Source organism: Alosa sapidissima, chromosome 6, assembly GCF_018492685.1.
Source record: "Alosa sapidissima isolate fAloSap1 chromosome 6, fAloSap1.pri, whole genome shotgun sequence".
NCBI classification, from domain to species: domain Eukaryota; kingdom Metazoa; phylum Chordata; class Actinopteri; order Clupeiformes; family Clupeidae; genus Alosa; species Alosa sapidissima.
The window spans coordinates 10,322,509-10,394,597 of NC_055962.1; the positions used below are offsets into that span (position 1 = coordinate 10,322,509).

A 72,089-nucleotide genomic window follows, 5' to 3' on the forward strand; every position below is an offset into this window, starting at 1 on the left:
TCAATATTTAAACCTCTCTAAATGTTTTATGTTGGAAACAATCACAAAAAATCTATTCGTAAATGTTGTTTATAAATGATCCCTCCAAAAGTAAACATCTTGGGTTGCGAGAAAACCATACAGAGATTAAGAAGCCATTCATTGACCTGGACGAGAACCTTCCAGTTTCAATTCCCTGTTGGATGCAGTGTAAGAAATGTGTCAATGGTCCATTTACACTGATTCACACCATCACTCTGCCCAGCTATGAAAAAGTAGCGCTGCCTTCTCACTTGCATGTGATGTTTTAACTGTAAGCCATGTATGAAAAACATCCACCTTGGGGAATACAATGGCAGAGAGGACAGCAAAAACTCCTACAGTTAAAGGTTTAGTTAGTAAATAAAATACATAAGGATAAACTATCAAACCCAGACCTACATGTTTATTGGACACAACTCAACACTAGCTGTCAACTTACCCTATCCGTATAGCAACACTAAGATATATTTCAGTCAGGACCACTTTGTCAAGAAGGTTGATTGCTCTTGGTAATGCATAATGTTTCATTTGGTGGTATGCTCTGTTCTGGGAGCCCCCTGCCCTTCCATGTGCAAATCAATGTCTAGTTGTGTCAATGTCAACAACTAGACATTGATAAGTCAGATGTATGAGGAGGAGATGGGGTGGAGGTGGGTTGCAAAAAGGCTTGCAGAGAAAGCGGCAAGAGTAGGCATGCTACAGCAGCTTAAAAAGGGCACCCTGAAAGGGACCAATATAAGAGCGAGTGATCAGCTGATCAATCAGCTGGGTAGTCAGCTGAGCAGTTAGCCAAGTTGCTGAGCATGACTCCTAACGCTATGCTCCATTTGAGTGATGCTATTTGTATGTCTGACTCACAGAATCTGGCAATATGGGCTGTTAGAGTGGACCAAAATGTTGCATTGAAGCTTAAATTGCAGCATTACTTTGAAGGCTATCAAGGTAGTTGACATAAGTGTGCTTGTTTTTCATCGGAGGGGATAAACATGACAAACAACAAACAAAGGAAAAGCCAGTGATTTTCCTCAACAATGCACTGAGGATGTTCCTGACTATGCCGACAGTTAGAGTCTACAGTTAGAGACATACCGTGTAAAGAATGCTATCATAATAAGGACTGCTGAAAAGTGAGGCGTCTAAAATCTGTATTTACCAAGAGCTATGGGACATTTGTGAAGATGTATCTGTGCCCTTTAAAGCAATTTTGCAACAAGTCAGGCGCTAACAACTTCCTAGTATTTTGCTTTATTTATTTATTTATATAGCTGATGCGTTTATGCAATAGCCTGACGAGCCAGACCCACATTAAAATGTAGGGTCTGGGCACTCACCGTTCGCAGTGCTCAGTCCGAGGGGCGGGATAATCGGTTGTCTTTCAAACTCCCTCTGCACGCAATAGGACAGCGCTGAGTCCCATGCGTTTTCCCACCAGCGGAGCTAGTTGGCTAGTTCAAACTTTTGCCAACTTAAAACAAGCTTAACTCGTGTCACACTGTTGGCCAACAGCAACATCCATCTTCTTTGTTTTCACATAGCAGGGAATTCCAGCCAAACTGTTGCAACTCTGCCATCAATCATTGTGTTAAGCCCGCCTAACGACTCTATACACGATTTGATTGGCCTGATAGAAGTTTAATTTTTCGAGCTCACAAGCCAACGGAGAGTTGCTAGACTAGCCCTGGTAGCAAATGTAATTTGCTGCCGCTAGGGTGCGTCTAGATTTCTAGGCTATTTGGAGACAATAATCGCTCAGACAGTCCACCTGAGGCAATGGTGTAGCTAGGAATCGAAACCACAATGTAAAGGCTACTGCATGTTATCCGAGTTCCTTAGCCACTAAACTACCACCACCCCTGAGCCCTTTAAATGTTTGTTTGTATGTGTCATACATACATCTACAGTGACAGTGACACAACCACAGTCCTAAAAAAAAGTCAAGGGAGAAAAAACAAAGGCGCTCAGTCATTTCATTTAGGTTTGGGGGCAAATGGGCAGGGTGAGGTTGGATATAAATAGGTTGGTCAAGTCAATCCACTCCACCAATCATTGTTTAGCACTTATATACCCAATGTTGATATCCAATGAACCAATGAGCTCTACCAATCACATTGATGAAACATCTCCAACACAAGCTTAGCAGTATGTAAAATGGCAGCATAATGTGCTTATTTGGCGTAAAGAAAGTCAAGGTTGTCCAACAAATGGAGACAAATGCAACCATATGACTTTAATTGTAGAACACATTTTGTAAATAATGAAAAAAAACACTGAATAATAGATAACACATCACATTAGTTAATGAAATAACCTGATTTCAGTGCTTTTGCCATGTACTAATCAGTGAAGACAATATTGGGGTGTCTGTTGTTTGGACTCTCAGCCACATTGTTCAGGACTCACTGCATGGCATACTATCTGTAAAATTGGCCAAACAAATGAACATTTAGCCATACACATTATACTTTCAGCAATTCCACTCTGTATTGCTATCCAACAACATCCTTGTTTATCATTGGCTGTTCTACAAATTCCCAGGATGTTGATGTTAATTTGTGTGTGAAGCAGTTTCCTTTGGCCATTGTTTGGGCTTTGAATTGCAGCTTTGATGCCAAAATAATAATTTCCAGTCTTGAACTACAGCGTAAACAGTCTAAAAAAGATAAACAGTCTATGTCCATTCTGTTGAGATATACAATTCAAACCATTGTGTTATGGATGAGTGTCAAAATAAATATTTCTTGCCATACCAATTGGAACAATTGCTGAGATTACATCATCAGCACACACACACACACACACACACACACAGAGCCAGAGTGGGACCACTTTTCAGCCCGGGAGTTTCAGGCCCAAGACCAGCCTACTTTTTCCATGGTGGTGGAAATTGGATAAATTAAGCAACAGTTCAGTTCTTACTATCCTGCAGTTTTTATTAGTACCATGGTTCAACAATGTGTAAAGGTTATATAATAATTTACCTAAACTGAGAAGTTAACAAAAAATATTCCACTATTCCACAAGGATAGGTTGATAAGTTAACAAAAACAAAAGAAAGAAATAAAGCATTTGAAATGTATTCCACTGTTCCACAAAGAGGCATATTGAACTAATGTTTACATGTTTTTCAGCGTGAGTAGGCCATCATATTGGTGCTTGGTGATGATCCTCTACTACTCACTTCTGAGCAAACAAGGCATATAGGTTGATCATGTAGACTACCATTGCCATATGCTGATCTTTCTTACATTAAATCATTTTAATTCATATTGTTTGCTCTTTTATCCTCTCTACTTGTCACTCATGGCCTCCTCATCGCTAATTTCGGGCTCATCATCATCATCATTTTCAGCAGGGACTGGCTGATCTACTGCTCAGAGGCTACAATTTTCACTGCATAGCCACACAGATCAAGCTTGGGCTTTGTTGTCAATATTTGCATAATATTCGCAACGTCTATGAATCGCAATGTTGGATGATACAAAAAGGCTAATATTTTAATTTATTTAATAAGTTGACAACGCTAACGCCCAATATTACCCAATAATTACGTTGCTAATCATTGGCTAGGCTATCTCTCTTACCAGTTGCCAGTGTCTGTCTTCTTAAAAAAAAATCTGGAAGCTTGGCACATTTGGCAACATCCTCCTCCAATGCCTTCCTTTCTTTTTTTACCTGGCCTTTTCAGTCCCTCCTGGCCTCTTTATACCATCCATCCTCCCTGTCGCTTATCGCTACGGTAGGGCCAGCCCGGCTATCGGTAGGCCTATCTGAGAAAACTTTTTGGAAAAGACGGGCTATATGGACCTCCCACACACACACAAGCAAATACACAAATTCAAACTCAGGAAATTAAAATAAAAAATGTTTGTCACAATGGAACTTCAATGACACAAAGTTGTACACTGCCATACAAACACAAAAACTGACAAACACATACACTGTACATACATTCAGTACAAAAATATTCATATCTGTATATCAAAGAGGTGTGACTTGGATTCTATCGACAGAGCGTGTGTGTGTGTGTGTGTGAAACGGGGGGTGCAGTAGTCTAGCCCAGCTCTGTCCTGCTGGTGATCAGGAACTCATCTGCTCCCTAAATTTGTGTGTGTGTGTGTGTTGTGTGTGTATGTATGTATGTATGTATGTATGTATGTGTGTGTGTATGTGTGTGTGTGTGTGAAACGGGGGGTGCAGTAGTCTAGCCCAGCTGGTGATCAGGAACTCATCTGCTCCCTAATTCTGTGTGTGTGTGTGTGTATGTATGTGTTGGTACGCATGTGTGCGTGTGTGTGTGTGTATGTGTGCGTGAGTGAGTGTGTGCATGCGTGAGAGTGTGTGTGCGAGCGTGTGTACGAAACAGGGAGGATACTCTAGTTCCGTCTAGTTGGGTCAGCAGGAACTCATCTGCTCTTGGTTGAGGAGGCCAGGGGGAGCTGCGGAGTGCGACACTAGTGGCGCGGCGCTGCGGTTATCCCGACTGCTGTTGCGCCACCGGAGGTTGCTGGCCGTGTCATAGCCATCGTCGCCCTCGTCTTTATCAGAGGTCAAGTCGGTCTGCAGGCAGCAACAGACGTGGCAGCACGGGCAGCAGCAACACAGCCCGCAGAGATTGCGCAGCTCACGGCGGAAGGACTTCCGAAAGACATAGTAGATGAGCGGGTTGTAGGCGGTGGAGCCCTTGGCGAACAGGCACGGCAGCAGGCTGACGAGCGGAGTCACGCTGTCCTTGCCTGCGGTGTGGAACATGGTCCAAAGACTGATGGCCACGTAGGGCGTCCATGCCACCAAGAAGCCAGAGCTGATCAACACAGCCATCTGGGAGGGAGAGGGAGGGCCATAGAAAAATAGGGAGAGAAGAAAATAAATAAAATAAAATAAATAACAAACCCCTCTATTTATCTATCTATCTGTCTACTTATCTATCTATCTATCTATCTATCTATCTATCTATCTATCTATCTGTCTGTCTGTCTGTCTGTCTGTCTGTCTGTCTGTCTACTTATCTTTCCTTTCGCCAAACACAGAGGAGTTGAATCAGTTGTTATATGTAATCTGTCAATTATAATTTTGCCATTTCTTTTACAGTTTTTTTCCGTAAAAAACTGCTGTACTGTTGAGCAGTCTGGTCTTTTGTCCCTGTATGATAATGAATAATATGGTCTGACTAAACTGCAGTACAAACAGTACTCTAAAGCAGGGGTTTTCAACCGGTGGTCCGCGGCCCACTTGTGGTCCGGTGGTCCCTGACCATGGATTCAGTAATGTACAGTAGTTACAATGTGGGAATCAGTATTTTTATACAGGGGTGGTCCTGGCATTGCGTAATTAGTCAGAATGGTTCAATCAGTTGAAAACCCCTGGTCTAAAGGTATACAGTAAATTCTGTGCTTTTGCAGGTAGTCCACTGTGTGGTGTACTTACTGTTGTGCAAACAGTAAAGGCGCAGTGATTGATTGCGCATGATGTCACGTTTGTTGATGTTTATGTTTGTATTTAAATTCTTAGCAGACATTTTTGTCCAAAACAATATTCATTATATTTTAACCAAGGACCAAACAAAATGCTTGAATAGTAGCCCACCCCTCCCTTCAGTATTCCCAGGGAAATCTCACACAGAGGCTGCCCCCACTTTGTTTGTTTCCTGTTTTCAGAGCCTGGACTGCCTACAGAGCCCAGTTTTTTTTTACAGTGGGCTCATGGGATGGGTAGCTAGCGGATTGTGAGATGTTCACTGAATGTGACAAAAATATTATGGGCTTGAAAATCGCGTCCGATTGCTGACTCTACCTTTAATGGTGATACGAGAAATGCATCCAATTGACTGAGGAAAAACTGTAACAGCAAGACTGACACTGACAAAGATTAAAACAATTATATAATTATAACCCAAACAAACCCAAGAAACCACATATAGAAAACAAACAAGCCCATAAAACAACCCAAGGGTTATTCCACGTCAATCCAACCAGGGCCCACGCACTTAGGTCTCAAAACATTCTGACAAAATTACCAGGTGTACCTATGTTACCCAGGAGACACACTGTAAAATTACTCTTATGTAAGATCAATACTTTCCAAGATACAGCCAGTTTTACAGGGGGAGGGGGTGTCGATTTTGTTCGGCCTCTTTTTTTTGTCAAAGTTCACAAGCCCACAGCGCAAGAACTAAACCATGTAGGAGGCTCAAATTTTGCATGCTGGTACATAAATAGGAATAGTATGTAGCAAACTCGTCATGTTTGGTCTGGATAATCCTGCATGGCCATAGCTGTCCCTCAAAGTTGATACAAATTTTATTGGAGTTTTTGGCTGGGCTCTGTTTAAGCCTTCAGAAGACATATTTGTACTCAACATAGGTTCTTGATTTATGTTCAGGGTGGAAAATAAAAAAGAAAGATTTGCAAAAGACAAGTCAAATTGTTGTTTTCAAAAAGAAGGGATCATGGAGAATAAAGAAAAACATATTTAAAAAATCTTTGTATATTCCCACAAGGTGTTTGGGTGCTCTGAAAATTATAACCAAAATGATTTTTCAGACTTGTGAGGTCTGCTTTTCAGACCCTGAAGGGATTTGTTTTCTGTTCATTGCTTTTTGTGAGAGTGTTTCTACTTATCTCAGTAAGGAAAATAAATCAAGAGCCTATGTTGAGTACAAATATGTCTTCTGAAGGCTTAAACAGAGCTATTTATGTACCAGCATGCAAAATTTGAGCCTTTTGACAAAAAAAAGAGGCCGAACATTGACACCCCCCTCCCCCTGTAAAACTGGCTGTATCTCGGAAAGTATTGATCTTACATAAGAGTAATTTTACAGTGTGTCTCCTGGGTAACATAGGTACACCTGGTAATTTTTTCAGAATTTTTTGAGACCTAAGTGCGTGGGCCCTGGTTGAACTGACGTGGAATGACCCCCAAACAAAGAGAAAAAGAGTGAATTGGGGAGAGGGAAGACCAGTGAAAGATACAGACAGAGAGCAAGAGGGAGAGAGAGTGAGACAGGAAGAGAGTGCGATAAAGAAAACAGGATGTAGGACGCTGACAGATCCTGAATTGGGCTCTGGGAAATTTCATTGACAGATGGGGTCAATTGACCAATTGCTGAAAGGCGTATGTGTCGAGTCCACACGCCAGATTAAATCATTTTAGATTCACTGCAGTATGGTCCACAAGCTATTCCTACTGGTCCGCCAACATTCTGTCTACATGTGACTCCAAAAAGAAGTTGTGAGTTACATTGATGAGTTGTCTGCCATATTAAACCAACTATGTGAATCCAAACAGTGTTATTCAAACTGTCTGTTTAATAGTCCTGACAGATTTCAACAAATAAACAGTTTTGTGATGTTGCTTACTCCAGTTTACTCTTTGTAATAATAATAACAGTTCCAAAACACCTGTGCTGAATGATTGTATATCAGGAGAGTGGGATGTATTTCTGATGCTGGAGGACGTAATCTAGTAACTCATTGGCTACTGACCAAGTTAGTAGCCGGAAACTTGCATGGAAAAGTGCATCCATCATTTTCCATGGTCTCTAATGGGAGTGTTGCCACTCTGTTTTCGGTAACACTTTACAAAATAACAAGTTGTCGTCGTTCTGTCTTCCACATTCATGAAAGGTTTGGTATGAATCCTGAGTCATGTCTCATGAAAGTCATGAATGCTTTATGTGCAGTTTATGACAGCTGCTATGAATGTGTTATGAACTCACCCGTCAAGTTAAGGGTCACCCTGTTTTCTTTACCACTCTGCACATAAGCATATGTGGCATGTTAGACTTCAGACTTTGTCCATCATTCAAATCAGGACCTAACCAGCAACAAGGAAGGACACACCAAACAGGGCTCACCAGAATGACCTTCCGCTCCACGTTGCCATAGTTGGGCAGGTGGTTGCTGTTCTGGATGGTCTGGTAGGCCTTGTGCAGCTTCCAGGCGATGCCCGAGTAGGACAACACGATGACCAGGCATGGCAGGATGGTGCACAGCACGGTCAGGGCCATGATGAAGGTGGAGTCGTTGAGCGAGTTCTGGTAGCTGGCCCAGTCGACCGAGCAGGCCATGCCATATGGTTCGGGGCCATAGCCACCCCAGCCCAGCAGGGGGCAGACCGCCCACATCAGGGCGTAGAGCCAGATGAGGGCGATGTACATGCCAATGGTGCTGCGCTGGAACTTGTTACCTGCAAACGAGCCAAAAACAAACACTCTGTGACATGTCAGTTATCAAAGGTAAAAGTGACAAAAGGTGACAAAGCGACACAGACTCTCAACAACAGGTTTGGAAATTGACTTTCTCTCCACACAAGATGGCGGTGACCTAAAAAAGAGAAAAGTAATTTGTTGACTGCACAAGCGGTCTTTTAAAATACCATTTCTTTAGTAGCATACTTTGAAGATACAGGCTGTTGGTATACCTGCTGGGCATTGCTGCCTGACGCACCTCCACCAGTGCACTCTATGCAAGTGTGTTCCCCTACACACCTATGGGCAGGAACGGCTGGGGACCACCAGTCACTGATGTTTCGCTCCTTTAACCCCAGTACATCTCTTGGTGGCGGAGCGATGGCTGGTATCTCTACCTGCCACCCCCTGCTGATGCCCTAGGTGTTCTGCCCCCACCCTCTATCTCTCCTCCTCAGCCACAACCAGAAGCTGCCTTTCTCTGCCTCCTCCGCCAGTTCCTTGATGGCTTTATAATGTAATTTTTGGAGCCTATAGGAGTGATTTACTTTGATACATTTTTTATACGTTGCCCATATGCTATATGCTTATTCCGCTCTTACTCAAAAACTGCACCCACTGACATTGTTTTGGTACCAAATGAAAATCTTCACTCATTATCATCCACAAATAGGCCTTAGGTTGTTGTTAGACCAGAGTTTCCCTTTAGGCTCTTAACATCTGGCATCATATGATGCGATAATCCTAGCATATTTGTTATTTTAGCCCCAAGGAAAAACATATAGCATGACCTTTAAAAATGTTTTTACATGTACCCCACCATGGGAAGCATGCCAGGGGAAATATCTTTTTTTATCTATTTTTTTTTATATCTATTTGTGTCGAGGGCAATTGTCTGGAATCTGCAACAGAATCATGATTGGATACCATGGCTTAATGATTTGCAAAAATATACGTAACCATTGGATGAGGACATGGATGTAGAACTGTATGCAGAATATAAATAGGATTATTTACATACCCCCCCCCCCCCCCCCCATCATATCAACTAATGAATAGTTGTGCAGTTTCATGTGATAGGCATGTGATTCAGATGCAGTGTACCCCGGTGGCAAAGAGACCTTCTGAAAATGGATAGAGGTTCCAGTCACGTACACTTAAAACTTCTAAAGTAAGGGTTTTTCGCATAATGAGAGAAATGTGATGTGCAAGTTCAAATGCAAATGGGACAATCAGTCCATGTACAAGATAAAAACGAAACACACACACACACACAAGTAACTGAATGGGTATAGCAGATTCATTAGCCAGTGTCAAACCTTGTGGAGGTCTGCATTAGTAATGAAATCAAACAATGAGTTATTCTGCACAGTTTACAGAAGCTCTGAAGCCTTTAGGGTTATAGATGACAGGCCAGCGTTATCTGAGCGCCGACTGCCAGATGCTACAATGTCACCTAACCTTTCATTAACCCCTGTATATGCTCTGTATAAAGCACATGCAAATGGCACTCGATGCTCCTGCTGGGTCCAGATTCCTGGAGAAAAATACATCACTGCTGCCAGTGACAGTCTTCCTCCTACATCAGCTGTTGTTTTTGTTATGGGTGATTGTGAGAGTGGCTTTTGAAGGAAAGTTATGTCTCTGTTTAGCTCTTTTCTCTGACTTATTACAACTGGCAGTAGAACCACAGACTCTGTCAGAATCCTCATGAAGAAATTGCAATTGAATAATAATATATAGTAAGAACAGATGGATTGATTAATGGAATGGCGTGGTATGTATTTTCTGCCCCTCTGCTCAGAGATAGGGTAGCCATACTGGGCGAATCTGTAGGCAGTGTGTGCTGATACACTGGGAATCTGCAAGTGTTGCCAAGTGAATCCTCTTCAGTCTACTTCACAGCAGGCTACAGAAGCCTATTAGCAGTAATTAACACACTGCCAAATCATTAAGCCACATTGTGACCCGTGTAATGGTTTTCAGGTGTCTCTGTTGAGTGTGTGTGTGTTGAGACGATGGTTGAAATGTAAAAGCCGACTCCCTCGTTGGTCATTTTATTGATTTGGCAGAGCTTGCATACCCTCTGGAATCCTCACCACGTTGTGCAGTCACACTATGTTTGATGAGCTGCTAAGCCATTTCTGTCATGCAGGACTCTGGGGACTTTGAATAGCCTGCAGTGATTTCTGCGTAAATTGCGACTCGTGAAAATATGCTCTGCATCGCCTTTTGTTTTTTTCCCAAAAGTTTGGTTCTGCGTGTTTTGACAAACACGCCAACACATGTCTGGACAGGAGGTCCTTTAGTGTGCTGTGCTGATGAGGTAATTAGGCCCAATGGAATGTCAAAAACAGACTTTACCTCATCATGTTTCATATTGTCTAATTATGAAGGCCACTAACTGGAATATCTTCACACAAATAAGGCCCATCTGTCCAACCGAAATGATAAGTTGTTATTTATTAATGCAGGAATTATGCATAATTAAGGTACTTCCTTTTTGAGTGATCAAATTAGCCTGCATAATTGAGGTACTTTCTTCCTGAATGATCAAAAAAACTTGAAACCAGAACATCACGAAAGCCTACGTAATCCTTCAAATGATTACTAGAAACAGCACATCACTCTTCCAATGATTTCTTTAGTGGAGGTGTTGGAAGATTATTTATTGTTCATATCAGTAAGAAAATTAAACACAATATTGTTCATATCAGTAAGAAAATGAATGCAGTTATTGCATAACTCATGTGCTAACTGTACGCGGAGCTTGCAGTCCTGAACAGGGGCGTAGCACAAGATCCTGGGCAGTCCTGATGGGCCCATATGTTCCTCTGTAGGCCTAGATCTCTAGCCTACTTTACTGTGGTTACTAAGTTTAAGCTAAATTATATTACAATATTTTTGTTGTATTTATAACATCCAACGTAAGCTATAAAACAGCCTAAAATACCAGTTTAGTTTAGATTAAGAGTTGGCAAGATGAGAAAATTATGTTAAAACCTTTAAAACAAAACATGCCTGAGATTTGCTAAAGTGTATACTTTGTATTTCTGTTGTATTCATATTATTTAATATGACGTGTATACTATTTTTTTAACAAAAGATAGAACTAACAGCCTGTTAAATTGTCAAATGGTGTAACCACAAAAATGACAAATATCTAATATGTCTCACCTCCTAGAGTTCATGCAATTGCTCTCATGAAATTATTAGTTTATTTTGTAATATCCTATGAGAATATGTTTTATTATATTTATTTCTAAATTTAAATTATATGGGTTTTTCATTGTACTGAGCAAGACCATTTGACATAAAACATCTTGTTTTATGTCTATTCTTTGACCATTTGAGTAAAAATGGTTTAAACAGCCATTATTACAGTGAAGTAGAGTATTAAATCATTATCCATAATAACTTTTTTGTACATTATTAGTCTTTTAGACAAAATACTGGTTACACCAATTGACATAAATCGGTTACACCAATTGACCATAAAACGTTTATAGCAATAGGACAAGAAATTGACACAGAAAATAGGCATGAAGGTAAACTGAGTTGGATATTTTGATATGTATTCATGTCATTCATCATATTCCATATCAAATATAATTTCATAACATCAATGAAGAAACTTGTGTTATATTTGATTTCAGATCAGTTCTCATACAATTTCAGTCTATACCCATTCTTTTCAAAGAGAGTGAGATAAAGGGCCCTATTTTCGCGATGCAAAACCTGGCACAAAGCGTATTATTATTCTGACGCAAAGTTTTTTCCTATCTTACACTTCACTTTTATTAAATAATGCGCCCAGGGGTGTGGCAATTACCGACATAAGGTGTGGTCTGGCACATGATCTAAAAATCGCTATCTTATACCGTCTAAAAATCATTACGCCACTGACCAAGAAAAGCCTGGTCTATAGGCACATTTGAAACACAACATTCGAAAGGCGCATTTGAAACACAACTGAAGACGTACTGTCACGAGATGTAAGCAGCAATTCCTCTGCAAAATAAATGTCCTTAGGTTATTTATTCAGTTATTCGAACATTATAGGGGGAAGTGTTGCTTTTTTCAGGCTATGTTTTTCTGGTAACCCATTGTCAGTCAATAGTGAAAGTAATTAACTGTGTGTATTTTTTCATTGACTATGACACCACAGTGAAGTTGCCTATAGTTCAATTAATAGACAAGTGCAGATGTGTGTAGCCTATACTCTGCTAGGTTTTAGTAATGAATGGCTTAGTGGAATACCTGTTCCATACGGTCTTGCGTACAAGCAGATTCCTTCAAATACACCGCTGACTATCAAAATACTGATGCGCTGTTTGATGTTGCCCTGCTTGCTGTTAAAGGGAATGACAGATGTCCTCCTCATTGGTTTAAAGGATGTTAAGCCCAAAACACACCCATGACTGATTAAGAAATATAAGAGTCTCCTTTTTGCGCCAGGCACCTGACGTTTGATAACAAAACCACCCCAAATGTGGACTGGACAAACCCCTAAATGTATTTACGCTATTCGCTAGTGACCATGTATTTTAGATTGCTAAAATAGGGCCCAAAGTGTGTGTGAGAGAGAATAAGAGTGAGTGAAAGAGTGGGTATGATCATTTCTTAAAAACCAACCAACAGCAGGATCTGCGTTCACTTGCACTCTGTGGCGAGACAAGTTTTCCTTGCTTGTAAGTGGCATCCATTGGGGGACAAGAGGTACATTTTATAATAAATGTATTTATATTATTTATTTATAATTTGAACATACTGTTTACATACATCATAATAACATATTAAAAAATAATTATGGAAGTTTAAATTTAAAATGAAAAGCTTTGACATTTAAAAAATTGCTTAAATTGCAATCTAATTAAACCCTTTTAAAGCTATTGTTCATGCTTAACAGTTAGGGTCACTATTTAAATGATAAAAATAATATAATTGGCACCTAAAATTACATACTCTTGGCCCTGAATCTGACCAAACTGGTCTCAAACAGAAAAGAGTCAAATGGTGTAACCGGTTACACCATTTGACATTTCTATTGAAAAGCAAAATTTGCAGGCATTATTATGGACAACTATGTACACACTTCACCTTTATGTGAATATTCAAACACAGGTTTTACATTAAATTGAATATTTTATGATTTATTATGATTTGTAAACATATTCAAAAGGTCATACCATTTGACATGTAACCTAAGCTTGCCTGGCCATGGCCTAAAAACACTATTATGTTACTTTAAGAGAGTTGCTAACCTTGACTCATAGCAGTTGGGGTCTTGAAAGGTCCTTCTCTATGACATAGTTTCCTGTCACATGATCCTCTGGCATAATACATACAAAATTGCTCCTTAAATGATGGTTACACCACTTGACATTTTAAGTGGTTGATGTGACAGACACGATTCCCCATATTAATTAAAACATTCAGAACAATGGGGTTTCATTACTTGTATTAAATATAGAAAAGTTATTCTGCAAGATCATGCCAGATTATTTTAGAAGGGATTTTGGAGAGATTTTCACATTTTTTTCAGCAAGTGTAATTATTTGGTTCATGTTTTTGTGGTTACACCGTGTTGACAATTTTACCCAAATTCAGTTAATACTCTTTCAAAATTAAACTAGATGTACCGCATAGCGGTACAAAATATGACCGCCACTCAGTCCTGTACATCCATTCCGCGAAAATAAATCACACTTCAATTTATCTCCATCTTTTACTCCATCCCCCACTCTTGAAACTTTTTTGTATGCTTGTTTGGCATGCCTGAGTGTGTGTGTGCGGCTGCACAGAAAGTAGCCTACTGGTACTGAAAAGGTGAATAGATTGTAGAATAGCCAAAGAAGATGTAGCATTGTTATAAAACCTTTAAAATCTCTAAACAGTAAGTTTAGAGATTTTACAAAAGTACAAAAGTAGGGCAGGTCATCACAGTTCATCCATTGCAACTGGATTGATGAAAGGTCAATTACACCTGTAGGCTACATTGTATTTGGGAAAAGCAAAAGGTATCAGCATAATGTTATTTATGTATTTATTTATTTTTTATGTATTTATAAACAAAAACATCTCTGTCAGTTCCATGCCGTTTTCAACAGCTATCAAAAACAAAGGTCATTTTTGGATGGATGGATTTTTTGTGAATGTTTCTTCTTCTACATAAGATTTTAGTCATCTTTAGTTCATGTAATACTTTATTGTCAATGCACAAATTAAGTAACAGTAGTCTGAAACGTTATTGTTAATGCACAAATTAAGTAACAGTAGTCTGAAACGAAATGCTGTTTTACATCTAACCAGTGGTGCAAATAACTGACATGTCCAAATGGGCCTTGATGAAATGCGTCGCTAGACTGTTCATACACATTTTAACTGGTCAAAGTTGAAGAGCTTTTGTCCGTTATTGTTCGTACAAATATAGGCTGATTCATGTTCCCTTGCATTGTGTAACTAAGGTCCATGGCTAGTCTGGCTTTCATCAGACCAAGCTCAATCTTTTAAGAAATCAAAAAATAAATAGCGGGCAGATCAGGCTGGGTTCACCCAGCCTAGTCCATAGGCACCCGATATTGTTTAATTTTCAGATTGAGATATACACGCTCTGGCTATTCTAAATGCAAAAATGCATTAGGGAGTTATAACAAAACTGTAACTAACAAACTAGATCCTAATAGAAAGCTGTTAGCTTCCCTAAGCTACAGGTAGGATTATAAGGTACTGTAGGCCTATTTACAACATAAATTGTCAATAGGCTATGCTGGCGACACAAATAAAATCTCCTTTGGAAACCAATGGCTTACGACTTACAGTATCAAGCGGACTTAAACTGCCATATCGTGGCGAAAAGTTGTAATAAGATTCACGCAGCTCCATGAGTGAAGGAAAGTGCGAATGAAGTAGCCACTTCTAAATGGGACCCACTACACAGTAGCTTAAGGTGTGTTGCTAAAGCAGCCATAATGAAATGAAGGTGTCATTGTTTGGATACTTCACACACACGTGCTTTTTAATTTCACAGACTACAACTACCAAGCTGGAATCAAAGCACATCCCCTCTCACACCCTGCACGCACTTAAAACAAAATAAACAGGCGTCTCAGTCTCACGCATGTATAGGCAAAACTGTATCAGACCGGTGTAACGTTGGTAAATCTTCCATTGCACAGAATGATTTTGTAGCACGTGCAATAAATGACAGTCGAAAGATACAAACAGTGCTGCTATCAATTTGCTTGGTATAACCGCATTTATAGTTTTCTACAAATGCAATCAATCAAATGGGCCTCCATCACTCAACAAACGCTAACGGTAACATTACCTAGGTCCTTATTGATATTACAAGATTAACGTACCTGCAGTAAAAAACAAGCATGTCCGATAAACATTATCACTTCATCCTCACTTACACTTCATGTGAACATCGTCCAAATTTCCGTCAAGGATTCTCGGGACACTGAAAGACCGGGGTAGACGAAACTTGGTGAGCATGTAACCCCATATGGATAGCATGGAACCATCGTTTTTCGTTTTGATCTGTAGCCCCCCCGCTGGACTGCACCCCCCGAAAGGAGGGTAGGGCAGACACAGTTTTCTGTGAATATCTCAAGAACCGTAAGGTTTAGGAGGACCTTTTTTTTTGTATGTTGATCTCAAGGGGCCATGTCAACCCATTCCATAACCACTCATTTCATGTATAGCGCCACCTAGTTAAACACAAAAAAGTAAAAATTAGGTGTTGTAATCGCAGGTATCTGTGACCTAACATAGTCAAAACTACACGAAATTGGAAGTGTAGGATCATTATGACAGCCTCTGAATGCACGCCAAGTTTCGTGGAATTCCGTTCATGGGGGGCCACACAATAAATTAATTTATGTTAGTATACAACAACTGGCCTGTAGGTGGCCGGAGACAGTTTTCTGTGAATATCTCGAGAACCGTAGGGCCTAGGAGGTCCACCTTTTTTTGTATGTTGGTCTTAAGGGGACATGTCAACCCATCCCATTACCACTTATTTCATGTATAGCGCCACCTAGTTAAAAATAAAAAAGCAAACAATTAGGTGTTTTCATCACAATATCTCTGGCTGACATGGTCAAAACTGCACGAAATTGAAAGTGTAGGATCATTATGACACCCTCCGAATGCATGCGAAGTTTTGTGAACTTTCGTTCATGGGGGGCCTTACAATAAAATAATTTATTTGTACATTTAGTGACCGTACACCAACAAGGATTCCCGGGACACTGAAAGACCGGGGTACACGAAAATTGGTGGGCATGTAACCCCACATGGATAGCATGGAACCATCGTTTTTCGTTTTGATCTGTAGGCCCCCCGAAAGGAGGGTAGGGCAGACACAGTTTTCTGTGAATATCTTGAGAACCGTAGGGCCTAGGATGACCAATTTTTTCCGTATGTTTGCCTCCAGGGGTCATGTTAACCCATTCCATGTGCACACATGTGCATAAACAGATGCACACGCACACACATACATTCACAGTAATCATACGTATGACACATACTCACACAGTAGACATATGTACGCATGCATGCACATGCACAAATACACAAGCACGCACACACACACACATAAACATAAACGTGTACACGCACACATGCACACAATTCAAGAATTTCTCAGAATTATGAATAGGCAAGATGTTGAACAGAAGGCAAGAGGGTTGTATAAAATGAATTTTACATGTGAAATCTATGAACTAATCATGTTTTGGTACTTGTTGTCTAGCAGATACCAGTGAGAATTGAGTGTGGATAATGCAATTTAGTGAGACAGTTAGAATCATATAGGCCTTTCAGCGTGATTTCTTTTTGTGGAAAAAATGTGCTGGACTGGGCGGCGGTCATATTTTGTACCGCTCTGCGGTACATCTAGTTTATTTAGCCTTTACCTCAGATTACATGTATCATTTGAAAGTACATGTTCTGCTCTTTCAATGAGTGGTCTCTGTTCATTTTAGAACTAATGGTTGTGGAAATATTCATGCAGTTTAGCACCATGGATTTCATTTTTTCTAGTTTGTGCTCAACTTTCTTTGAAAAGAAGTCAGTTACCAATGGTTTCCCCTCCTTTTGTTTTCTCTCCTTCTCCTGTCTTTCCTTTCTTTTTGGTAGCCTGATTTGCATTCTTTGAGAAAGACATTTCTTCACCAGAATTTTGCGCTCCACCAGATGCTCAACATAAACAAAATGTGTGCAGATGGACTAAACCATTTGGTGCAATAGCAAGGGGTGGCTGAGATAGTCTTTTTTAGGCCCCAAATGCCCCTGCTAGTGAAACCTAGTGTGTTTCTGGGAGAATTATTTTTCTCCCTGGAGCAGTGACTATCAAACACCACCAAAACAGGATTATTCGACTAAGAACATTCAATCCATCCCTTAAGTCTTCAGTGTGTGAAACAAGGGAGTGTCATGAATTTTAATACTCAGGGGTTGGAGGTTTCAAACAAACACACTGACAGACAGACAGATCGAGATGTTTCCTGTGTAGCCTGTGACATAAGGCTGGGATTTATTATATGGGATTTATATTTCACACACACACACACACACACACAATATGCCCTCATTGCTAGAACCTGATGAGAATGCACCTCAACTCATTTGGGATGTGTGCTCACTGTCAGCACATGACAGTGGAAAAGTCCTGAGCACCGTAACTAATAACAACGGGTATGATTTCAGGCACCACCCAGAGGAGCCAGTGTCAACCGATATTATAATATTCACTTAGCAATGTGGAGAGGAGGACAAGCTGGACATTGGCTTGCTGGTTGACCTCACACACCACTCAATTTCCACACTTCTGCCCAGGTGTACCTTACTTTCAGTTGCTTGAAGATATTCAGTAGATCTAAAACCAAGTGAGATATTGACAACAAAAAATGTTGCGCTTACACATTGGCATGAGCCTGAATGGGTTCACTTGACCGTCAGATTATAATTCGGCAAAGTTTTTACTGGGATGTTGTCTGTGAGCCCTCAGTCAAGAAAGCTAGTTTGATGACCCAGATAGGTTTTTGTGTTGTGAGTTGTGAGATTTTCAGAATCTAACTGCAATTTCAGTAAGTAGAGCAGACTGACATGAATAGTGTGACAGAATAGCTTTAGCCTTTACTGATATACCTTAACGTGGATGGAAATTACAGCTGTTCAGTGCTTTTACATGTATATGTGAAGTCTTATAGGTTTAAGATCAGCAAATACTTGTCATGTTAACTTTGAAGTATGTTCTATGACTATAAAAAAGTTTAATGATAAAAACTCATTACATTTTTTGGTTTCTCTCTTCACTTGAAATGTACCCCGAATCATAGAATGATCCACACGATTTGGGTATCTGGGGTGTCTACCAATGCAAAATAGCACAAGCCTTTTGTTTGTTTTTGGCTGCCTATATAGCTCTGAAAACATGAGCCATTTAGACTTGATGGTAAACAGACAAATTCACAGACAAATTGGTGTAAAAATAACAATATATTTTTCTAGGATAACATTTTGTGCTAAGGAAAAACCTAAAGTGAAATGCTTGATATAAATGTATATGCACACACACAGTATATATAAATATTGTACTTAAATGTAGAATATGGCAATTCTCCCTTCACCCCTGTTAGTTACTGTCGATAAGTCCGAGAAACCATGACCGGGGTTTACTAGAACTGCAATGGTAGCTGTATGCCTGTCTGTAGAAATGACATATACCAAGAGGCTATTTTGGAGACCCAGCACTTGATTTTGTTTAGAATCTGTAAAAGGACTCCAGTTTCTCATGGAGGGACATGTACAAAATAGAAATGTAGCTTTGTTGGGTGACAAACTTAGACAGGAGGCGAGTGTAATTTACTGATATTAAAGTTAGCTGTGCTACATAGGCTTACAGGCATGTAACGTTACACCAGAGCCCGTCTACGGAAAGCCTTGCCACTCCGTATTAAGTCCCATTGTACCGAATTTTGGATGCAGTTCCACCAGAGTTCCACTGGGGGCGATCACCATGAGTGCAGAATGAATGGGAGTCAATGGAGCTAGACGGCTAAAATTGTCTCTTTCACCTGATTGTCGTTGACAAATCTCAGATTTGATTGTAGTTTGTATAACTTCAACATGGGTTATAGGTCAAAAGTTGAATGAACGAGTACTTATGTCCTTTTGATTTCTTACAGGTTGGGTCGTTGTTGCACATAACACGCTAGCATTGTGCTAATGAATGACGTCATTGACACATTTGAAAGGCTTTTAAGAACAATTAAGTGACTTTAAAAAATTGAAAAAAAAATGATATCCCGAGAAAAGTGGATTTTGAGGGGTACAGCTCCATAGACCTCCATGCATTCTGCACTCGTGGACGAGCGCCCTCATGTGGAACCACAGAAGGAACTGCAACCAGTTCAGAAACCGGAAGTTTTCCGAGAGTGGCAGTTCTCCCCTTATTAGACATTCTCTGGTTACACTGTTGTGGACAAACCCCATGCCTGACGTTAGGATAGCACATTAGCGGCAAGTAGCTAACTAGTTAGAGTAGCTAACATTAGCTATGGGCCTTTCCACTATTGGCCCATAAATAGTGCTAGGCTAACTCAATCATTGGCACCATGCTAGGTTAACTCAACCATATCGCTGTGTGCCTGCGTTCGAGCGTTACCTGATTTGGGGGTGGCACCTGCCACCAGGTATCTAACGAGTCCCATGACGGCCAGAGTCATGATGCTAGCCACACTGAAAATCATTCCCATCAGACCGTAGTAAAGGCAGGTGGGGTCACCGCCGATCCAGGCGTGGTTGAAGGCCGAGGAGATGGAGAACGGGTACATACTCAGGGCCATGCCGATGTCTGTCACGGCCAAGTTGACGTTGAGCAGCTCAGGTGCTTTGAGGAGCCTCTTCCTCTGAGCAGCAGTGATGAGAACGGCCGCATTCCCCAGGATGGACAGCACAGCTGGATAGAAAACAATACAGAGAGAGATCATCTTTACATGTTTGTTTATGTATCACTGTGTGAGGGTACAGTAGATGTATAGTGTATGTGTGTGTGTGTGTGTGTGTGTGTGTGTGTGTGTGTGTGTGTGTGTGTGCAGGTGTGTGTGTGTGTGTGTGTGTGTGTATTTCTGTGTGTGTCCTCATAACCAGCCGAGCGAGGCCACCCAGCGGGTAACATTGTGCTCTGCTCTGCTCGGTGACATTTTGAAATGTTTTCCAGGTCCACCAGCAAGATCGATTATATATTATAAAATACAAAAGAAAATAAAAGACACATTTTTAAAAGCACCTTGTTTGCCCCTGCCTAGTGCAATTACACAGCCAAATCATGCTGCGGCACTGACCCCAAATATGGGCAGCAATTAATTTTTCAGATAATATGCTCTCCACTGTCAGAGGTCGCATAAGGTTCACATGAGATGTGAAATACAAGAAAACAACACAATACATGTAAGCAACATTATTATTACACATTGCAATTGCAGTATACGAAGATTATGGTCATGGATATGGTATTTAGCAGACACTTTTGTCCAAAGCGACATACAAATAACAACAATACAATAGTACAGGGATTGTGGTGGTACGCGAGCTGCCACTAGGGGGTACGCGAGATGGAAAGGGCAATGTCTGAAAGGTGTTACAAATGATGAATTAATTAATTATCTAATTAATTAATAAATAATAAATAATTTCGATTCGGGTTATAATGATATGGAAACGTGAAATTAAAGGAAATCATTTGTAAACTCTATATAGCTTATACTCTATAACTCTATATAAGCTACCCACAATGCACGGGATTTCCTGCGGGCAGCCAAAATATCTGGCGCGTTAGTTTCGTGGAAATATATAGGTAGAAGGCTACACAAACATGGAAAATTGATCGAAGAGGAGAAGCGAAAGAAACAGAGCAGGAGACAGGTAACGATGGGATGGGGGGCAGAATGATGAAGGCAGAGCTGGAGAGCAGGGGGATAAAAGAAAGGACGAGACAGAAAAGACTGTGTGAAGAAAACGAAAGTATGATGAGGCATATAGGCCTATAGGCTTCACGTGGATTGGGAGACAGACTGCCCAAATCCACAGTGAGTGTTTTGCAGTGAGGTGTTATCTAACCAGTCTAATGTTGTTCTCCACACTGTTTTTTTAGAGTGCAAGCTCATAGACCAGTTGCACAGTGGGCGGCTAATTAAACATGATGCCTGGAATGCGTCAATAGAATCTTTTGCATTTTTATGTGTCGGATGGTGGGGGTAGGCTACGCGAGCCGAGTCAGGATGTAAAAGGTGGTCCGCGGGAAAAAAAGTTTGGGAACCGCTGCAATACCCTGGAAATCCAGAGTTCTTGCGGGAGCACAATTTGAATTTGCTCAGCGAGTCACTCTGGCAATGAGTAATAATGCTCATTACCTATGCCCATGAAACCGAGCTGGACCAATCATATCGGTGTATCTGATATAGATAGATAGATAGATAGATACTTTATTGATCCCCAGGGGAAATTCAAGGTCTCAGCAGCATACATACAACACAAACACATTCTTTAACAGCAGAAAGAGTAATTAAAGTATATAATATAAAAACACAACTAAGCAATAAGGACAGTATAAAGAATATGCTAAATATACTAAAATACAAATTATACTAACACTTAATACAATATATAAAAAAATACTAAAATACAAATTACAAAAATACAAATTATACTAACTAACACTTAATCTAAATCAATTCTAAAAACAGTATCCACATAGTGGTGATTAATCAATCAGAGGCGCTTGCAATGACTGAGGCAGGGACTGAGCCTGTGATTCTCTGTGCATAGTAAGGTATGGTAAGGTGCTCTAAGGTGCTCTGTGTGAATGAGTGTCATGGTGGTAGTGCAATGGTGATAGTGCAAATGAGTTAGTCCAACAGTGCAACAGTTATAAGGGGGGGGGAAAGGGAAACCTAGGGTTTCTAGAATTAAGTCTAGAAAGGAAGGGAACCTACAGGTCCATACCCCCCTCTACTGGTAAAAAGTGGGAATGTTATTTATCTGAACTTCTATACGGGTGAACCCATATAACTATCTATACGGGGGAACCGGGATGTGAATATATAGGCGGGCCAGAGGCGAGCTAAACAGATGACGACAGCGCTGCAACGTCAAAGTCTGGAATCAGTCAGTAAACATCGGTCGTAGTGTTATCTAATTGCATCAAAGTCCGGAATCAGTCAGTAAACATTGGTCATAGTGTTATCCAATTGCGTGAAGTGAGATTTTCAAATGCATGCTTGGTGCCGCTCCTCGAGTTGGGCCATTACATTAGTCATGGCCAGACCCTTAATCTTTCTAGATTTCCAGGGTCTGGATTTCCAGGCTAATAGTTACATTTAACAGTAAACAATTTAAAAAGTTAAAGACTACACCAAGGAGAACAGCAATAATAAACAACAATGTCAATTCAATCAATAGCCTAATGAAAATAAATAAATACTATAATATACAAACCATAATGCATAAGAATATGGGGCGGCAAATGTAACATGCCTTATTTCGTGGACAGAATGACTTTCGTGTGACGAAATACATATATTCATTACGAAACTATGTTACATCGTAACGCCTTTTGTCTACGGAATGCACAAATTGGTTTGCATTGTGTCCACGAAACACTGAAGAGAGCACATCATTTCGTGGACGAAATTGACTGGTGGCCTTTTCCTTTCGTGGACATAATGCTGAATGCAGTATTCACTGTCATAGACGAAATGTTTGGTCAAAAGTAATTTTGTCTACGTAAATACGGAATGCACCTACACGCATCATTCTGTGCATCCTATTTCAATTTCGTCCACAGAAGTATTGTGTTGTGTTACAGAAGGCATTCTGTCCACGCAATAGTAACTTAACAACTAACGAAATGCATTCAGTGACATATGCTTTCATTCTGTGGACGAAATGCTTAATAGAATCACATACAATACATTTCGTGAGTCAGCAGTTTACGGAATTAATTATGTGTCACGGTCATTTCATTACGTGGACGAAATGCATAACAGAATCACGAAATCCGTTTTGTGACCTGCTGCAATACATTTTGTGAGTCAGCAGTTTACGGAATGAATTATGTGTCATGATAATTCCATTATTTGGACGAAATGCATAACAGAATCACAAAATCAGTTTTGTGACCTGCTACAATACATTTCGTGAGTCAGCAGTTTATGGAATGAATTATGTGTCACGATAATTTCATTACATGGACGAAATGCATAATAGAATCACAAAATCAGTTTTGTGACCTGCTAAAATACATTTCGTGAGTCAGCAGTTTGCGGAATGAATTAGCCAGTGTGTAGCCTAGGCTACTATTTAGAAGTGGCCACTTCAATCGCGCCTCCCGTTAGTCAGAGCTCCGTGAAACAAAGGAAAGCCCTTTATTTGGACAGGCAAGTAGGCATAGCGATTAGGCCTATTATGCGCGCACTCCAGCGAGACGATATAAACTAGGCCTACTGTTAGGCCTACAACAAGTCGCGATTTATTAGGCTATCCAATCGCTATACTGTTTTCATGAACATTACAGGAATCCACTTCATTCATTGTTTTAAATATCGTTGCTCACTAACCGACCCGAGTTAGTGAGATATTGCATCGAAATATCCAAAAATCTCTTTCCAACTTAGACCTAAGTATGGAAACACTTACAAAACACTCACACAATTTCATCTGCATTGCTCTGTATCTGAAATGTACATTATTGTCAAGGCCATGGCACTCTTGCAGGCTGGTGGTTGACTTTGACATTTGAACAAAGGGAGCAGGTCCATTATGAAATGGAGGATGACACACTGTGTTTCATTAACATCTCCCATTAAAGAGATTTTATGAGTATGCTCTGGATCTCAGAGGTGAAATCAGCTTACAGTAATTTTGCCTAACTGCTCCTTGGTCTAATGCAGGGGATAGAAGAGAAGAGTGGGTAGAACATCAGACCATTCAGTCTGATGCAGATTAAAATGTGCCAGACTTGCCTGTCAGATCTTAAGTGCGAGTGGAATAATGTATTGCACTAGAAAGCTAGGTTACACTTTACCAGGGGCGTCGGCAGTAGTTGAAAACATTCGTGGCTTAGCCCATTGAGTCTAAACGGTTCTCATAATTCCCATTTTGCTTGCCCTTCCTGCTCGCTTTTAATAGATGAATCCACCACCTCATTTGTGCCACCTTGATTGGATATTATGGACACTAATATTTTGACAATTAAATGATGTAATGACATGTTGCTATCTTGACATTTCTGTTTGCTATTAAAAAAAAATATATATAGCCTATAGCCACCTAGCAAAGTGGCTTTTTAAATAGCAAGATGCATCATATGGTTCATGTTATGCTTAGCTTAAGGAAAACTAATCATTGTAGACTCACTAATTTGATTCTACAAAGGCAAAGTACCTAGCCTAGATAGGTCTAGGCCAGCACTGTTTGGCCAGCTCCAAACTGTAGGCGAGTGAGTGCAGGGCAGGCTGATAACAAACCTGAACTTGTAGCCTAAATAAATGACAACAGCGTAACTCCACCACCTCCTTGTCCTTGTTGCCTTTATGATTTCCTAATAACTTTCTTATACTAAATAGGAAATGCAAACAATGACATGCCCAACCCTGGAACTGACTGATTGTATCTCTCTCTCTCTCTGTCTCGTGCGTGCGCGCGATCTAAGTAGACTACGTTCGTTTATGTTTTATGGTAGGTAACATTCAAGTTAGATCTGCCGCATGAAGGAGAGTGAAAGGAAACCCGTGTCCTGCTTTTATATTTGATAAATAGGTCCATCTCATCTCACAGTTTCAATGCACAATCCGAATAATGGTTTCATATTTGTTAGTCAACTTTGCAAAATACATTTGGGGCTACACTCAAAACATTCGGGGCTGAAGCCCCGGCAAAATTGGCTGGCGACGGCCCTGCACTTTACTTGAAGGTATCTACATAAGAGTGACATGACACTGTCATGAACGTGTCATAAACATTTTAAACAACTCATAAACGTTTATGACATAACACTTCTGTCACTCGCTTTCGTCAGGTGTCATTTGTTTTTTGTCATGACAAGTTAGGATTAGGGTTAGTGTCATTCGGTTTTTGTCATGAAAAGTTAGGGTTAGTGTTAGGGTTATGACAGTGTCATGTCACTCTTATGTAGATACCTTCAAGTAAAGTGTTACCCAAAGTTATTTCCTAGCTTGATGAAGAACTTCACAGCCCTATCCTGGGTAAACCCAGACGAACCTGTTAGCAAATTTGAATTAGCTCTGCAGGTCAGTCTGGAAAGGATCATATTGATACCCGTTTCAAAGCTTTCCATTTTACGACTTCAAGGGGCATAACCAGCAGTGAAATTAAACTTAAATTGGTGCAATAAACTCTTGCCAAATCATTTATGAAGTGCAGCGAACAATTCCAAGACAATACACCTTCCTGGGTTTTGAGGGATTTGGCAACAGACATTAAGGGGATCCTTTAAATGGGATTCTTACACAGCACAGGAACAGGGAAATCATCTCAGGTGGGATAATTTCAAAAACATGGCGAAACCCCCCTTCTGCTTTGTCTGATATTGATTCACATCACAGCACTTTCACACAAACTCCCCCTGTGAAGCCCAGTAACAAAACACCTGTGCTAGAGCGCAGTGATCCATACTTATCACTCAATATTATTAATTTTACCAGCAAACTTGACACAGGCAGTGATTTTTATTTGAAATGCTCAGTGAGGTAGGACAGTAATGGTCTTTGAAATGCCATATGATTTGTGTGTGTGTGTGTGTGTGTGTGTATGTGTCTGGGATTTGCTGTGACCTTCAGTGAACTTTACACTTAATCTCCCAAAAGGTTCATCAGGTTTCGTTGTCTCCCTGTCTCAACGCTAATATCCGAGCAAGCAAACACTTTGACCTGTCTGTGTTAGGTCATTAAAGATGCAGTCCATAATTATCCAATATCTGTTTCGTCAAATTCGGCTAATAGCTAGAGTGTGTGTGTGATGTGTGTTAATAAAACAGTTTAGAAATCTTTTTGATGATTAAATGGCCTGTTGTGGTGAAAATGGCAGCTTTCCCTGCAGAGGCGATTCTAGAGTCTGTGGGGGCCCCAAGCAAAAATTTCAAGGGGGCCCTTCCGACCAGTGTTCATCACCATTATGTTACCATTACGCCTTTTTAAAAAGGATAAAGCCCATTCAGCCGACCGGGAGTTCAAAACTACGTTAGACGTTAGTGTTGATTATCTTCATGACTAGGCCTACAGGAGGAAGGCAGACAGTAGTTAGTCAGTTTGAGGACAATAAACAATGCATCAAAGGGTCAAAATATTGGCACCAAAGAGAATTGTTTATAACAGAACAAGTGACGGTGTAAAATTAAAAATCTTTGGCGGCACACATTAATGTGATTAAAAAAATTAACGTGTATGATTGGTCCTTACTCATTGGTCCTTACTCATTAACACGTTATGCTGACAGCCCTAATATAAACATAACGTTAACCATCTCCTTGCTTAACTAGTTGTAACTGTCGCTAGCTAGCTGAAGTATATTGTCGTATAGATGTAGCAAACCATGTTCAATCTTTCTGCCAATTAACATTAGCCTATAACTTCATTGAGTAAATGTCAAAATCCGATCTTGATCCGTTATCACTGCACCCTCGATTGACGTTTACCACAGTAGCCTAAATATGTGTGGATTCTTTGAACTCTTTTGAACACAGATCCACTGTTTATAAGGCCATAGCATAGGGCCTACATGTACAGATGTACTGTTTGTAGCCTACAACAGGACAGGAGCACGCAAAATCTCAATTGTCCCACCGCCCAAGTACACCTCGCTGAGACCAGGTTGGGGGTCCCCTTGCGGCTCGGGGCTCCAAGCAGTTGCTTGGTTTGCCTGTTGACAAGGTGCGCCTCTGTTTCCCTGCCCCCCTCAAGCACCGGTTAGCCATGCCGGCTAGCTATAAGAACAAGCAGCGATGGCTTAATTTTTTTAGATGTTCAAAGGACCAAAGAGACGGTTGTAGGCGGAGGAGGTGAGGAGGTTTTAACGACAGTATTGTGAAATATGCACTTGGGGTAGGGCTGTAGGGGGAGCTCCATAAAAAAAAATGTGACAACAAAAGTGAGAAATCGGCAAAGAAATGACTGGAGTTACAGAGCCCAAACTCTGTAACTAAAAAAAAAAATGTGTGCGATATCAGGGTCAGAAAGCTGTCCAACTCATTGAATTGTGTGTGTGTGTGTGTGTTGACTGAAACGTCAAGGAAAGTGCCTACTTGTACTAATTTTTCCACGTGTATACACACTGGGCTTGACAACCAGATATATATACCAGCCGTATATGGTGGGCCAATAAATCTCTTGCCACTTGCTAAGGTCGTCTACCCATTTTGTTATCAGCTTATAATCAGGCAGACAATCGTCATTAGCTAAGACTAATTTATTAAGGTATGGTACAGTTTGTGGTCCTGTGGTAACAATGACAGTGCATACTGTACCTTAATAGCTCAACATTCCGGTCTATTAGCTGCGCAATTATTCTGTTGCCCTGCTGCACATGCACCCAACTTACCCAACCCAGCCCCCCACGCTCTGGATGTTTACAAACATTGAAGGGGTCTATAACTGACCATGGTAGTAATGCTTTCATGTCAGCGTCTGCCACTGCACTCCCCAACAGCCTCCCTCAGCCTCCCTTTTTAAACTAAATGATATTTATGTCTTTTCACATATATAAAAATATTTCATGTGTCTTTCACTCTGCCCTTGGATACTAGTTAGGTTCCAAAGCTTGTAAATTGATTCCCCTTAAATTCATTATCATGCTCTTACACTAAATATGCACTCCTCCTAGTGTCCAATGTAGCCTGGAAGTCAGCCGAACTTAGCCCCGCCCACAAAAGTTGAGGTCGGGAAGTTCGGTCTGGAATTGTTCTGTCGTGGAGCAACTATGCCCAAACCAGAGCGTTTCGGACCAACTCCTGAACGGTTTTGATCAGAGCTGAAAATGCAACTGTGTTTGACAGAGGACAGATTTAGGTTGCTAATGACAAAATATTACATGGTACGATGTCTTTGTAAATGACTTTTAATTACAAGGTATTTCATTCATCCCTATTCTCACTAACAAAAACACTGTTGCTAGAAGGTAGACATTTAGATTTTGCCATTGTGTCTGTTGTAGAAGATATTGACAGTGCAATAACTTTCAAAAAACGACCAGAAAACAATTAAAACATGCCCCATAATAACATCCCAATGCAGCAGTATCAGAATCTTACAGTCTGCTTAGGGACTGTTCGTTATTGAAGGGGCCACCGGAGGAAAATAGGGGAGGGTCATGTCTTTTTATTCTTTGTTGAGGGGAGGGTCACCCAACTTTCTTTTGTGTAGGAGGGGGGGTTACCCAACTTTTGTATTCATGAAAACAGCAAAAAATCAAAGTGGCTTGTTTGATTGTTGATTTCTGTCGCCACATAACGTTCTCTTTCGTTCCATAGTGTCAACATTGAACACTGAAAATAAGGGAGATTTCCTGGGTTTCTCACCCAAAATACGGGAAAATGTCACATTCGTCCCCATTAACGTTGGGGTTGGAGCAACAAAGTAGCCTACTTTATTCACGCCTAACAGCCTATATTCATCATTTGATCAACTTTATACAGCCCTAAAAAGGCTAAATTTACCTTTGGTTTACATTTAGTTTACCGTGTAGCCTAACTTTAAACAGTGTGCATGCTTAGTAAAGCATATTAGACGAGGCAGGATTTGGGAAAATGTGCTTATTTAAAGTCCTGAAGGCAAATCATGTTAATTTTTGGCATACAACATTTTTAGGGGTTTTAGGTGCTGAATTCAAATCTTCTGTATGCCAAGCTCAAAAATGTCCCATAATGCTCCAAAATGGAGAAATCCAATATGTAAGGGGAGCGACATAGCGCCTCCAGTGTATAGATAGAGGGTGTGGCCTCATTCAGGGTTACATATGGGTATTTGTGTATGTAGGGGTAAGGGTAGGGGTGGGATATGTAACCCTGAATGAGGCCACACCCTCTATCTATACACTGAGGAGTCGCTATGTCGCTCCCCTCACATGATGCTCAGCAGTAACAGTTAAACTATAACATAATATCATAACAATTTGTTTAGGACCATGTAATACATCTGTAATAGTATGTAAAGATTGTTATGTGAGGATTATGTATAGGCTAACTGAATAATTAATACATTATAAGAAACTAAAAAAACGTTAGCTAGTTAGCCTTTGTGAATAGGAAGAACCTCACTAGAGCCTCCACTCTCCGGGATGTGGGCCCCCTCTTGACAAGATGTTGGCCGCAGCATTTAAGGCACATCAACTTCTCTGAGAGAGTTGAGCAGGGGGTGAGCCCAGAGCCACAGGTCTGTTGGCAGGCTGCAAAGACCTGGAGACCCCAAGCACCCCTGTCTGTTGTAGGCCGCAGTCACCGTGCTGTCGGTCCTCACCCATCACATGTTGGCCTCTTAGCCACGGTAGAAAGTGCCGGAGGGCGAGGAGAGCGGTCCTCAGCTCCAGGACATTCATGTGCTAGGATAGCCAAGGGTCCGTCCACAGACCATTGATGCCCTGACCATCGAGAACGGTGCCCCAGCCTACCGGGGATGCGTCTGTAAATACGACCCGGTGACGAATCACCAGTCCCATAGCACTTCCCCTCTCAGTGTTGGCGGGATCTCTCCACCAGTGTAGGGCCTGTGAAGCCTGCGGGACACAGTCACCTTGGCCTGGAAGGGCCCTTGGGGGCACAGGCCTAGGCTCAACAGGCACCTCTGGACTGGGAGCATGTGAGGGAGGGCAAGGGGGACTACCTGCACCATTGCCACCATAAGGCCCAAGAGGTGAAGGCAGAGTTTCCACTCCACCTGGGCGTGCAACGTGAAGCGACATGCGGCGAAAGACTGCTGTCTCGCCGGTGAGAGTCATGGATGCCCTCCTGGAGTCCAGGACCATGCCCAGGAAGGTAGTGACCTGGGAAGGCTGGAGCCTGCTTTTCTTGGGATCGGGGCGCAAGCCCAAGTCCTGAATGTGCTTCAATAGCAAGGCCACGTGTAGGCGGCATTGTACTTCTGAGGTTGCACAGATGAGCCAGTCGTCTAGATAGTTTAATATCCTGAGCCCCCGCTGCCTCATGGGTGCAAGAACTGGGGGCCAGAGAGATTCCAAATTGGAGGACTTCGAACTTTGAGGAACTCGAAGACTGACCCTCGAACGCAAACCTCAGGAACCGCCAATGCCCCGGCCAGATGGGTATCTGAAAATAAGCATCCTGCAGGTCGATGGTAGCAAACCAGTCCCCTGCATTGATGGCCTGCCGCACCCTCGGAACTGTGATGAACCTGCACCTTAGGGACCGGAGGTGCACGTTGAGACCCCTGAGGTCTAAAATAGGACGAAGGTCCCCTGTGCGCTTGGGTACAAGAAAATAACGGGAGAAGAACCCCGCTTGGGGGTTTGAACTCCTGACTTACCCTTATCACCCTCTTGTCCAGGAGGGTGGACAGCTCTGCACGTAAGGTCTGAACGTGCATGGTACTGCTCATCAAGGTAACCCACACGGGGTCTGGTCCTGAACTGCAGGCGGTACCCATGGCTCATGGTGGAGAGCACCCATGGATCCGCTCATAAGCCATGGATCCCAGCCAAGCCTTCCTGCATAGAGCTGAGGTTAGCCAGGCGGACTTGCATCGCTATGGGCCTATGCAGCTTACCCAGCAGAGCCTCCATAGTCCTGCCATTGGCACTGAGGCAGGAGGGACCACCAAAGAGGGAGTTGGGAGAGGAGAAGAGGGGCTCTAAAGCTGGATCCACTAGGAGGAGTGAGCCACAACCAATCAGCCTTTCGCCGTGCATGTTGGAAAGCACCTTAGCCTGGCCAGACCACCTACGAAAAGAAGTTGGGGAGGAAAACTGGCGACAGACCAAGTCACTAAAGTCTGGTAGCAGGGGAATGAGCACCGCCACTGGGCGCTCAGTCATGTCTGTGTGGAACCTAGACGCAGAGGCAGGGGGCTTCTCTGGAAGGGGAATATCAAAAGCCCTGGATGCCCTGCCAACGACCTCCTCAAACAGACGGGCCAGCTCGCCTCCCACCGGGCTGGCTGCACAGGGCTGTCCACAAGGAAGCTCCTCTCCCTCAGACGAGAGATCAGTCTCAACGTCCACAATGGCCTCCTCATCTTCCTCCTCCAGCTCACACGGACTGGTAGGAGGAGCAGGTTGGAGAACTGCAGGCCTTGTGCTAAGAGAAAACAGTGAGGCTGCTGAGGACTCCTCAAGCCCCCTGGCTACTCTTGCCATCTTTCTTGACGGCCCCTCGGAAACAGGAGAACCGGCACGTTTACCAGAGAAAAAACGACAACGGGCTTCCCTTGTGTGTGTAGGCATAATAAAACAATGGGGGGCGTCCCTTGCCAAGAAAGCATGTTGGTGGCCCAAACACAACACACACTTATCATGGCCATCAAAATGTGTATGATCAGTTAGTGCCACAGCTACTATCTCTCACCAATTCCAAAAGCTTGTAAGGAGATCACCTCCTGTGGTTGCTTCAAGGGATGTCTAAGCCTGTGCTGCAGTTGCAGGAAAAGTGGCATGTTATGCATGGAGTCATGCAGCTGCAGCAGCACCTGTCCGAACACTGCTGGGAGGAGAGAGGATGATTAGGATAGCCTAAGTGTGTAGCCTACCTCTTCATACCAAGAAGTTTAAAGAATTGAATAGAATAGAATTGATTAATTACTAAATAAATAGGAAAATATGCATTATTAAATAAATAGTTAAAATACAGATAAATAGATAAATACAGGTAAATAATATAAATAGATAGTTAAAATATGGTAATCAACTTTGTTTCTAAACATGTTTCAAGTAAATTCTTCAGAAAGCCATCAACCTGTTTTATGGTCCTCTTTTTTCATGAATTATTCATTATCCGAGACAACAATTTTAACCATGTAAATTAATTTCAAGCATTTTCTCTAGTCTTGATCTTAAATCTGAGCATGACATTGAATTCCCTATATGTGAAAACCTATAAAAGCACATTACATTCAGGTTTTTACCTTGTACAGTCCAAAATATAAGTGATTAATTAGATTTTGACCTGGCGGCGGCGGCGGCCATATTGGATTTCTCCATTTTGGGGCATTATGGGACATTTTTGAGCCTGGATATGATTTGCCTTCAGGGTTAATTTCTTTTAAAAATTCACCTAGACTATATAGCCTACTTGTGCTTCATTCATCCACACATCCAGCTCCTAACGTTTTGACAAGCATTTCTACCAATTTACCTTGTTCCTGTAGCTTTGCTGTCGCCATCCTTTCTGTTTTTGTTGTTTGCAAAAAAATATATATAGTATATATTGGTAACCAGCAACAAGTGCAATTTGTTAATCGCTGTCATTCTCTCATGCGCAAACAAAAATGTGTTACGTTCCAAGTAGCAGTGCGTAATTCTGCTTCATAAAGTTGAACAAATACATTTGGTTATTTCATATAAATAGCCAGTTTATGGTCTACAGTGTAGAGTTGGTAAGTTATGGTAGGCCAACTTGGAGTGAATATACAAACAGGGGAAATTCTTTGTCTACTCGTAGCTGAGTAGCCGTATAGGCAGGTGCGCACGTTGACATACGGCCGAATCGTGCTCTCATGACAACCACGCCGTTAACTTAAATAGGTTGACATCACTCTAAGTTCGCATTCAAGCAAGCAAAACGATGATTTGAAGACATCTGTTTCGCTGGAAGGGCAAGGGGGTAACAACAGGACAACACAGAATATGGGATATTCTACGGGAAAATATTAAAACGGCAAGACAGCGGGGAAAAGTTAAAATACGTGATAAACCCGGACAAAGTTGCCATGTTAGGTATGTTTTGGTCCCTGTGATTATTTGTGAAATTGTGCAAACAGCCTTTTCAAGTCATTTGAGAAGGAAGGAGTGGTAGCATGCCAGCTCCCAAATTGACGCTCGTCGGAGAAATGGAGTTTTGGACGTCAGCTTCGGCAGCTTTACAATGACTGAGGAAGCCTAGAGACGAGTCCATGTCTTGAATTTGTTATTACCCAGTGTCCTTTGTTGAATGGTCTCAATGTTTTATTGTTTTATTTCATGTGAATACTATTTACTAGATAAGTAACTTATTTCAAGTAGGCTAATGCAGTTATGCAGGAAGTGTGCATTTAGTTTCCATGCTTATTGTGTTTCCACAACAATGTTAGTGAGTAAATCTACTGAAATGGCCACCATCTTGGTGGAGTGTGATGTGTAAGATCAGAAAGCAGAGGTTGAGTTTGTAACGTTAGCCAAGGTCAGAGTGTTTTCATAGCGTTAAAGAGCACGGGCGGAAGATACCGACAATTGGCTGGGGAGGGTCATGTCTGTTTTTTAAATGTGTAGCAGGCAAGGGAGGGTCATGCAACTTTTGCCTGAAGCACCCAAAATCCCTCCGGTGGGCCCATTTATAAATAACGAACAGTCCCTTACAGTTCTCACTTCATAGTATGTAAGCTACTGTGGTGGATCTTGTCAGATTGAGGCTACAGTAAATCTGTTTCACAGACCTTCCATGTTCATGTCCAGACAGACGCAGTATGCAGTCCTGGGGAACCATTCCCCAACAGCTGGGCCTAAGCAGGGGTAGGAGTGCACAGGGATAATGGAAGACGACAGGGCCATACAGTATGCAGCAGGGCTCTACAGTGCGCCCATTTCACTCGCACATGCAAGTAAAAATGATGGCGTGCGAGTGCAAAAAAATATTTAGGCGCACTGGTGCGAATGACTTCTAACCATGTCAATGTTTGTCTACAAAATACACCGCAACATCAAGAAACATTACTGGTGCACACCATTGAATCACGTCGCGAATTCAGCATAAAAACTACACCTCCCATCAACGTTAGCAGTTTCGCGTTGTGACTCGCTAGTAGTCACTTCTATCAAATCCAAGAGCGCGCAGAAAAAGCGGAAAGTTAGACTAGCCAGCCAAGATGCAAAGATTGAAGAAATTAGTTCTTCTATCCAATGAATTCATCGGATATAGGAGGAACAGGATGAGATTCTGAGAATGCAGTGAGAGAAGGAAAGGTAACCTAACATGCCTTTTAGCCCAGTTGACGTATTGGCTGCAATATGCAAAATATAGCTGTAGCGAACAGGCACAAAAGTAGCTTCCCGTAATACTCCCATTTTATTCAAAGGTAGAACGCTACTGACAACTCCAGGCCTCCACGCATGCTTGTTTGTTTACACCGAATACAAGCTGAAGTGCAAAACGAAAGTAGGCCTAACGTTTGCCTACTGCCCCCATCAATGCAGATATTTCAAATAAAAAGTAAAAGTATAACAAATATATATATCCTTGATTAGCCTACAGTATGTTGGGTTTTGTGGAAGAGAAAATGGACTGTTTTAGTAGTAGTAGTAGGCAGTATGCAGTCAGATAGGTCACCATGGGCATATTTGGATTAGCTACAGATGGATTCACAAATAAATAAATTAGCCTACATTTGGCAGGATACTTGATATACAGGCTAAATGCAAATATGACAATGTATTATACTATTTTACATTAACAAAATGTAGGAATTCTTAATATTCGCAAGAATTCACTGCACTGGCATGTTTAAGTGTTAGCTGCAGTGTAATGTTAGATTATGTTTAAGTTAAGTACAGAACTGACTGTACGCCCAAATTTTTGTCTGTGCTCCTAAATTTTTTAACTTGGGCGCACAAGTGCTCCTGGAAAAAAATGTTAGTGTAGAGCCCTGAATGCATGATCAGGCTGTTGGTCTTCACACGCTGCAGCAACACTTTCCCTGATGCTGCGACACCTAGTGCGTCAGCGAGACGCTCTGCCTTTGGTGAAGCTGGCTGGCCGGCTGGGTCAGAGATGTGTCTTGCCATTGACGGTGACTCTGTATGACGCGCCTGTAGCTTGCATTATTGTTTGCCTCTGCGTGGATGCATGAGCTGTGGTGGCGGCTTTGCAGCTGGAGGATATGGAACCTAGGGCTGTGAAAATTGGATCTTCATCCCCCACCCTCCCCCATGTGTTGGAGATTTAGAGGCAGATTTAATAGTACTGTATGTGTGGACGCAGTGAAAGCAATGGGGTTTTGAAGCCTCCACAATCCAGAATCACAATCCACAAACATGCATACATACACACACACACATATTCATATACATAAAAAAATAATTGTCATACTACAGTATACGAAGAGCTATGCTCAGCCATGTCACCAATGGGTACTGATTTACAATTTCTTTTAACACGTCACACATATTTGCACAATGTCATATTACTCACATCGAGAACTGATATGGGAGAGGAGTGAGGTTGTGAGGTCACACCCTAAGACGAGGAAGAATGGTCTGGGTGGCCGGTCAAATTTGGGATAAACAGCGAAGAAAGAATCATATATTTCTATTACTCTCTCTCTCTCTCTCACACACACACACACAAAAAAACACACACACACACACACAGATTCACACACCGAGAGAGGCTTAACGCTCCTTATTAACATTTCTATATTTTCTCCAATGCTCACACCACATACAGTACCAAGGTTCCCCTCAAACAGAGCAAGTACTTACATAAAATACAACCCCTATTACACTTAATGGTGCGATTTCAAGCCCACAACATTTGTTGTCACCTTAAGCAATCATCTCCTCATGACCGCTAGCTGCCCATTCCGTGAGTACCCTGTAAAAAGAAAAAACCCGGTCTCTGTAAGCAGCGCAGGCTCTGAAAACTAGAAACAAACAAACGCAGCCTGTCCCCCAAACAAAAATGAAATCATGTGTGGAGTTTCTCTGGGAATACTGAAGGGAGGGCTAAGCTACCTCTAAAATATAATGTACAATAAGCATCCTCTAATAAATGTAAATATAAACGTAAACATAAACAAACATGACTTCCTGTGAAATCCCTGACTGCACCTTTAAAAAACAAATCTCACCGCCCCACTGCTCACACAACAACCCGTCGACCCAGCCCTCAAGCAATAGAAAGCTCCATTAATCAATCATTAAGCATATTCAATTTTCATGCCACCATTTCCTTGAAAACGCCCACATAGTGTTTTGAACGCACTGTCAATATCACATGAGACACATTCTTCCTCTTTAACTTTAGATGTGGTCTGTAATGTTTCAGTTCAAAAGCCTGCTCTTCCATATGCCTCAAACAAGCATGCAGGTACAATCTGAGAATTGGAGCTAAGCCTGTCATCAGTTCATCATCCACAGCTCCACCTATTTGAATGTATTAACTTATTCTATATTTCATTCCAGTATTAAAAAAAAGGGTTGAAAACCCCTTGTCAACCTTCCACTAAAGAATGTTTCTTGAAAAGGCTCTCAGCAGTCACAATCTGAGCGCACCTCCACCTCCTTGTTATTCTTATGTAATCAGCCCTCTTAACTGTTCCCTCTAATTTTTTATTTTTTATAATGGTTGGACAATGTTTTTTTATAATGGTTGGACAATAGGAAGCTACATTAATCAATCATTAAGCATATTCAATTTTCATGCCACCATTCCCTTGAAAACGGACACATAGTGTTTTGAACGCACTGTCAATATCACAAGAGACACATTCTTCCTTTTCAACTTTAGATGTGGTCTGTAATGTTTCAGTTCAAAAGCCTGCTCTTCCATATGCCTCAAACAAGCATGCAGGTACAATCTGAGAATTGGAGCTAAGCCTGTCATCACCACAGCTCCACCTATTTTCTTTCCTAACGATCTAAGCCTCATAAGCAGGCCGTCAAAAAAACGCGTCTCTGTAGGCAGCCTAGGCTCCGAGATCTGTACACAAAAACAATTGCTGCCAACAAGTGTTGGCATCCACTCAAAGGCAAAATAAAGTGTTCCAACCAATAACCGACGAGATGCGCGTTTAGGAGAGTTTCAATTGCACGGGAGGGAGTAGCGAGCTAGCTCTCTGTTTTGTTCGAACATCAACAGAAGTGAAGTTCAGCCGTATAATCGCTGATACAACCTTTAAGCACCATCTGAAGTAGCCTAAACATTACCATTTTGTTCATGTTTAGCACATGGTCTGCGTAGAACTTGGTAATGGCATCAAGGATGTTTTCTGCAGGGCATCCTGAAAGCTGAATGATTCCAGCAAAAACTGTCTTAACTGAAATCAGTTTGCTTCCGAAACCATATATGCCATATGATCGTGTATCCTGAACTGATAACATGGACATGTTGGTGTTAATTGCTAGCATCACATTGTCGATTAATAATTTTATTTGTTTAGGGTCGGATCGTGCTCTCAGAATTCGTCTCTCTCGGGATTCATTCGTTACGGGGAGAATTAGATCGATAGTGTTCCCATGTCTAAGTCTTAAGGCTCTTACAGAGTCAACGCATCGCTACGCATACGTGCCCGCAAGGCTACGCATCGCTACGCTTTGGCCGCCATTATGCGTCGATGTGTAGCAAAATTGAATACAATGGCCAGTGAATTATGCAAGCTTATCTTTCTTTTATGGTCTATGGAGCTCCGCATTGTAGGTTACATGCTATTCATTGTGTATAACATGATTGTCACTTGGAGGAGACTTCAGACTTGTAGATAACTTACGTCTACATCGCCTTTGATGCTCAGATTTTTAACCCCTGAAAAAAAAAATCGTTTGTGCGGTCTGAAAAATGTGCGCGGTCTGAAAAATCTATTGCGCGGCCACTTCGACTGGCCTGCGCGGCCGCGTGCATGCAGCTTAGAGGGAACATTGCTCTTAACCCTCATTAGCGTTCATAGCACATGTCAAAGCAGATCTCTGGTTGATTACAGTAACAAACCAAGACCTAGTGGAGATCTTCTAGACATGCAAACTCCTCACCTTTCGGCGAAATTCGCCGTTTTGAATAGGAAATGGGTGACTTACGTGATTCGTGCAGATCCGCACAGAAAATATTTGGGGGGGGAGTCCACTATCAACTATCAAACCCACTCACTGTCACACGCAGACGAGTGCATCTTGACTCAACATGAACGCATACGTGAATATTACATGATTGGAAGCCAACGCATCTCTGATTCTAGAATACTCGCGGTAATAACTGCTACATCGCGTGGCGCCAATAAATGAACTGACCAGCAGCGCGCGAGAAGCGCTGTAGAAGCCCACATAGCTGTTCTGCCTTGGATAGAAGAGAACTTCAAGAGCGAGAATCAACGTGGGAAAGCAAATTTGAGGTAAGATATAAAAAACGACTGCTGACTTGTATCAAACAGGAAAACACAGTCTTGAAGAAAAGTGAACTAGCCGTAGCACTACTTTACTATGTATGCCAGTGTCTTAAGTTAGCTAGGTTCTACTGAATGCTAGCGGCTAGGGCACCTTGCATATACATAAGATGGAGTTCATCTAATCAACGAGCTATTCTGTGGGGACTCTGCGGATGAATGGACATTTGTAGATGAAATAGCTTTTAAATTTCATGATTTAAATTGATACAAAATAAACAAATAATGTCATATATGTTCAAATCTTCACACCTATGGCTACTGAAATGTAAGGTTCATTTAGCAAATGTTATTTTGAGGTATTAAAAAACATCATTGTTTTAAGAATTTTCAAACGAAATGGTTGGTAATTAGCACGTTTACGATATGACATTATGTGACCCTGCAAGGCGAAACCAGACGTTTTGTGCACGGTGCTAGTTCGAGAAAATCCATGGTATACAGTGTCGACGGTATACAGTCTACTCTACACTTTCATATTGTGAACAAATTTCACGGATAAACATACTTTTTCACTGTTAAACCTTACTTTATTTAGGTGAAGATTCAACACATTAGCAGTCATTCCCTTTGTCCACGCCGCTATAAGGTTTTACGGTAGAGCTACAGTTTACTCATTACATTACATTACATTACATTACATTACATTTGGCTGACGCTTTTTAACCAAAGCGACTAACAACATGGTAAACAGTAAGTTTTTAGAACAATTCTCACAATTTTAGGACAGTTTAAAAAAAAACATTAGAGTACAGTAAGAATAAGTGCGTCGGTGAGTGCTGTTTTTAACAGTTACTTGTCAGTTTAAAACGGCTGGTGAGTGCTAGGATCAGTAAGACTTGTTGTAAGTGTTGCTATGAGAGTAGATGTTCTCTAAAGAGCTGGGTCTTCAGGAGTTTTTTGAAAGTGGAAAAGGATGTCCCTGCCCTTGTAGGAACTGGCAGTGAGTTCCACCAACGAGGAACAACAGATGAGAAAAGTTTGGATTGGCTTGAGCGTACCGGTGGTAGAGCTAGACGTCGTTCGTCAGAGGAGCGCAGCGGTCTGGAGGTAGTGTAAGTCTGTATGAGGGCATTCAAGTAGGTGGGAGCAGAACCGGAGACTACTTTGTAGGCAAGCGTTAGAGACTTGAATTTGATGCGGGCCGCCATAGGTAGCCAGTGTAGCTGGATGAGCAGCGGGGTAACATGTGCCCTTTTGGGTTGGTTGTAGACCAGGCGCGCCGCCGCGTTCTGGATCATCTGAAGTGGTTTCACTGCGCAGGCTGGGAGACCTGTCAGGAGGGCATTGCAGTAGTCGAGTCGTGAGATGACTATTGCCTGAACCAGAAGTTGGGTAGCATCTTGAGTCAAGTAAGTCCTGATTTTCCGTATGTTGTAGAGTGCAAAACGGCATGACCGGGCGACTGAGGCAACATGATCTGAGAAGTTTAGTTGGTTGTCAAGAACAACTCCTAGATTTCTTGCAGTCCTGGTCGGTGAAACAGACAGGGAGTCAAATTTGATGTTGATGTCGTGGTGTATGGTAGGTTTAGCTGGGATGACCAGCAGTTCAGTCTTTGAGAGGTTCAGCTGGAGGTGGTGTGCCTTCATCCATGTAGCTATGTCTGAAAGGCAATCCGAGATCCGTGCTGAAACCAGGGGGTCGTCAGGTGGAAAGGACAGATAGAGCTGTGTGTCGTCTGCATAGCAGTGGTATGAGAAGCCGTGCGAACGGATAATCTGTCCCAAGGAGGTGGTGTAGATAGCAAAGAGGAGGGGGCCCAGCACTGAGCCCTGGGGGACCCCTGTGGTGAGATGGTGAGGTGATGGTCATTAGGCTACTCATTACTCGTTACTCAATGTGTCAGCTCTCTATCATTCTTGGCAGATGATGTAACCGAACCGCAGAGCGGTACAAAATATGACCGCCGCCCAGTCCAGCACATTTTTTCCACAAAAAGAAATCACGCTGAAAGGCCTATTTGATTCTGTCTCACTAAATTGCATTATCCACACTCAATTCTCACTGGTATCTGCTAGACAACAAGTACCAAAACATGATTAGTTCATAGATTTCACATGTAAAATTCATTTTATACAACCGCACCTCCATCTTGCCTGTTCATAATTCTGATAAAATTCTTGATTGTTTGTGTTATGTTTATGTTATGTGTGTGGGTGTGTGTGTGTGTACGTGCTTGTGTGTGTGCCTGCGTATGTGCCTGTGCATGCAAGCGTACATATGTCTACTGTGTGAGTATGTGTCATACGTATGATTACTGTGAATGTATGTGTGTGTATCTGAAATGGGTTAACATGACCCCTGGAGGCAAACATATGGAAAAAAATGGTCATCCTAGGCCCTACAGTTCTCAACATATTCACAGAGAACTGTGTCTGCCCTACCCTCCTTTCGGGGGGTCCAGTCCAGCGGGGGGGCTACAGATCAAAACGAAAAATGACGGTTCCATGCTATCCATGTGGGGGTACATGTCCACCAAGTTTTGTGTACCCCGGTCTTTCAGTGTCCGGGGAATCCTTGTTGGTGTACGTCACTAAATGTACACATAAATTATTTTATTGTAAGGCCCCCCATGAACGAAAGTACACACAACTTGGCATGCATTCAGAGGGTGTCATAATGATCCTACACTTTCAATTTCCTGCAGTTTTGACCTTGTCAGCCAGAGATATTGTGATGAAAACACCTAATTTTTTGCTTTTTAATTTTTAACTAGGTGGCGCTATACATGAAATAAGTGGTAATGGGATGGGTTGACATGCCCCCTTAAGACCAACATACATAAAAAAGGTGGACCTCCTAGGCCCTACGGTTCTCGAGATATTCACAGAAAACTGTCTCCGGCCACCTACAGGCCAGTTGGTGTATAGTAACATTGGTGTATAGTAACGAAAAAAATAAAAATAAATAAATAAATAAAAAATCTGACTAAACCTATATGACCACCGCTTTGCTGCGTGGCGGTCATAATAACACTACACGTTTTTAATTAATATTGTTGAATTTTTATATGATCTAGGCCATGGTTCTTGGCGTGCTGGCAGAAAATTCTCTGCCATTTTCTGTTGCACCGGTAATTGTGGAGCTCGCTCAAACACTGGCTCTGGACAAAGTGGCCCTGCAGGGGATTAAGCTGTCTCGGACAGCAGCATCGTATAAGATGGTATATGGCCTAGGGAAGACCTTCTCCGATAGGATTTTCGCCAACATGAGGAGATTTCTCTTTTCCCTAAATGTGGATGAAAGCACTTCGAACAACAACAAGAAGGTTGGTCTAATTTCACTACACATTGCATTACAATCTTGCATTATATTGCACCTTACAAACATACTCAAACCTAACTGAATCGCAGGGTCTGTCCATGCCCTGTCACTCATTGTCAATTGCCTCAGCACATTGTGGACCTTGTCTTTATCTTTATTCACTTCATTGATCATGTGGATCTCTCTTTATGACAATTCTATCTATCTATCCATCCATCTATCTATCTATCTATCTATCTACCTATGGCTGCTTTCTTAACTATTTTTTCCAATATTTGAATTTAAGGTGCTGTCCATGCTTGTCTGCTACCACCATCACGACTTTGGGAAGGTGATGGTTGAACATCTTGGGTCCCTGGAGATGCTGAAGACCAATGCTGCTACTTTGGAGAGGGTGATTTGTCAGTTTTTTGAAGAAAACAACATCCCATGGAGAAACCTGGTCAGATGTTTACTTGATTCGTGTGCCGTCATGAGGGGGAGTAAGACTGGCCTGGAGACGAGACTCCATAAACACTGTCCCGGACTCCTTGATATAGACGGAGACTTTTGTCACCATGTCCACAATGCAGCTAAGAAGTCTCGAACAGCTCTTCAGTGATCTGCAGACAGACCATCAATGGAGTCCAGATCAGGTATGAAATGAAACTTTAGAGAACTGCCATGTATGACTAGTCTGGTTGGTTGTTGGTAGACGTAGTAACTCACTAAATAACTACTTATTAAATAGATACTAGTAAAAAGGGACTAGAAAGGGGCAAAAAGTTTAACAGTGTAAAAAATGAGCAAACAGGGATAATGGTAGAGGGTACATAATGTTACATACTCTCTATTGGTCAGGTGATGTATCTCAAGGAGGTATGTGCCATACTTGGCATTCCTGCATCCAACCCTCAGAGAGGGTTTGTGAAACATCGATGGCTCTCTGCATATGATGCTAGTATGGAAACACAGTCAATGCTGCCAGCGTACAAGGTACTTTATTTTGGATTCTTGAGCAAAGAGGATCAGGAATTATACAACAAACCTCTGGAAAGGCTTTTCGCAGAGTGCAGTGTCAGTCAGACATTTAAGGCCAGAATCAAGTTTATACATGGGGACCTCAGAAAGAAAGGTGATGATGAACACTCATTCTACAGTATGAATATTTCAGTCATTACAGCCATCAGTTATTAGTATTAACTACTAAATACTGCTATATTTTCTGCTTATGTTTTCACAGGCATGACACAGCAAGGCAGAGACCGAAAGAGGAGAGTCACGCAGAAGATCTGGCTTCAGGAGAGAGAGACGCGGCTACAGCTTAGTGCCTATTATGGGCATACTGGCCATTTTGAAGGAGTATGTCATGGTTTTTCAGGTGGGTGTTTTCTTATTAGACTGGCATCCTAGCAACATTTCTCATTTAGCAATGTTCTATCTGTTTACGGGCAATTTTCACTAGCAACAACATTCAATGCGTTTTGTTATTGACATGTTATTGTTATTTGTTATTGAAATGTTATTCTGTGTTGTCATTTTGCTTCCTAGCAACGGAATGGCGTGTGTCCCCTTTCCCGTGTATTGACTCTATTATTACTATGTATACCTTGCAACTGTTAATTGTACTTGTATTCAACAGCATGTGTTCTTTTTTGTCATTTTTTCTGTACATAGGGTAGCCAGACATTAGTCCACAAGCTGCACGACAGACAGCTTGAGCTGTTCCTGACTTTCCTGGGCTGTTTTGTCAAGGCAGAGCACTTCACGCAGCTCTCTCCCAGGGCTCTTGCAGAGTTGGAGATACAGGAAGCAATGATTTTGTCCCTCAGGCAGTTGTTCGTGGGACAAGACACGGACACTTTCAGATCTCAAAACCCAACTCAGGCAGTAAGTACTTTGCTACACAAAATGTATTACCTTTCCCTCCCTGACCATAGACACACAAAAAACAAGAAACATAGATAGACATAGTCATAGCTTCCCCACAGTCATACGCCCAAATCCCTCCCCACCCATACACACACACACACACACACACACTACTCCAACCATCTAAAAGAGCCAATATTGCACATGATAGTAAATATAGTCCGCCTACCATTATGTCCAGCTGCAAGAAACAAGCTCATTTTATCTTGCACTCTAGACAATATTGCACATAGTAATCAATAAAGAGACCAATGCTTCATATTGCACACTGCCCTATTCTAAGCACAACACAATCAGTAAATACACGAAAAATTGTCATTGCACACAGCCATATTCTCAATAACTTAATTTAATAAATTATATTGCACCTTGCCCTATACTGAATCATTTAATAATTTATATTGCACCTTGCACCACCCCCCCCCCCCCCCCCCACACACACACACACATCTCCATAATATCTATACTATGACTTAAGTGGGAAACCTGTGCATTAATTTTCCAATACTGTTTACTCTGTTTCAGCTACTGAAGTCATTCTTGCAGAAGCTTAAGAATGCATATACAACAACTGCCTCTTATCTTCAAAAGAAACTTCCCTTGGCCAGCCCAACCCTGATAGCCCTGTCTGCGTTGGACCCATCTCTGAGAGGCCACTCGCAGGCAGCCGTACAACTCAAGACATTGAGTCGATTGTTGAGTCACTTGGTACCTACAGAAAATATCCACCTTGAGATAGTACGGTACAATGTTGATGTCTCCCTCCCCAGATTTGGTGACCGAGATTGTGTGGTGGAGTGGTGGGGGCATGTGTTTCAGAGGAGAGACAAATATCCTGCACTCATCAGTCTTGTTAAATGTGGCCTCTCCATTTTCCATGGTCCGAGAGTAGAGTCCTCTTTCAGTATTATGAATGACATCATTGACCATAGAAGCGGAAACATGAAAACATCTACTTTTAACTCCATTCAGACAGTCAAATATAGCCTTCTTGTGCAAAAATATCATCTTAGCAGGAACAACAGATAAAAGACAGAGGCAGCAGAGCCTGCTTGAAAAGAGGCAGCTGACTACCTCACCTGGCACTGCTCTGGACAGAAAAAAACAGACAGTTGAGGAAGAGAAGAGGGCCAGGCTTAAGCATACTTTCAAGCAGCGCAAACAGGCCATGCACACTTTGGTGCAAGCCAAAAAAAAAAAGTAATTGAGTCCAGGACAAGAGCCCAGGAAAGGAGCACACTGGAAATGTTTTACATTTATTTTTTATACCATAAGGGACTTTTGAATTTACTTTTATACCATAAGGGACTTTTCTACATTTATTATTTGAACAATCCAACTGAACTGCTCTTACATTGCCATTGTTGACTACTGTGAGATGATTGATGTGATAGTGTTTATTTGCCATTTTTACATTTATACAGTATTGCCTTGCATACACTACATCCATACACAACATTTTACTAATTCACTAACTGATTCAATGCCACTATTCTCCTTCAGTGTGAATTCCCATTTTTATTGAGATATGTTGTTGAGGTATGCCACAATACAAGCATTTTCTGTAAATGAATCATTTTGTAGTCTTTGTAAATGTGTGGTTTTGAGTATTTTTCTACTCTTAAGTTAACTATGCACCGGTCTCAATGTCAGTCGCGTTTGTTTTGTGACGTAACGGCCATTTCCCTTCTCGCACGCTCTTCTCACCTTTTTCACCCCTGACCAGTTTGCATGTCTGTCTTCACTTCACAGTATAGGAGCTATTTACAAACAGTAATTAAATCATGAATCTTTATTGTCTCTCTCTCTCTCTCTCTCACACACACACACACATACACACATGCACACGCACACACACACATGTACACACACACAGACACACACACACACACACACACACACTCTCTCTCTCTCTCAGGAACTGATTCTTGTAAGAAGTCCTTGAAAATAAATTAAGCAAATATAATGAGAGCAAGTCAATTAATTTCAGGGCAGGAAACAGCCTTCCACTATGCACTTGCCATCATACGCAAGTTGATGTATATGAAGAAATAACTAATTTCCATGGTTTTTTGGGGACGCACGTAATAATTCTCTCCTGGGAAAACAGCATGGCTAAAATGAATTAAGCAATATGACACGATTTGGAATGAGGTTGGTAAAGGCGATTGCCATGGGTGTAATTCGGCCATGCCGTTACCACGAGTGAAAAATAACCCAAGATGAAGGAGCTAACTCATTTCTGAGTAACACACACACACACACACACACACACACACACACACACACACACACACACATACACAACCATAACGGTGGATGACGCTTTGTTATATTTGCAGGTTTGATATTCTGGTCTTTTTTCACCAAATCATTAGAAATAATATGATAACAGCTCTTACTGTAAAGCAGCAACTTTCATCCATTCATGACATCAATAAGCATTATATTATCATTAGCATTTACAGTTTAAAGTAAAGTCATATAACCCAAATAAAAAAAAATAAAAAGACGATATAAATAATAACTTAAATAGAATTTAACAGAATAATAACCATATATACAGACCACAACTCTGAAAGGAATCAGGTAATCAGATGAGTCAGACGCTTTTTTTAAGATTCCAAAACTATCGCTAGAATGAAGAGCATAGGTAAATCATTGCACCAACAAGGAATCACAGAAGAAAATAGTTTTACGTAAATGTGCAGTCAGGGATTACGCAGGAAGTCGTGTTTGTTTGTGTTTATGTTTATATGTTTATATTTAAAATTATTAGCTGATGCTTTTTTTGCAGAAAAAGTACATTATATTTTAACCAAGTCAAGTCAAGTTTATTTATATAGCACATTTCATACACAGAGGTCATTCAATGTGCTTTACATAAACAAAACCAAACAATAATAACAAATAAAAGCATAGAATGGCAATATAGTCAAAGAATAGTTAAAAGGTAAAGATCATAATAAAAAGAAAACATAAAACATAAGGTAAAATCATTTAAAAATAAAGAATAATTAGTAAGCAAAAGCAAAGGCAAAAGTAGTAAAAAAAGTAATAAAAGACAAGGTAGAATAAATATCAAGGCAGATTCCAAGGACCAAGGACCAAACGAAAACACGCCAGCGAGGTAGCTTATCCTTCAGTATTTCCAAAGAGTGTAATCACAGAAGCTAGCAGCTAGCGGTCGTGAGGAGTTGATTGCTGAATGTGACAAAAAAATATTATGGGCTTGAAATTGCGTAAAATCCCTGACTGCACCTTTAACTGTGTCCTCTTAGTGGTGACGGAAGGCTGACATGGCAGGCGCTCATCAGAGGACCGTAGAGGATGAAAGGGTATGTAGAGCTGGATCATAGAATTAAGATGGCAAGGAGCAGTAAAACATCCAGTGAATGTGAATAGGACAAAATGTAGGGATTTGAATTTAATTCAGGCTGTTACAGGAAGCCAATGAAGAGTAAGGAGTTGCATGTGTCTTCTTTGCGTCATCTGTAATGGTTTCACTACACAAGCAGGTGAGCCAGCTAACATAAAAATGATAAATGAAATAACGATTGCATAAAATAAAACTGGACAAACTTGGGTGTTCTATGTATATAATGAAAGCATATTTCCTTTAAAAAGGTGACAACTGTGGTTTTATTATCTTATTATGTTATAATGTTTTGATGTTTTACATTTTGATGATTCTGTGTCCAACTGAAAAAAAAGTTTTTAAAGATTGAGAAGAATCTAATCTCATCTAAATATATACATACAGCGCAACAACAAATCAAAACAAAACATTTGTTTTAAAAAGTATATAACAGATAGGACAAATCATTAAAAATGTTCCCGAACAAATATCAACACAGCCCTCCACAGTCCACAATCCTTGAATTTCCCCTGGGGATCAATAAAGTATCTATCTATCTATCTATCTATCTATTTATCTATCAATCAAAGAAAAGAAAAATAATAAGAATAAATATCAAATGAAGAATGAAGAAATTGAATGAAAAGATCCACTCACCTATAATCACCAGGTAAATGCCTGCTGCATAATCAACAGCTGGGGACAGTTTTGAGGTGTACTTGTCGTCCATTCTTGCCTCTGAGCGTTGCCTCCTTTCACATAATAAAATAATTTCCACTTTCAAAAGCACCCTTCCAGCCAGGAATCATCCTCTTTCTTTCCCCAAACACCCCTGACGAAAGGCTCCAGACTATGCATGTTTACTCAGTTGCCTCTGTTGCTGTCCATGCCGATGGAGGGAGAGAGAAGAGAGTGAGAAAAAAGAGTGAGAGAAGAGAGAGTGAGAGAGGTCTGTCTGTCTTTGTCTTGGAGTGCTGGTGTCTACCTCTGGAGGCGCGGACGGAGCTGCTTAGCGGAGGGCTGCGCAGGAATCCCTGCTCACATCGTCTGAAGGCGCCAGAGTCAGTCCTCCTCAGTGAAATGATGCAGCTACACCCAGAGCAGTGGGGGGTGTAAACAGAGAGATGAGATGGAGCGAGAGAGAGACAGAGAGAGGGAGAGAGAGAGAGAGCACAATGAAGGGGGAGAGAGAGAAAATAGGGTGAGACAGAAAGAGAGAAATAATGATAACAGAGTGAGAGAGAGTGCAATGAGGGTGTGTGTGTGGGGGGGGGGATCACAAAAGGAGATATAGATAGAGAGAAAATGGAAACGGAAAAGAGATGAGAAAGCAGACAAGAGAGGTACAGTACAGTCACAGTGCGTAATAGTGGACCGAGGTAGATAAAGATGAGGAGTATGTGTGTGTGTCTGTGTGTGTGTGAGAGAGAGAGAGAGAAAGAAATAGAGAGAACGAAAGTAAGAGAGAGAAAATCCGAGGGCAAGAGAGTAGTGGCAGCCAGCGGTGGTGTTGGTGGTGTGGGATAAATTTTATATGTCTCTCAGTGAATGTTTAGTATACCTTACATACATGTAGTGAAATCTAATTGCCATCACCCTACTCTGACCCTTGTGTCTTTTGCAACTCCTAGGTTAGAATGTTTAGTTAACTTAACCCTTGTGTCAGCGTATTTGGGTAACCCCAGGATGCGGGGTCATGAACATTTCTTATCTTTGTCAAAACACCAGATGGTTAAGTGGGGTTGTAAACATTTCATATCTCTGTTAAAATACTAGAAGGTTAAGTGATTAATGGAGGGCGACAACTTGTGATTTTCCATGGGTGTGGGGTAAGGTATAAGAGTTGGCTTCACCCACAGATGTGTGGGCTTGTTACTTTGACATTTCATGTGGGTAACATGCTCCCGGCGTCGTGAATAAAGCTGCAGTCTCACACCAGTTGTCTTGGATTAATTTTGACCACAGTGGTGTTTAGTGGTTGGTGCTAGTGCTGGTGTGGCCACAGGGTTTCTCCTCTGGCTGAGAGCATGGCTGCTTAACACCTTGTGGCAGTCGTGCAGTCTGACCTGCATTAGCCAGTCGGGTTTGAGTGCACCAAGGACCCAGAGCTTGTCGCCCCGGCGCGAGCTCATCCTTGAGGAACCCTCGTGTCTGCTACTGCACGTTAACATCCGCCCAGGGACCTCATCCGTGAAACTGGAAGTCACTCTCTGAAGAAACACTTTGAATTTTTCATCAAGTCTGCCACAGTCGCCATCATCTCTCTCTTCTGTTTTTTTTTTTTATTCTTTCACTAGCTGTTATGTAAAAGGCAGGCAACTGATCTGGATGTGGGGAGTGGGCGGATATTGCCTGGCTGTACTGCCCATATTGGGCAACAGGAAACTTTAATGAGCTCATAAGGCTTCTCCATTAACTAAGCTGTTCCTATTGCATGAGAGGAAATGGGTTGATTGGGGTCATGCAGTAAAGAGGAATAGGGATGATGAATAAAAAAAACAGCTTTTTTATCATTTCTGATTTTTAATATTGTGTATTGAACCTTTGGATCTAATGCAGGAGGGGACATGAGGTGTAGCCTATAAGAGTGTAAATAAATACTCATTTTTCATCGCACACTGAAAACTGTAGCTACTGTACATTTCAAAATATTTAAGATCAATGTTAATACATTGAAATTCATGCGTTCTAGTTTGTTCAGAAAAAAACTAGTTCACTAGTTTGTTAGTAAAAAAAAGTTATGATAAGAAGATGATGCTATATGATACAATGTTTCAAATACTTTCATTATTCTTTACTTTCATTTTATTAACTGAAAAGCTGTAGTATTTACTTGTAACATGAGAGCCACTGCTACCCTACGCTACAAGGTCTCTGCGTCATTCACTAATGTGAAGCAGCATAAATTAAAAGACACATGTTAATGTGACAAGAGCGGATGATGAGAGCACTGGGGAGGCATAATCCTCTTAAGCACTGTGCGTCACCTTTCCCAGGCTTGCCTAATTGCATTCATATGCATCCTGTCCCTTTTGTTTCCCACATAATAATCCCGTCACTCTCCCTAAGGGGCACTTTGAAAAAGTGGGAGACAGACATTTTTATTGTTGGTGTCCACGCTGGGCAGGTTCCGGCCCTCGCAGGTCTGCTCAGGGGCTCACCTCACCTTCGAGGCCCACGTACAGTATGGGTTTGTGTCAAGTCAAGTCAAGTTTATTTATATAGCGCATTTCATACACAAAGGTCATTCAATGTGCTTTACATACTGTAAACAAAAGCAAACAGTAATAACAAATAAAAGCATAAAAGGGCAATATTGAAAGAATAAAAAATAAAAAATCAATTAATTAAAAAAACAACCATAAAACACACAAGGTAAAATTATTTTAAAATAAAGAATAATTTAAAGACAAAATAAAAGACACAAGGTAGAATAATTTTCAAGGCAGATTCAGAATGTGTAACTCAGTGCAGTTGGCAGAAAGCATCTGAGAACAGCAGGTTTTACTAACAGGTTTTTCTGCTGAGACCTGAGAGGTCGGGAGGGTGTGTACTGCTGAAGCATGTCTGAAAGGTATTTAGGTCCTGCTCCATTTAGTGATTTATAAAAGAGCAGTATGTGCTTTAAAGTCAATTCTGTGACTTACTGGAAGCCAGTGCAGGGACTTAAGAATTGTAATGTGGTTAGTTCTTTTAGTTTTTGTGAGAACCCTAGCTGCTGCATTTTGTATCATCTGAAGCTGTTTGATAGTCTTTTTTAGCCTGACGAGCCAGACCCACATTAAAATGCAGTTCGCAGTGCTCAGTCCGAGGGGCCGGATAATCGGTTGCCTTTCAAATTCCCTCTGCATGCAATAGGACAGTGCTATGAGTCCCATGCGTTTCCCACCAGCGGAGCTAGTTGGCTAGTTCAAACTTTTGCCAACTTAATAAAAGCTTAACTCGTGTCACACTGTTCGCCAACAGCAACATCCATCTTATTTGTTTTCAATTAGCAGGGAATTCAAGCCAAACCGTTGCAACTCTGCCATCAATCATTGTGTTAAGCCCACCTAACGACTCTATACACGATTTGATTGGCCTGATAGAAGTTTAATTTTTCGAGCTCACAAGCCAACGTAGAGTTGCTAGACTAGCCCTGGCAGCAAATGTAATTTGCTGCTGCTAGGGTGCGTCTAGATTTCTAGAAGTCCATTGCAGTAATCAACCCTGCTGGAGATAAATGCATGAGTGTCCTCGGAGGCCATGATTTATTCATTGTGGTCTGCACAGCACTTTGTAGGGGCTGCTGTCGGTGAGCTGCAGGAGGAGCAAAGGTGTGTGTGTGTTACATGTGTGTGTCTGTGTGTGTTTCTTTATGTGTGTCCGAGTGTACGCCCCTGAATGTACAGTATGTGTGTATTTGTGTGTGTATATGTGTGTGTTTGTGTACAGTATGTGCGTATGTGGTGTGTGAGTGTGTGTAGGGATAGGGCTGGTGTGTGTGCGTGTGTGTATACGTGCGTATGTGGTGTGTGTATAGGGATAGGGCTGGTGTGTGCGCGTGTGTGTAGGGATAGGGCTGGTGTGTGTGCGTGTGTGTATACGTGCGTATGTGGTGTGTGAGTGTGTGTAGGGATAAGGCTGGTGTGTGTGCGTGTGTGTATACGTGCGTATGTGGTGTGTGAGTGTGTGTAGGGATAGGGCTGGGGTTCCTGGTTGGAGACCGCAGTGTGCTGTTCTGTGCCCTTGTGTGCTGCGAGGCATCCGAGCAGAATGCGCAGGTCAGCGGTGCTGTCCAGTGAGTCGTGAGGCATAAGGTTCAGGCCACTGCCTGCCTCCCCTGAGAGCTCCAGGGTCATAGAGTTAGAGTGTGCCCTGTGAGTACTGTGGATCGCCTCACCCTCCATCACACATTTGTTATGGAGATTTTTTCAAAATCATTATCTATCTATCTATCTAGATATTATTATGATCTCACTTATTTTAACTTTTTTCACACAGGCTGTCATGGATTATGGATTGTATGGTATTATGTTCCTTACTGAAACTTGTAGTGAATGACTGCATTGCATAATGGGATTCGTTATACACTGTATTTGTAGCAAGCACCGTACAATTAGCCTGGGAAAAACCCAGACGTACTTCCGGCAAATTCGAGATTTGCCCTGAAAGTCCATCTGGACAAGAACTCATTCTAGCCCATTTCCAATTTTCCTAGATCTAGGCACCAATCAGAAGAACCCTTGAGGCGGGCTTTACACGATGAAAATAGAGCACCCTGTTGAAGAAGCCGGGGTTTTTAAAAAAAAAAAACCAACGATGGCTGCTGCCGCTTGTTTGAAGCTGCTATCACGTTGGTTTCAGACAGGGAGTTCGCAACTGCTTCCAACATTGTACAAACATGTAAGGGATACCAATGTGATATCTGCAACAGTGGTAGGCTACTGAAAACGGTTTGATATTCTGTTCATTTATAGGCCTACAGTAGCTGGACACATAGTCGACAGAAAACACATACTTTTGAATTGGTGTGCTATGCGAGCATAACTCGAATGCTCAAAAAATGAAATAGGCCTAGGCTATCCTAAACATTGCAACATTGAGAGTTTTTATGGAAAGAAAATCATTTACAGACCACTATCTGCATTAAGCTACACTTCAGTGTTTGCATTGAAACAATTCTGGCAAAATTGCTTTGAACGTTTCAGTCTCTCGTCTCCCATTCCTGCTTTATATGTCCCAGTCAGCCAGAAGGGACGAATGAAACAAAATGCTTGTTTGAACGTGAACGGTTTTGTTCAGAGCTGAACAAGCAATTGTATTTGACAGAGGGCAGATGTAAATTGCTAGTGACAAAATATTAGCTTTCAATGTGGCACAATGTCTTCTTTGTAAATTAGCCTACGTTTAATTAAAAAGTAGTTAATTCTTCCTCCTTCTCCCTACATCAGACAGTGTTGCAAATTGTGTGTTTCCGTCACTCTGTCTCTTTCGTTGCTCTGATTGGTTTTTGGCTTTTCCTATTACGTCTGAGGCATTTTGATCGGTGTCCGTTTGGGAACGCCCTTTGGAAATGGGCTGTGAATTAACCTTCCCCAGACCCACTCTCAGTTACGACTAAAAAGGGTCTGGTTTCAACCGGGCTACCGTACAAACTGAAGAATGCACAGGAATTAGCTCCGACTCTAAATGATGATAGTTGGGTGTTACTGTAATTTAATCACCACTGCGATAACACAGACATATGACACACTGAGCATCAATAAATGTGTGTGACTCCAGACATAAAAAAACACAGCAAAATAAACAAAATCTACTGCTGCAGTTATCTGCAGATTTGTTGTTTGGTCAGGCGTGCTAGACATAACCAAACACAGGCAAACACCGAAAACAAAAAGGTTCTCCAGCAACCTTTCCAATCACAACTGTCTTTTGTTTTTGTTTTGTACCTTTCAGGACCATAAATGTTCTCTTCCTCTCTGAGTGTCTATGAGCTCAGTCCTCCCTTAGCCTTGGAAATGCTGCAGATCCAAGCCTTAATGTGGAGTCCTGAAGTTGACCGAAGTTGACATTAATTGACTCCGTTCTTGCAGATGTGCCACTGGAGTCTCAGCTGTGTGAGAGCTCTGTTCACTTGCCTGAGGGCCTTATCAAAGCCACTGGATTGCAAACTTTGATGCACTTACAGCAAACACTTTAGATTTTAATGCGCTGGCTTTTTGCTTTTGAAATAAAAAAATGAATAATTCAAAATGTAGTACATCTAGGGGAGGAAACAAGGATCACGCTTATTGTCAGGGCCTCGTATTTAATTACAGGGCTGACAGCAAGATGATGTCTCTTGGTGTTCCCGAGTTTCTTGTGTTTCTGTGATTACCCTATACAAAAAAATAATATAGGAATCGTATAGTATTTTGAAATGAAATATTATTGAATTCTTATAGGAATACTATTGATATTATATGAATCGTATCATGGGACATACTATTAGTACTATAAGATTATACGTGTGTGAAGGAGAGTGTGCTTCAGGAATGTCCACGCTCCCTGGACTATATCGAGGACATTGATTTTTCCATTTGATGGAGAGAGAAAAGACTGCTGCCTGTGCTTGATTGTTAGGTGCATCCCAGTGCCCACCTGCTGTGTGGAGTGATGAGGTAAATGTCTGTGGCTTACTTGCCAGCTTTTTCATGTTTTAACTGCCGGCGACTGGCTACATTTTTGAAAATAAGCGCATCTTTAAATGCATTCATAATAGCGGGTGTGCTCAAGATAAAACTAGCAGTTTTTCAGTAGAAACATGCAAGGACCCGTCTAAACTAATTGGTGATTTCACTCATCCCATACATTTGTAAAACAAGTAAATGCTTTCACAACATTTCAATCAAGCTTTAGTTGGTTTATTTACAACTGGACATATGCAATGGGAAATAGCCTAATCTATTAACTTTGCAGATAGTAAATAGCCTATATGAAGTATTAAAATAATTGTTTAAATAGTCTACGTTCGAAAAAATATTGAAGGGAATCATGGGGAGCAAGTCCAGTAACCTATGTCTCTGGCAAGTAGCCTACTACAGACAAAGGTGCAGAACAGTCAGCCTCAGCCAGTACTCAGGCTACTAGCACAACAGCAAGCATCAAAAGCAAGCAGCTCAGACCCTAAAACTGGGCATTTATAGTTGTGAAGGTGATTCACACACAATTATATTTCATTTTACTTTCTCCTAGCCCTTTGTGGTGCAAAACACTATATTTAGTAACTTCCGTAGACATCCGAAATGGGATGGGATGATTGATTGGGAGCACTAATGTGTCAGGTGTGACTGTAAAAAAAATAGATGGCCCTCAGAGTTCAGGTAAGAGGGCCCCTATAGCAGGATTTTGGTAAGGGCCCCATGGAGGTCTGAACCGGCATTACACACACATACACACACACACACACACACACACACACAGACAGACACTTACTCTCTCTCTCTCACTCACACACACACACACACACACACACACAGAAACAAACAAATGCTGTGGACACAACCTCTCACATCTACTAAGCTGAGTGTTTTGAAGGCTCTGCCCAGAAGCCCACAGGCTGCGTTACAAAAGACTAAAAGGTGGAGAAGCCGAACGGAGACTTCATCCGGGAGGTGAGCGAGGGAGCACGGCTCGTCTGATCCTAATCCCCCCTGCTCCCTGTGTGCCTCTGTGAAACCAACCAGACAAAAAGACTCCCTTAATAACCAACGTGGAGCCCTCCTCAAAAAGCACTGCACGACAACAAAATGCTTTCGCCCACCTTCTGCTCTTCCAGAAAGTTCCTCGACTCTTCTCTTTTTTTCTCACAGTCAGTCAGTCAGTCAGGCCCCATGTTGTGCCAAGTTATAAGAGGAATACCCTCAGGCACTGACAGCAGAGCCAGCAGGTGTGGCTGAAAGCAGCCATTTTGTGCCTGTAGCTATGTAGCCATAAAGCATTTCTGTATTCACAGTATAATATGGAGCAAACTACAGTAGTGCTAAAATAAACTAGATGGATTGAACTTGTAATTATCATGTAAATGGTAAGGAGAGTTCTAGATATCTTTAGATTGCCATAGTGTCAGGGCTGAACCATGTCTCAGGCGGAGCTGCAGATGGAAGGAGAGGACGAAGATTCAATTTGTATCTACATTTAAAGCGATGAGTAATTTCACCCTAGGGTCCTTTGCACCATGACCCCGAGCCAAACACCCTCCCAGAACCTTTTTCCCCTTGGTCGAACCCTGGTTGAGTAGCGATGTCAGAAACTAATGACGTTCTGCAGTCGTAATGGAACCAACTTTTATCTCGTAAATTACCCCACTAATAATGCCCTGAATGGTACGAAACTTCTACAGTAGTACAACTACAGTATGACCTTTAGTCCAATAACGAGGCATTAGAAAGTTTGTAAGTGCACCAGGAGTTTTAAGGAGTAACACTTGCCTCTGCATCTGCTACTATACTGCTGCGTCAACGTTTCTTCCGTGATTTGGGAAAAGCCCGTAAAAGTCCTGGCAGGAAGCGATTACATCAACGCTTTTTGGTATATCCAGTTTTTAATATTTTTTTTCCGAAGTGTTTACAACTTAGTGTTAACTAATAATTGTTGCAAACTGGACTACGAACAAAATATTAGTGCATTCCTGGATCTACACATGGCCGTAGCTACCATAGAGGACACCGAGGTCATGTCCTCGGTATTTTTTTCTTTACGTTTCATTTACGAGACAATTATCTTTGCATCAACGGACCGTCACGTGATAGCCTACCTACATATCAAAACGAAAGTAGAGTCGAGTCGGCTATCGCGGCAACGCAGCTCACATAGTTTAAAAATAAATTTCAAAATAAACTTGACGTCTTGTTAATTTCTGCTAGCCTAGAAATCTAGACGCGCCCCTAGCGGCAGGAAATTAAATTTGCTGCCAGGGCTAGTCTAGCAACTCTCCGTTGGCTTGTGAGCTCCAGAAATCGAAACTTAATCAGGACATTGAAATTGTGTATAGAGTCGTTTGGTGGGCTTAACATAATGATTGATGGCAGAGTTGCAACGGTTTGGCTTGAACGTGTGTAGCCAACTTTAAGAGAAGAGAATATTTTCCCTCGACCGGCCCAACCGGCTCGGAAGAACCTCCTAGCATTTTGGGGTGCCCAAAATTTCTAGCGACGCCCCTGACCTCGGTATTTGAAAAATCCTGGCTACGGCCTTGGATCTACATCCTTATGCATGCTTCCTGCCAGGACTTTTACGGGCTTTTCCCAAATCACGGAAGAAACGTTGATGCAGCAGTATAGTAGCAGATGCAGAGGCAAGTGTTATTTAAATAAACTCCTTAAAACTCCTGGTGCACTTACAAACTTTCTAATGCCTCGTTATTAGACTAAAGTTCATAGTTGTACTACTGTAGAAGTTTCGTACCATTCAGGGCATTATTAGTGGGGTAATTTACTAAATAAAAGTTGGTTCCATTACGACTGCAGAACGTCATTAGTTTCTGACAGCGCTACTCGACCAGGGTTCAACCAAGGGAAAAAAGGTTCTGGGAGGGTGTTTGGCTCGGGGTCATGGTGCAAAGGACCCTAGGGATTACTCCGAACCATCGCTTTAACAGCCAAAAGCTAACAGTGTTAGGCTTTTAAAGGGTCAAACCTTCCACACACACCCAAGTGTCCTCAGACACTTCTGTGCTGCAAGAAAATTATGCAGGTGGTCTAAATTTACACAACTCTCTTTTACATCCAGCAACCTCATTCATATTGCATCCCTTTTCTGTTGAGCACCGTGGGCGCAAACATCCAGGACCTCAGGCGTTTCTAGGAAATGGAGAGAGTGGCCTGTTTATTTGCACAGCTCCCTGCTAATGTGTGACTCACGATGGCTGCCTCAGTGCATTTCATATGGAGGCAAGCTTAGTTTCCCTACACTGTATTCCCCAACAGTGTTCTAAACTCAATAAAATTGCAGAGCTGTACTCAAAGCTGCCATATTGTTCAGGCACCACAAAAGTTTTAAGTTCACTCAACTAGTTTCCCAGTTATTGATTATTTTGACAAGATTAGCTCTTAGTATATGAGTAGAACTGACCCCCAAACTCATTTCTTTCAAGAGTGGATTGAAATTACGTCTGACGTAATAAAGACGTGCAACTTCATTGGTTAGGTTCATATCAACATGGCAAATAACCTACACAAACCAAAATAAACCAATAAAAAAAAAAACGGAAATCCCAATGAATGGTGAATGAACTAGTCTACGATCGATTGTGGCAGTTGTAAATTGATACACTTTGACATCGTAGGCCTAAGACTAATAGAGCTGCACAGTCCCGCCCCACAGCCAAAATGCGGTTAGGTGCCGGATGTAAGATTCCCATTCATTTGTCCCATTGACGTTTGGAAAAATGTGTATCTAAAGAGTTTTACAGCATGTCTTAAGCTAACCAGCTACGGCATAACGCATAAGCATACAACATATCATTTCGAGTGAAAAAACGAAGAGAAAATCCAAAAAAAGGTACAAGACTATACATATTTTCATTCCGAGCGAAGGAACTACTCATCCCATAAACCACCGCGCCTCACTGAATAATATACGTTAGACCGGCACATCCGGGAACTTGACTCGTGACAAACGTTCCCGCCCCTTTCGGGGGGAAAACAAACAACCCCTCTCATTAACTCCAACGCAAATTAGGGTCAATAAACGTAATTCGTACAGAAATCGCAGGAATAAATAATAACAAAAAATACCACAAATCAATATGACCACTCAATACATAACCACTTTGCCGGTCGTTGACCGTGAAAGATACCTACAAAAGCTTAATTCAATTAATATAAAAACACGTCTCTTCAGTATCCCAAGTAGCCTACGAAGTGGTGCAACAACCCCACTCAGTGACCAGAAGTGTCATACGGTCTTCTCTTCTTATGGCTTGTAGCCATAATTTTCTTCTGTCAGGATTTTTTTTGAGGACATGGTAGGCAAAAGAAACTCAGGGAGGGGTTCTTAGCTGTGTGGTTGGTACATGTCTACCGGTTCACTCTGGCTTGTTCTGAGGGAATGTTTTCCCCTCAAAAGGGGCATGGCGCAAACAACCTGCTCTGTGTGACGCGGGTCCGGTTGTAAGTATAGGCAAAATCGGCGCGATTTATTTTGCCATTGAAACCATTTCCAACCGGCGACAGCACGCGAACCCTTCCTCCAAACAGTGATTTTTATATAGTGGATGTGCAGTTAATAGCAGTTATTTCAGGAGTAATCGTGTAAATAATAGTGTTTTGATATTGAATTTTATATTTATCATCGTGTATTTTATATCGTGTGTGTGTGAAAGCGGTTAACGTTAACGGCAGTGCTTCATAACGTTACCTGACTCATCATATGCTGTCATCACTGCTCAGTCGGGCTGATGCATGGACTGGTGCATGGTCTGCTCTTGGACCACCATATTCAGTTTATTAATTTGCCGTGAATTATTACACAAAATTTTCATTAAATGCACGAAGAAGTATTCCTAGGTTAATGATTGATATGAATCATACAGTATGAAGGCTACAGTAGCCTAGCTAATGTTAACTAGCATTACCAACCTCCATGCAAAACTCACCACACAACTTCGTAGGTTTGATAGGTCTTGTCCCTCATGCTGGCCCTTACAAAACCCACAAGCTGACCCTCGACACGCAACAGTCAATAATGTGACCCGATTTAAAGTGGTTTTCACCCCTTTGGACACTCTTGATTTCGTCCTGAAATATTCACGGGGGCTTGGACGGTTTGCTAACCATTTTACTGCAGGGCATCCAGCTTGTGCTATCAGCTAGCTAGCTAGTTCAAAGGTTTAAGTACTTAATGGGGATATACAGGGCTTTTTATGCCTCGACTAAGTTGATGTTTCCTTTAAACAACAATTCATGTTCATAGAAACAACAAGGTCACTAAAACATAATATATTTTATACCTGTGTTGCAGCATGTAGGCTAATGTTAGCAGCATTATAATGACATTCTAATGTCTGAAAGGCTAATGATGGTGCAGTTAAGTTTTTATGGCTTATACCCGAATTGTCAATGGAGAAATTGCATTGAATTATTACTTCCGGAAACTCCTGTGGGCGGGACTGTGATGCTCTATAGCCTCTACACAAAGGTAAGAACGCGCCTTAATGTAGATAAGGAGAAGAAAGGTAGACATTTATATAATATACAAAAGAATATCCTAAATAACAAACCTATGTACCCAAACAGACAAGAGGAGGTTTGGTTTACAAGGATGAGAATAGGCCATACTGGTTTGAATAATAGCTTACATGTTGTAAATAAACATCCAACTGGAAAATGTGAGTTTTGTGGAATGAGAGAGGATGTAGATCATGTTCTTTTAAAATGCTTAAGATTCTCCAGACAAAGAGAAAAGCTAAAGAGGGAAGTGAACACAGCCAAGAAAGCCTTCTCTTTAGACACCTTATTAGGTGAGCCTAGATCAGGAAACATCACTAGTGCTGTCATCACATTTATCAAAGAAACACAATTAGCAAATAGGATTTAGTTGGTTGTTTTGTGTTTTTTTTTTTTTTTTTTTTTTTTTTATTATTATTTATTTTATTTTTTATTTTTATGATTTTCCTTGAAATAACATCCAATTGATTGCATCTCAGTCCAGTAGATGGCGGTAATACACTTTGCCTGTAAACTGCCATAAAACCTGACAGAAGAAGAAGAAGAAGAAGAAGCCTTAATGTAGGTGTACTTTGTTTATTTATTTGTGTACCGTCTTCCAGCGGGCAGACCTCAGCTAAAGTGTAGGCTATGTAAGAGAGACCTTTTGCGGGCTAGCTGCATGTTTTAGCGAGTTAACTAAAGTTTGTTGTCTGAGCTGTCACCCAGCCAGCCAGCCAGCCTGTTATTGCACTACTTTAGTGGAAACTGGACAGACAAACAGTATAGTTTAGCATTACCAAAGATCCTTTATTAACCGTTTCTGGTGTGGCCTACTTTGGCCGCGCAGGTTAGACACCAAAGCAACGTTTCATAAGTTGGAAATCAAACACATGACACGCACAAACAGGCAGCGCACTTTTACATTTTTTATTAGTAGCCTACTATAGCTACTAAGCTATATGGTTCGCATTAGCTGCTAGGTGTAATGCAAAGTAACACTGCAGGGTAATTCTTCAACTATGATCCTTTTCTTGTCCTTGGAAGAAATAAGAAAAACTAAAAAATATGTAGTACTTTTTTGTTTTTGGTGGTGGAAATGACATGGTGACGTGGTGGAAATTACATTGCCCTAAAAACACAGTTTATTTGCTTCATAGTAGGCCTACTAAAGAATCTAGTAGAAAAAAAACATCATAATTACATAACATATGGCAGGGACACATTTTTTTTGTTTTAAATCTTAATGCTTTTAAATCTTAAATGTGTCTATGTATGTCATTATGTCATCTCCACCACACTGTCAATTGCATCACAACACATATTTTAAGTTAAAGGAACCGTATGTAAGAAATGTATTTCAAATAATCATGAAATGGCCCTGATATGTCACTAGACATTAAGAAATCATGTTCATTTCAAATACTTATATCACTGACAACAGTTGTCCGGCCAGGATATTGTCATTTAAAAAGTGAAGTTGCAGCCCTCAACTGATGTTGATGTTGTCATGTTGTGTTTTGGCCTGATGCGCCACCCTCCACCTGTCTAATAATCACGAAGTCAGTAGTGTTTCGGCATCCAGGTTGCTAGCTCTGCTATTCAGGGGGGAGGGGGAGGGGATACACCGCTCTACAGTAATTTGAAAGTGATTGCAGTACCAGTTTTGGCCACAATCTTACATACTGTTCCTTGTAAAAATAATACAACATGCATTTCTGGAAAATTAATAAATTGAATATTTTGGCTGATATGTGTTAACCTGACTCCGCCAGGGAACTTTTCATTGAAGAACTTTTGGGAAGGGGCGGAAATACTGGTTAGCTGATTGGATAAACCATCTGTCTATCACCACCTTTGGTGGTTATCGACGGGCCAAATCAACCAATTAGATGAACAAAGTGTTCTTCTAATGCCTTCGTTTAACATACAATTAAGTTAAGTAACGTAACTAACGTTAAGATGTTTTAACTTACCATTTGTATGTGACATGAACCTAATCAACGACAATTCCCATCAAGTTTTCACAGTAGGCCCTACACTTCTGAAGAAAGTATATTCCTCCATTATGAACTGGAATCGGCCGTGGAGGATGTCTGTGTCGTTCATTCCTCCCAGCTGCATGGCTGAGACTCATAGCTTCACAGCTTACCCAGGAACACTTTCTAATTTGAATAAAACTTGTGCAATATAATAGCTATGCTCATCTCATCTGTGGATGCCGTCATGTTGTTCGTTGCGTCGCACCTCATGTACCTCACACCTCGTGGCCTACTGGTTAGGGCTTCGGACTTGTAACCGGAGGATTGCTGGTTCGAACCCCGACCAGTAGGAACGGCTGATGTGCCCTTGAGCAAGGCACCTAACCCCTCACTGCTCCCCGAGCGTGGCTGTAGCAGGCAGCTCACTGCATCGGGATTAGTGTGTGCTTCACCTCACTGTGTGTTCACTGTGTACTGAGTGTGTTTCACTAATTCACGGATTGGGATAAATGCAGAGACCAAATTTCCCTCACGGGATCAAAAGAGTATATATACTTATATACTTATACTGGAAATGACAGTTAGACTTTTGGAATAAAATGTCAAAAATATATATTATTCAAGTGAAATCTTTACAGCCACTATGAGGGCAAGTTTCTAGAAAGAGTAGATCATTAAACCATGCAAAAAGATTTTTTACTGAAAGATGTTATATTTTCGGAAAATTACCAGGTCAAAGAGTACTATAGATTAAGAATAACCCTGCAGTAATAGCATATGTCTTATATTAACGTCAATTCCAGTTTTGTTAACACGGATAGGAAGCCAAGTTGTAGCTCCGAGCTTACTGACAATAGCCTAAGCATGATCAATGGCAACGTCTGACTCTGATAGGCCTGCCTATACAATTAGAGAAGAAGAGACTGTCTGACTGACTTTTGTGCAAAAAAGTGAAATAATACTGTTCATAATATTTTTCCCCTCAGGACCAGATGGCTGTGTGACATGTTTTCAGTTCTGTGCAAGGAACCACCATCACACCATGGTAAGTGATAACTTACTTGTCCTCCATTTCACAATGTAGCCAACGTGTAGCCTATATTATTATAAGTTATAGTGATATTTTGTAAGCATTTATTTACCAATGAGAATAGCCTAGCCTAATGTTATCCCTTTGCATCTCTCCACAGGGATACACAAAGGCTAGGGTTAAGTGATGCTTTTGTATCAAAAAAGGGATGACACCTTAGACTTATTTTATGTGGCATTTTCAAAATGTGTTGGCTATGCAGGTCATGTGACGCCTCTTCCGAGACACAGGCTCAGTTACTTTGCCATTATTATGACCGCCGCGCAGCGAAGCGGCGGTCATATAGGTTTAGTCAGATTTTTTTTTTTTTTTCGCATGCCCAAATTTCCGTCAATGATTCCCGGGACACTGAAAGACCGGGGTACACGAAACTTGGTGGACATGTAACCCCACATGGATAGCATGGAACCATCGTTTTTCGTTTTGATCTGTAGCCCCCCCGCTGAATTGGACCCCCCGAAAGGAGGGTAGGGCAGACACAGTTTTCTGTGAATATCTCGAAAACCGTAGGGTTTAGGAGGACCTTTTTTTTTTTGTATGTTGATCTCAAGGGGCCATGTCAACCCATTCCATAACCACTCATTTCATGTATAGCGCCACCTAGTTAAACACAAAAAAGTAAAAATGAGGTGGTGTAATTGAAGGTATCTGTGACCGAACATAGTCAAAACTGCACGAAATTGGAAGTGTAGGATCATTATGACACCCTCTGTATGCACGCCAAGTTTTGTGGAATTCCGTTCATGGGGGGCCACACAATAAATTAATTTATGTTACTATACACCAACTGGCCTGTAGGTGGCCGGAGACAGTTTTCTGTGAATATCTCGAGAACCGTAGGGCCTAGGAGGTCCACCTTTTTTTTGTATGTTGGTCTTAAGGGGGCATGTCAACCCATCCAATTACCACTTATTTCATGTATAGCGCCACCTAGTTAAAAATTAAAAAGCAAAAAATTAGGTGTTTTCATCTCAATATCTCTGGCTGACAAGGTCAAAACTGCACGAAATTAAAAGTGTAGGATCATTATGACACCCTCTGAATGCATGCCAAGTTCTGTGTACTTTCGTTCATGGGGGGCCTTACAATAAAATAATTTATGTGTACATTTAGTGACGTACACCAACAAGGATTCCCGGGACACTGAAAGACCGGGGTACACAAAACTTGGTGGGCATGTACCCCCACATGGATAGCATGGAACCGTCATTTTTCGTTTTGATCTGTAGCCCCCCCGCTGGACTGGACCCCCCGAAAGGAGGGTAGGGCAGACACAGTTCTCTGTGAATCTTTTATGGTATGTTGGTCTCAACCTGGCTCATAATCACTCATTTGTGATTTGCCCCCCCCGGTAAAAAATGAAAATCAGTAGTATTAAAAGAAAGCCAAAATAAATATTCATCGTTGCAGTGAGACGTAATTTTGTTGGAAGTTAAAAGTGGGTTGGAAAAAACAATGGACGCTTCATACAAGGACTGTAATTTACCGCAGCGAACATCTAATAAGGATAGGACGATGTTCACATGAAGTGTAATTCCCATTTCTTCTTGAAGCCGAAATAAATCTGAGGATGTTTATCGGACATGCTTGGTTTTTACTGCAGGTACGTTAATCTTGTAATATCAATAAGGACCTAGGTAATGTTACCGTTAGCGTTGGTTGAGTGATGGAGGCATTTGATTTATTGCATTTGTAGAAAACTATAAATGCGGTTATACCAAGCAAATGTATAGCAGCACTGTTTGTATCTTTCGACTGTCATTTATTGCACGTGCTACAAAATCATTCTGTGCAATGGAAGATTTACCAACGTTACACCGGTCTGATACAGTTTTGCCTATACATGCGTGAGACTGAGACGCCTGTTTATTTTGTTTTAAGTGCGTGCAGGGTGTGAGAGGGGAATCGATGTGCTTTGATTACAGCTTGGTAGTTGTAGTCTGTGAAATTAAAAAGCACGTGTGTGTGAAGTATCCAAACAATGACACCTTAATTTCATTATGGCTGCTTTAGCAAAACACCTTAAGCTACTGTGTAGTGGGTCCCATTTAGAAGTGGCTACTTCATTCGCGCTTTCCTTGACTCATGGAGCTGCGTGAATGTTATTACAACTTTTCGCCACGATATGACAGTTTAAGTCCGCTTGATACTGTAAGGCGTAAGCCATTGGTTTCCAAAGGAGATTTTATTTGTGTCGCCAGCATAGCCTATTGACAATTTATGTTGTAAATAGGCCTACCTTATAATCCTACCTGTAGCTTAGGGAAGCTAACAGCTTTCTATTAGGATCTAGTTTGTTAGTTACCGTTTTGTCATAACTCCCTGATGCATTTTTGCATTTAGAATAGCCAGAGCGTGTATATCTCAATCGGAAAATTAAACAATATCGGGTGCCTATGGACTAGGCTGGGTGAACCCAGCCTGATCTGCCCGCTATTTATTTTTTGATTTCTTAAAAGATTGAGCTTGGTCTGATGAAAGCCAGACTAGCCATGGACCTCAGTTAAACAATGCAAGGGAACATGAATCAGCCTATATTTGCACTAACAATAACGGACAAAAGCTCTTCAACTTTGGCCCGTTAAAATGTGTATGAACAGTCTAGCGACGCATTTCATCAAGGCCCATTTGGACATGTCAGTTATTTGCACCACTGGTTAGATGTAAAACAGCATTTCGTTTCAGACTAGGCTACTGTTACTTAATTTGTGCATTAACAATAGCGTTTCAGACTACTGTTACTTAATTTGTGCATTGACAATAAAGTATTACATGAACTAAAGATGACTAAAATCTTATGTAGAAGAAGAAACATTCACAAAAAATCCATCCATCCAAAAATGACCTTTGTTTTTGATAGCTGTTGAAAACGGCATGGAACTGACAGAGATGTTTTTGTTTAAAAATACATAAAAAATAAATAAATAAATAACTATGCTGATACCTTTTGCTTTTCCCAAATACAATGTAGCCTACAGGTGTAAGTGACCTTTCATCAATCCAGTTGCAATGGATGAACTGTGATGAACTGCCCTACTTGTGATTGTTTAGAGATTTTAAAGGTTTTATAACAATTCTACATCTTCTTTGGCTATTCTACAATCTATTCACCTTTTCAGCACCAGTAGGGTATTTTCTGTGCAGCCGCACACACACACTCAGGCATGCCAAACAAGCATACACAAAGGTTTCAAGAGTGGGGGATGGAGTAAAATATGGAGACAAATTGAAGTGTGATTTATTTTCGCGGAACGGATGTACAGGACTGAGCGGCGGTCATATTTTGTACCGCTATGCGGTACATCTAGTTAGTTAAATCACAGTCAGTTTTCAAGGGTCAGCCCATTACCATGCATACACCACTCATGCATTTGCTCATTTCAGTCTATTAATGCACTGAACATTCATCTCTCACGATTTCATAGAAAGACAGAGCAGGAGGTTGCATATCAGGAGCGTGAAGGAGTGAATCTTGTATTTACATGTCACCTGTACTATAGTCTTATTTAATATGCATATGATTAATATTCTGCTGCATATGATGCATATGATTAATATTCTGCTGCATATGATGCATATGATTAATATTCTGCTGATTTGTCTTCCCATTACCCCACAATCCCCCCTAGGAAGATGTCAATGTCAACAGCAGAAGGAAAATTACTCTGCAGGCCCTTCACATCTTCCTCTGGGAAGATGGATCTTTTTTAAGACCTGGAATGTAAGTTTTTGATTAAATTGTGTGTCCTCTTTCACTCTTTCTTCTTTTTTTACTTTGTCTTCTCTATATATCTCTATTTCTATTCAGCCCTCTCTGATACTACCTTGCAACCAAAAGACAACAATCACAACCATCTTCCTAGCCACCAGAATAGCAATTAAATAATACTACAGTAATTCACCAAGAATGTCATATTTGGGAATTTTACCTGAACTTTTCATTCACTGGTATTTCATATTATATTAAATACACATGTAGTGTTTTTTATTGACTATTCTACTTATTAACTAATTACTGTCATGTTCTTCAGGCAGAAGAAATTGACCTGCCAGACTTCTCGGATGCAGCTGTAGCTATTCCCACTGTTTCGGGTGATACAGACTCCCTTGTGAAGTTTGGTCCTGCTATCCATTCTATAGTTCTTGACAGAGATATTGTTGTGTGTGATATAGCAGAGTTGACAGAGACGTTAATTTTGCTATTTGGTTTAATTTATGCACTTCATCTCGATTATCCAAAGCAATTGTCCTACACATTTAATTTCATTCAAAAAATGATAATGGGTTTGGAAGACCTGAAGCGGTTACCTCCTAGACTGCTGCTTAGCCTTAACCTTGGTACTGCCAGCATGTTAATACTCAAGCAAGCAATGGACAGTGATGCCAGTAATGCGTTAGTCTATTTTGACCACTTTTTTCGGTAACGAGTAATCTAAAGCGCTACTATTTACGAACCAGTAATCAGATTAAAGTTACTTATCTAAATCACTGTGCGTTACTATTTTTGTCATTTTCCTTAGTAAAAAGATATATTCTTTGCTTTCTCCTCGTCTCGGGGATTAACATCATGTAGGCTATGCCAACCTTTTCAGAATGAGGACAACTCACGTGTAAAACCACGCAGCGACACAAACGTAAACAACAATGGAGGGAGGAGAGAGATGCACGTTTTATCTATAGGCCTACAGTCATTATTTTGAGTTTGTGTCAGCTAAACATGACAACATTAAGGTACGTTGGAGTGGTGCGTGTGTGCCTGCAAGCGCAGCACACAGGGAGACAGGAGCATCCTGGTCTGTTTTGCTAAATCAACCAATCAGTTTTCAGTGATATCTCTTTTCTCCCTAACTTAATTAATCAGTTCAGTTAGTGTATCTAGGAACAGGAGCGTCATGGCTCTCAAAAAGGAAAGATTTAAAGCCCATTTCACATCAGACTATACAAAAGTGTACCCAATTGTCTCATAAGAGTAAAACATAATGATAGTATTGCACACTGCACTGTTTGTAACAGTGACTTTAGCATTGCTCACGGCGGGTTAAATGATTACAAAAGACTTGTTGAGGTGTGTAATTTCATTTGCATATTACTCAGGCCTATACTAGATGGCTAGTTGCCAAGGCTGCATGAAAAGGCCAAACTACCAAAATCTACATATTTTACTATCACAATTTCTATCAATAGGCCTTCCTTATTTGGTATACTGACTAGACATTATTGAACAAACATCTGCATTTCAGTATCTAAGTAGGTTAGGTTGGGATGTATTGGCAAAACCGGTTATCATTTTTATGTTGAGGTGGTGGGGGTGTTGTCGGCAGCTGCTGAAAGTAACTAATAAAGTAACTTGTAATCTAACTTAGTTACTTTTAAAATCAAGTAATCAGTAAAGTAACTAAGTTACTTTTTAAAGGAGTAATCAGTAATCAGATTACTTATTCAAGGTAACTGTGGCAACACTGGCAATGGAGCTTTTTGCTTTTATTTATGTTGGCCTATTATTTTGTTATTTGAGTATTATTACCTGTGTCAATTTTGTTGGTTTTAACAATGGTTTCAAAATGATCAGGTTCATTGAACTTATCAACAATTTAAGTAGTGATTACTTAAAATGTTTGTTTGTCAAATTATTGTTTCAGTTCATCAACTTCCTAAAAAAATGAGTGTGAATAACTTCTAGTTTAGAGTAGTAATTACTAAAAATGTTTGTTTGTTGAAATTATTTGTTTTAATGTTGTTCATTTTCTCAAATAGAGTCTTAAGAGCTTGTCTGACTAATGTAACAATAACTTAAAACATCTATTTCTTACATTATTCTTTTTAATTTTATCCTTGTACTTAAAGATTTTGAGCATTTAAAAAAGTCTTATTTTAAGTAGAAATTACTTAAAATATTTTTTAACATAGCTAAATATTTTGAGGTAATCAGTTTCATCAAATATTTTGAGTTCATTGAACCTGTTGGGGTTTACAGTGTATGAATTACTGTAAAATACATGGAGAGTGTTTTTAAAATACATTGGCATGAAATAATTTACCACGCTCCTTTTCGAACCGCCTGCATCTAATGGAACTCAACAGCTCAGAATCTGCCAATGACAACAACAACAACAACAACAACAACAACACAAAAATACTGGGGCCTTAATGAGTAGTTTTTTTCTTTCCAGTTTTGTCTGCTAGAGACTGGTATGAATCCACTGATTATGTAAACTACACAGTACCTCCATCAGCAGGATTATAACACATGACTGTACACCTGAAAAGTGCACAATTTAGTAAACATGATCAATAAGAGGAAGTAATTAAAAAAAAGCTCTGAAATTCTAAACTGCATTAGAGATTAAATGGTTACTCCGTGATGATCATTTATTAGATTGCCTTCACAGTGGGTCTGCCAGCACAACACTTTAGACTGTGCACTATTATTATTATGCAAAATACCATAATCACACAGCTCTACATGTTGTTTTGACCACTGCGGTCCTCTGGTGAGGGTCTACAGTATGTTGACTGTCCATTAATGCCAAGAGGTCAAGACTCTTTATCTAAGATTCCTTGTTGGTGAATGAGTTACCTAATGTGCTGCTTGCTTGTGACTTTGAACTTCTCAAGACTGTTCTTTCAAGACTCATCTTTTCACCTTTCACTTAATTAAATAATTGACTTACAATGTTATTATCACTATCAGTACTGTCATAGGCTTTTCGACTTGTAAACTATTATTATAGCTAATAATGCAGTGGTTAATTTTTTTTTGTAGTCAACATTTTGTATTAGAAAAGGGTTGTGATTGTACATGCATACAACAGTCACAGTTTACATTGACCACATAATCTACAACACAGTATTACACTCAATATACAGCTCATGAGAGACAGAACAAGAGATGGTGAGAACAGGAAGAGTTATAAGAAAGCAATTACAATGTAATAATATAATATAAAGGGCCCTATCTTGGCGATCAGAATCGGATGTTCAGAGGTAAAACATTTATAGACATTAAAGGTGTGACTATATTCACTAATTTACGTAATGGCATGATTTTGTGATCAAACGATGGACGCCAGGCACAAAAGGCTTGTTTTTATATTTTTTAATCAGTCATGGGTGTGTTTTGGGCGTAACATCTTTTAAACCAATGAGAATGACATCTGTTACAGCAAGCAGCGCAACTTCGAACAGCACATCGGCATCTTGTGCCGGGTGCACGATAATCCAGAGTTTGCTTTGGACAAAAGCGTCTGACCGCTGTAAATAGCATTGACTTTGCAGCAACAACGTGTCCTATTCTAACACCGTGTGAATATGACAATCCTCCCACCACTGTATACCACCATAGGAGAACAAGTCCTTCCTGTCCATTTGTCACTGTCATCAACAACGTGCACAGTGTGTGTTTTTCCAAGAATGCCTCGGGCCTTTTTTTCTACACAGGGTTCCTGCGGGGTCTTAAAAAGCCTAAAATTCAGAACTTAAAATGTAAGGCCTTAAAACGTCTTAAAAACGGACAGATTTTCATTCCGAGGTCTTAGAATTCATTTAGTCAGGTCTAAAAAATATTTTACCATCGTTCATTTCCAGAAACGCTGGCTGCAGAAAGTTATTACAAAGTAGCAAGTCGAGTCGTAGGTTGCAAAGCAGAGCTTTAGCGTCTTTGCTACCATTGTAACAAAACCAGCAGAATGCTCAGAACATTGGTTCAGTGTGTTGTAATTCTTTCTGGGGGATATTGGTGTTGGTACGTAGCCTACGCAGTGATAAATCTACAAATCCCGTGATACATGCTATACCTGCCCGCAAAATACGTCTGCGTCTCCTCAGAATTTGTTAAAGTTCGGCTACGTGTGGAAAATGGGAAAGTGTAGGCCTACTTTCAACGAGACATGGCTAGATCCAGTGATGCTGCGTTACTCTATTTTGACCACTTTTTTCGGTAACGAGTCTAACGCGCTACTATTTCTAGCAATCAGATTAAAGTGACTTATCCAAGTCACTGTGTGTTAGGCCTACTATTTTTGTCATTTACCTATTTTTGTCATTTTTCTTGTCTCGGGGATTAACGCTCACGTTTTCAGCATGATGACTCACGTGTAATAGCCTACCACGCAGCAACACAAACATAAACAACAATAGAGGGAGGAGAGAGATGCGCATTTTAGCTATACAGTCATTATTTTGAGTTTGTGTCCGCTAAACATGATAACATTAAGGTACGTTGTACATTCTGTGCTGGTGACAAAGTGCTGTATAGCTAGACATCCCAAGTCTCCCGAAGTTCTGGGAGTCTCCCGATAGCGGCTCCCTGACACCCGCAAATTAGATAAAATCTCCCTGAATCTAGAATGAAGAGCGCGCAAGTCAGACCGGGAATTCAAATCGCTTGTGCATCTGAGTTTAGCGCGCACACGACGGAGAGGGAGAGAGAGAGAGGGGTGGTGCGTGTGTGCCTGAAGCACATCCAAGACAGAGCATCCTGGCCTGTTTGGCTAAATCAACCAATCAATTTTCAGTGTAGGTGGGCTTTTATCTTTTTTCTCCCAAACTAAATTAATCAGTTCAGTGTATCTAGGAACAGGAGACCGTTTGATCTCTTTTTGAAAATGAAAAGCCCAAACTACCAAAATCTACATATTCTATATCTATAGGCCTTCCTTATTTGGTGTACTGACTAGACATTATTGAACAAACATCTGAATTTCAGTATCTAAGTAGGCTAAAAGGCTACCTCCCTAAAATTACTTTTTTTCAGGTTGGGATGTCTGCTATACATTGTTGACATTACTGTTAAAATGCATTTCCAATAAAGTGAGTATTTGCAAAACCGGTTGTCATTTTTATGTTGAGGCGGCGGGGGGTGTTGTCGGCAGCTGCTGAAAGTAACTAATAAAGTAACTTGTAATCTAACTCAGTTACATTACTGATTACTTGATTTTAAAAGTAACTAAGTTACTTTTTAAAGGAGTAATCAGATTACTTTTTCAAGGTAATTGTGGCAACACTGGCTAGATCACAGCGATGTCTGCTGTTGGTTACAAGTGGTACACAAGTGCAGAGTGTCCACCCAAAACACACTTTCACACCCAGTTTCAACTCGCCTCATTTTTGACTTCCTTGCTGAAATCTATTCTATTTGAGAGCTAGTTTGTTTTAGATTATTTTCATTTTGGGCTTAAGGTTTAGGGCATTTGGTACGTGACACTGATATTTTTCGACAGGTAGAGAGAGGCAAA

At 41.0% G+C, this 72,089-nt stretch overlaps 1 protein-coding gene and 1 long non-coding RNA gene across 2 annotated transcripts; one reads left to right on the top strand and one right to left on the bottom strand.

Annotated features, from left to right (window-relative positions):
- Window positions 1-4,413: 4,413 nt before the first annotated feature.
- opn8a (opsin 8, group member a) lies at window positions 4,414-47,993 on the bottom strand. Its single transcript, XM_042095869.1, has 4 exons — window positions 47,774-47,993; window positions 19,884-20,177; window positions 7,874-8,205; window positions 4,414-4,839 (listed from the first exon to the last, which is right to left on the bottom strand). Exons 1-4 carry the CDS (start codon window positions 47,844-47,846, stop codon window positions 4,414-4,416), a joined length of 1,125 nt encoding a protein of 374 aa, XP_041951803.1. The 5' UTR covers window positions 47,847-47,993.
- Window positions 38,375-45,073, top strand: LOC121711107. The gene is made up of 7 exons (XR_006032243.1): window positions 38,375-38,529; window positions 41,603-41,851; window positions 42,134-42,482; window positions 42,688-42,961; window positions 43,070-43,207; window positions 43,504-43,716; window positions 44,284-45,073. It is a non-coding gene; the product is annotated as an uncharacterized LOC121711107 (long non-coding RNA).
- Window positions 47,994-72,089: the final 24,096 nt, after the last annotated feature.

Excerpts from the sequence above, each read along its gene's own strand:
- opn8a (XM_042095869.1), bottom strand. The coding sequence starts at position 47,846 with ATGGACGACAAGTACACCTCAAAACTGTCCCCAGCTGTTGATTATGCA. Across the intron at positions 20,178-47,773 it reads CATTTACCTGGTGATTATAG|CTGTGCTGTCCATCCTGGGG; the intron begins GTGAGTGGATCT and ends TTTTCTATCCAG. Across the intron at positions 4,840-7,873 it reads TGGAGCGGAAGGTCATTCTG|ATGGCTGTGTTGATCAGCTC; the intron begins GTGAGCCCTGTT and ends TCTCCCTCCCAG.